The following is a 72,089-nucleotide window of genomic DNA, read 5'->3' as shown; positions in this document are numbered from 1 at the left end:
CCACTCACATGATCTTAAGTACCAAACCTCCTTACGCTAACCATACCATGTATAAAGTATTCATAATCAATGTAACATGTATTTCACCCCCGCAGTTTAGAAAACTGAAAACAGTTAAGAGAAAAGGGGGACATGAACTCACAGTCAGTGCGTCGCTATACCAAGTACTCCGAATGTCGGGCAGCTGTGCAACGACCTACATGTGCTAATACTATTAGACGGATGGCCGTGCCTTAGCTTTATAGTTTAGGTTTTTGGGAAATAGTTAGACAACTATTTCGTGTTTATATTTTGCATGTACTTGGTAGTTAATCTCCTTCCCAAGGATGGGGGATTTAATACATGTGTATTTGTATTATATCATTAAGTCCCACTTAATATATTTTTACTTCTACTTTCAAAATATAAATATTTTTCTCAAAAATATTATATTTTCACTTCACATAATATTCCCAAAATAATGCGTCGACAAAATACGCGTTCATGAATATTTTCGTATAATGCGTAAGTTACGTTTTAACGATTAAGTGGTAATAATAATTACCGGTGTAACTTATATGTTTGTCGTGTAAGCGTTTGTATTATTTTGGAGCTGTTATCGTTCGAAATATTATTTTCACTCTAAAAATAATATTTTATGTATTTTCACAAAATAATCATAAGCAGTGTGGTGAAAAATATATTTACCAAATATATATTTATCTCGTTTAGTTTTGTGAAAATCCCACCTTCGAATATTTGTAAATAAAGCCGTGGCGAAATATATTTTGAAAACATATCAAAATAATTCTAACACTTGTAAATAATCTAAGTGTTAGGTTTTTAGAAAAATTTCGCCAGAGTTTCCTCTGTAACTGGAGGTGGCCACGCTTTCTAGCGTATCATTTTCTTTTACAAAATCACTTCAACACTTCTTTAAATCAATCAATCAATTTCCGACACATCAAACTAGTCGGCAAGTATGTAAAATCGCATAATCACATGAACTTGTAGTTTTTCCGAAAACTACAGTGTAGATCCCGTTATATTTTGTGGATCTATGTGTAAAGTAATTAAATCTTGTAAAAACCTCGTTTTTAGTATAAATCATCCTTTACAACTTCCCGTCATCTTTCTCAAAGATTGTTATTTTGTCGAAACATTTAATTTCACAAGTGTTTATACACTTGTGGTTTGTAAAATCATATTTGTTAGTGTGTCATCCGACTTTTTATAAAACATGATTTTCTCGACACTTGGTTCTACGAAAATACCACTTGTACATACGTAGATCCGCTAGTTTTAAACACTATTTTACAAGTAAAAACACTTTTACACAAGTTCATGTTTCCCGTGTGGTAGAGTTTCACCTTTTAACCCTTGTACCGATAGAAACAAGCTTATGTCAAGATTTATGATCTTAACAAAGTCGGGTTAAACGATGATCCGAGCCACCACAACGTAGATCGGGCCTAAATAATCACCATATTTGAACACTACAACTTTTACACAACTTATGATCTTTTAACCAACAAGATTCATTTTTAGTAAACTTTAAAGATTCAAAAGATAAGTTTCCGACTTTTAACCGTTACAATTCTTATTAACCACTTTAGATATGTTCAAGAATGAGTTTTAAGCATTATACCTCTAGCTCGGCGCTAGGGAAGAATCTAGGCGAAAATGTGATGGATAAAAGCAAGGTAACGAGGTCCTTCCACTTCCGTTTGCTCCAAGACTCCTAATACGTGACCCTTGAAGCTTGTGTATGCTTGGAATGGATGAACAAGAATCGAAAAATGGATGGGTATGAGGGTGTGGGTTCGGCCGAGAGCCAAGGGAGAGAGGAGAGGAGAGAGTTTGGTTGTGGTGTGTGTTGATTATGATCTTGTGTGTTTAGTGTAGGTATTTATAGACAATTCAAAGATCTTAATCCATTGGTTTTCATGTCCTCTTGATACTAGACATAGGAGAATTAAATAATCAAACTTGTACTTCACTTGGTCACAATGTGACCGATCGGCCAAGGGGGGGGGGGGGTCCTTTGGTTCGATTTCAATCTTACAGTTAGAGATTAGTTACTATAAACCAAGTTAGATAGGGGTTAACTCGGTTAGTTAAGTGTTGCGCTTTAACGCGGGTGTTAGGGTAATCAGGGACCCTAACTGGCTCAGAAAAAGATCAATAATATTTTTGTCAATATTTTTATGTTCCGGGTATAGTCCGGTTGTTCGTTTGGATAGAAATCCGTTAAGGAGCTTAAGTAAGCTTTTAAGCGTTGTTAATAATATTTTTAGTGACACTATTTATTCTGCAAAGTGTCAGGAATACTTTCACCATGTTTTGGCACTTTATTAGTTAGCCAGAAGCTAGTATGTAAATAAAAGTGTTGTGTTTCGTGCTTAGAGTACGTTTTAGGCACATCTAGTCATTATATCTTATTCCTAGAGACGCAGTTCTACAACCCTTGTATCCCTACACTCACTATGGGTGTAGTAAAATATTTCTGGCTCATACAGGCCCTTAGAGGCAATGTCTGCCTGACGCTGGCTTTATCAGCATGTTCAATAGGTTATCCGTTCTAATGCTACTGTGCTTTAGTGCATCATGTTTGTCACTAAAGTTCAACTTGTAAATAATGTAGTGACGGAAATCAAAGTATGATGCAGGAATATACAAGTACTAGAAATCAAGTAGCAGTTCATTGGCAATTTTAGTTAAGCACAGTAATTAAGCAGCAATTATTAATTAATTAAGTCGTACGGATACCTGGTTTAGTGAGGGTTGTCACAGGTACTACCTTAAATCCTTATTGGGCTTCTACGTGATAGTCAAGACCCTTGGATTATATAGTACCATTCCATGATTCAAAAAAAAAGACCCTTTGAGTGGTCTAGTCAAAAAGATTGATTCAGAATCTGGTTATGAATGACATGTGGTGATATAGCTGAACAGACTCCTTGGTAGTCTATTTAAATCATTTATGGATTTAATTAAAAGGACCCTAGGATGGTCTAGTCACACTCATCACAAGTTTGTTCATTGGTTTTCCCCTACACATTATAAATTCACTGTGCGGACTATGCAAGGAATTACATAATTATGGACGCGTACATAATTACGAAATTCAGTGCACAGGAACCCAGTAAGAATTATTATGTGTAAGAACCAATAGTGGCAACAATAACGAAATGTGAACAATGTAATGGAGGTACGGTGGACGCACCAACAACGCTTTATATACTTGTATATAAGTGTCCCTCTCACACTGCAAGCATGATGTTATTTAAAGTTACTAGAAGTTCAGAACTCTAACCAGTGTTGTTCGATCTTTTCAACTTCATATTTCAAGCTCTCACAAGTTTCCTCTAAATAAATTTCGGGACGAAATTTCCTGAAGTAGGGGAGACTGTGACATCTGTGTCACTTCAACCATCAAACAAATACCAAACCAATGAAATATTGTATTTCATACTTGGGATTTGTAAAAATATGTGTATAATTTGCACATATCAATTCTTGTTCGATTTCGGGCTCTAAATCGCTTTCTTGAAGGTTATACGCGCACTGATGCGTAAATATAACAAGTTTGATGCAACAAACACTCCAGAACAGTGACATAGGCTTAACATACCTTAAATAACCATTACATAACTTAGAAATAAGTTTTGGAAGGTTTGGTGTGCAGAAATCAAGTTTATTCTCTTACAGGGACTAAATATGACAAACTGCGAAAGTATGCCAATTTGAACTGTAACAAACATTCTGGAACATGATCATAAGTTAAACACACCCTAAATATCCGTTACATAGCTTAGAAATAGGCTTTGAGGTGTTCGGTGTGCTAAAATAAACTTTTTGGTCATTCAGGGACTAAAAGCGTCAAAAAGTGCATAAGTTTGCATTTTCGCACATAACTTACGTTCTGAATACATCTGGACATCCAAAAATTTATGTAATCATTAAAATATTATGTTTTAGTGATTGGCTTGTCAAAAATCCATTCGTCGCACAATTTGGATCGTTTTTGCGTCCGTTACGACTTCCGTCGTAATTAACCGAACAACGCAACCGTACGGCCAAACGAACTGACATCCGACATATTTTTGAGCATGTTTCAAGTTCCCTATACTTTAACTTCATTTTAGAGCCATAAAATGGGGTTAACGGTGTGACAACTGGCAAAAATAATGGTAATTCCGTACAACTTAAACACTTGATTTAACGTTTAATTTCTCTCGTTACGATTTAATTATTGCATGATTAGATCGTATAAGTTCTAGCAATCATAGGACATGGTTAAAATGCTAAACAATATTAACACATTCGCCAGGTCGCGAGAAAACCGCAAACTATGTCCTAATATGTTGGCAAAATGCTGAAAACACTGTTCACCTGAGCACACTATTCATGCCAGCTAGTTCTGAAAACTGTCAAAACGAGCAACGAAGGGCACAGACGCACTTGGTAGATGGAATACAAATAAAAATCCCGAATTAGGGGCACTGAATCATTAAAACACTTTAAACTTCCGCAAAACACGTGTTGTTGAAATTCGTTTGAACCGCGCCAAAATTATAACAAAGAAATAAAATGTCCATGGCACTAAAATTCAGCATTTTAATGTCCGTAGAACTTGTAAATAATATTTTACATCATAAATAAGCTTAGGGATATCAACGGGATACTTGAAACATAAACTCCCGGTGTTACGCCGCAACTTTCACACATTGTCCAAGTTCTAGCCGATAGGCACATCAAATATATTTCTACCATCCAATCTCCTAAACTAAAAGGCTAGCGAACTAGTTAACGATATTTTGGCGTCGCAAACGCCTTGAATAAACGCTATAGTGTTGATGGTAAATTAGAACCCTAGCTCCCAGTACTACAACATAACTTTTGTATATCACCCGATATCGAACCGGTGAGCGAGCTAGCGGTATTTTTACCATCCAAAACATATACCCACTAAACTAATAAACTAATTAGACTTCATTTAACACCCTAAACCATTATTAGTGGGCTAATGGTATAAGAACTTATCTAATCCCCTAAACAACTATATGTAATTTACAACTTTATACATATGTTTCCTTAAAAAAAATGTATAAAACTAATACCTCCCCCCCCCTAATTCGTTTATGGTGGGTCCACCCCCACCATAATTACGTTCATCATTTGAAATGGATAAATAGGTATGGTTGATGAAGATTATGAGATATCTAGAATGATTACTTATACCTTACCTCATCAAGACCATCATATACTTACCATTTCATTCATCAACTTGCAACAACACATCTTTTTCCCTTTCTCTTGATCTCGGCAGCCAACACCCCCATAAACCCATCCTTTTCACCCATTAAACAAGCCATTTTAACCACAAAAATCTCATTTCAAGATCATCTATGGAGGGTGTAAGCATGGAGCACACTTAGGACCTTGCTTTGGAGCCTAATCTTCTTCTTAGTCTTCATCTAAACCTTTTGCAAAATTGTAAGCTCTCACTAACCATCTTTTTAAGCTTATTATTATGTCTAGATCAAGGATGTACAAGTTGATCATCTTGAAATCAAAGAAAAATTCCACTTAAAACCCTAAACCAAAACTTAACAACTTACTAAATGTGAAGTATTATGTGATTATTATGTGTTATAGAGTTGTATGAGTTGTATGATCTTGCTTATCTTGGTTAAAATAAGTTGTTTAAACTTATAATTTAAGTTGAGCATGTTGTTTATTTAGTGTAGTAACTTAAATAAGTGATGATCTTGTTATATTAGGCTTAAAAATATGATTTAAACAACTAGATGTTTAAATCAAGAAAGATCATCACCCTTAAACTCATGAGCTTTATATATATATGTGCTTAAACTTGAAAGATTAAAGATTTAAAGGACTAAACTTGATGATTAACGACTAATAAGTGTGAATTTTTACTAAAAACAAGTGATTTAATAAATGGTTATGAAAACTACACTTAAAAGTCTTGGATTTCAAGACATAAAAGTGTTGGATTTTTTTTATAAACTTTATATATATAAGTGCTCATGATTTAAGCAAATAGTAGTAGAAATTTGTTTACTTAAAGTTGTATTTTGAGGAGATTAATACATTGATGATGATTTGGAAATTTAAAAATGGTTATTAAACATGTTTTGAATACATGGGAAAAATGCCATAGTTTAGGGAAACTATGACGAAATTTTATAAATATCTAATCGCGATTAAAATGAGATTAACGGGGTGATTAGCATGGTTAATCGTGATTAGTGATTTTAATGGTGATTAACAACCTTAATCGTGATTAGACAAACCCTAATGACAAGGGTTAAGTCTTAACCATATTTGAGATATTTAAAACACGAAAAGGGTTTTATTAAATAAAATGGGTAAACTAAGAGTGTATAAATCAATATAATTTGTGGAGAAAAATTATATATATTTTCAATACTTTATTTGGTGTATAATACATGTATAAGTATGTGTATGTACTAGTACTAGGAAAATGTACTAAAATAACACATACAATTTTTATAATAAATACACACTTACACTACGACCGAAACCTTAAAACATTCACAAGTGTGATGTTAGTCGCGAACCGTCGCGCCTACTAAAAAATGCACAATTTGTAATATCATAACTTAAGGCGCGAGCATCGGACGACGCTTTTTGCATAATCGGCGAAACGGACCATCTCCACACCAAAAATATAAAAACAACTCACGGCGACAATTATAACAAACAAACATATTCTAGGCAATCAAAAACTTACATACACGACAACGAAAAACCGAAACGTTTAATGCAAAAATAGCACTAAGTATAGTTATAAAAATTACTAGTATGATTAGTAAAAGTTTACCAAAAATGCATGAATATAAATTGTGGGCTAAACAACCACTATGGGCTTAAAATAACATACATATTGGGCTAGGCCCAACATCTTGAATACATGGGCAAAGGCCCATTCCATAGACACCAAATAAGCCCACTCTAATAAATAAAATGGGCTAAGCCCAAATACAATATTAAAATGGACTAAGCCCACTAACTTAAAGTCATGGAATAAGGCCCAATGACAAAAGGTATGAACCAAGCCCAAAACACTAAATCGTGGGCTAAGCCCAAAGTAAAATACATGTATAATTTTTTTATAAATATATTATAAAAAATACATTATAAATACGGTATACCTACATGTAGAATACGGTATACCTACACGTATAAATACGGTATACCCACGCGTATAATACAATATACCTACACGTATTATACGATATCCCTATGCGTATAATACGGTATACCTACACGTATAAATACCGTACCCGTACCCGTACACGTATAAAGCCCACAAATACAAGTATACATACGGTATATGTATAGGTATAAAAGACTCTAGTACATGATGATATACACACATACACTTGTTGAAGTGTACTCTCTCACTAAGGTTATATTCATACGACAGCGTATCTTGACGTTAAAAATAAATATTTTTAACACTTTTTGCACTTATATTTGTGTAACAAATATAAAGTCTCGAATCGAGGTATACAAGAAACAAATGCCAACATATTATCGTAAAATTTCGCAAGCGTTCCAAAAACAAAATGAAAACAATAAACGTTCAAGATGAACAACGAGTACAAGGTCTAGGAAAGACCGACGTGTCTAATGAGTTAGAACCCTTGTAGGTTGACTCGCGTTACAGAAAACTTTGGTTGAATATCTCTCTCTCTCTCAGGAACGCAAAGCTGTGAGTTCATGTCCCCCTTTTCTTTTAACGTTTTGGTTTACAACTTTCGGGGGGGGGGGGGGAAATACATGTCAAACATAGGTATGATTAAGTTATGGAATGAACTCTTAGATCATGTGAGCATAGGCTGTAACTGAGGTGCCATTAATCCTTTTGAGGACCAAGGAACAAAGGTTAGATCTAATGGGTACGGGCGAGCCCCACTCACGGTCCAGGAGTGACCACTAGAGTGCTGTTGTGTCCATCGTCGAGAGTTCGACACTTAAATTGCCTACGCTGGTTGAGTACCTCCTATGTCGTCACATATATTAATGTCCTTGCAAAACATTAATGATCAACATGTTCATAGACGCTTTACATACCTACTTACAAACTAAACTTTCAAATGTTTTTGAGATTCATTTGATGCGCATTACACATAAAACACATGAACTCGCTCAACTTTTGTTGATATTTTCAAACTCGCATGTATTTCAGAAACTAATGAAACTTGGGTGCTGGTGTTTACTATGAAGCTTTTGGAGTACAAGTCATCGATGTCATCCCTTTTGGAGGGTTTGGTCCATATATCTCATCTTCAATGAGATATAGGATGCAAAGCCTTATGTTTTAAACTTGTGTTGAACTCGTCTTTTGTAAAACTTATTGTGACAACCCTCACTAAACCAGGTATCCGTACGGTTTAATTAATAATTAATCGCTGCTTGATTACTGTGCTTACTTGAAATTACTGATGAACTGCTACTTGACTGTTGATACTTGTACATACTTGCATCATACTCTATTTTGTTGTCACTACATTATTTACATGCTGAACCCTAGTGACAAACATGATGCACAAAAGCACAGTAGCACCATGAACGGATAACCTATTGAACATGCTGATAAAGCCAGCATCAGGCAGATACTGCCTCTAAGGCCTGAATGAGCCAGAAATTTTTACTACACCCATAGTGAGTGTAGGGATACAAGGGTTGCAGAACTGCGTCTCTAGGAATAAGTTACGATGACTGGATGTGCCTAAAACATACACTGAGCACAAAACACAGCACTTTAATGAACAAATCAGCTTGTAGCTAGCTACTAAAGTGCCAAAACATGAGAAAAATATTACTAGACACTTTCCAAAGTGTCGGGAATAAGTTGTGTCACTAAAAATGATATTAACGACACTTTAAAGCATTGTTAAGCGCGTTTACGGATTACTATCCAACCGAACAACCGGACTATACCCGGAACATAAAAATATTGACATTAACATTATTTATCTTTTCTGAGCCAGTTAGGGTCCCTGAACACCCTAACACCCGCGTTAAAACACAACACACCACTAACCGAGTTAACTACTTAACTAACCTATTAACTTAACTAAGTAACCTAACTAGTGGTTAGAATGCAACCAAGACACCCCCCCTTGGGCCGATCGGTCACTATGTGACCAAGTCTTGTACCATTTTTGATTATAATATTTCATTGTGCCTAATATCTAGATGACAAGGGATCCATTGGTTATTAAACCACACTTTTGTCTATAAGTAGTTAGTGATGCACATGAGATTAATCACCATCCAAACTCTCTCCTCTCTTGCTCTCTATATTCTCGGCCGAACACCCCCTTGGCCCTTCATCCATTTTCGAGTTTGATCTTCATATTCCAAGCATACACAAACATCAAGGGTCACGTATTAGGAAGCTTGGTGCACTCGGAGCTCGAAGGACCTCTTTCTCTAGCTTTTATCCACCTCGTTTGCGCTTAGATTCTTCCCTAGCTTCGAGCTAGAGGTATGATGCTTAAAACACTATCTTGAACTAATCTAAATCGGTTAATATGTAGTGTAACGGTTAAAACTCGGAATCTTATAAAATGGTGCATTAAAGTCTACTAAAAACATGAAAAATGATGGTTAAAAGCTCACTAGTTGTGTAAATGTTGTAGTAATTGAAATTTGTGATTATTTAGACCCGATCTATGTTGTGGTAGCTCGGATCATCGTTTAACCCGGTTTGGTCATGATCACGAATCATGGCATAAGGTTGTTATGAATAGAACAAGGGTTAAAAGGTGAAACTCTACCACACGCGAATCATGAACTTGTGTAAAAGTGTTTTAAATGTGGAATAGAGTTTAAAACTAGCAGATCTACGTATCTGCAAGTGGTATTTTCAAAAGACCGACTGTCAAGGAAATCATGTTTTCTAAAAATAGATCTTACACTAACAAGCCTGATTTTTATAAACCACAAGTGTGTAAACACTTGTGAAATGAAAAGTTTCGACAAAATAACAATCTTTGTAAAAGATGACGAGAAGTTGTAAAGATGGATTTACTCTAAAAACGAGGTTTTTACGAGGTCAAATTACTTTATATAAAGATCCACAAAATATAATGGGATTTACACAATAGTTTCAGAAAAACTACAAGTTCATGTGATTTATGCGATTTACATACTTGTCGACTAGTTTGATGTGTCGGAAATTGTTTGATTGAATAAGGAAGTTGTTGAAATTGATTTTTTAAAAGAAAATGATACGCTTGAAAGCGTGGCCACCTCCAGTTACAGAGGAAACTCTGGCGAAATTTTTCTAAAAACCTAACACTTAGAATTATTTTCACCATAAGTGTTAGAAATATCTTTTCGACATGTTTTCAAAATATATTTCGCCACGACTTTATTTACAAATATTCGGAGGTGGGATTTTCACAAAATTAAACGCGATAAATATATATTTTCACAACATTGTTTATGATTATTTTGTGAAAAATACACAAATATTATTTTTAGAGTAAAAATAATGTTTACGAACGTTAACAGATCCAAAAAAATACGAACGCCTCTACGATAACTATATAAGTTACACTGGTAATATTTATTACCACTCGAATGATAAAACGTAACTTACGCATTATACGGAAATATTTACGAACGCGTATTTTATCAACGTATTATTTTTGGGGAAAATTATGTGAAATGAAAATCTAATATTTTTGAGAAAAATATTTATATTTTGGGATTGGAAATAAATGTATATTAAGTGAGACTTAATGATATAATTCGAACGCAAATGTATTAAATCCCCCATCCTTGGGAAGGAGATTAACTACCAAGTATATACGAAAAGTAAACCCGAAATAGTTATCTAACTATTTCCCAAAAACTTAAACTATAAAGCTACTTTGATTATGAATACTTTATACATGGTATGGTTAGCGTAAGGAGGTTTACTACTTTAGATCATGTGAATGGGTAGGCGGAAACTTGAGGTCATTAATCCTCAGGGTAGGACCGAGGGGCAGGAGCGATAGATCTATTTGGGTGTAGCGAGCCCAGTCCCAGGCCCAGCATAACGGACCTCGGGATGACTTTGTACCCGACGCATAAATCTGCTAGGTTTGAGCCTTCCTACTTGCATTTCACACATATCAATGGCCTTGCAAACCATTGGTGATCTCTTTTTCCTTATTTGCTACATACCAGGATTTTGATAACTACAAAGGTTTATTTACTCACTTTCACATGAACTCGCTCAACATTATTGTTGATTTTTCAACTTACATGTATTTCAGGGAATTAAAGGATCTGGCATGGTATGGCACGTTTTCCCGCTGCACTAGTTTCCGAGGTCATCCGGGGTTTAGGGAATGTGACTCTTTCCTGGACAAGTCACAGTCCTTAAACTGTGTTCATGTTTTGTTTGTTTGTTGAACAATGTTATGGTTGTTAGGGTATTTTCCCGTTAAGACAATGGTATTGTATTTGGTTTTTAAAACTTAATGGATGATCTTGCATGTTTTTAATTCATATAGCTTTGTTATGGTTAAGCTATGGTATTAAGAAGTCACACCAAATTAACCACGCTTCCGCAAAGCCAGGGTGTGACAGGTTGGTATCAAAGCTCTGATCATAGCGAACTAGGATTCCTTCTCGAGTCTAGACTATGATCACTAGGGCTCTCACGAAAACATTTTTACTGCATACCACTTAAGTCCAGCTCCAAAACCTTTTTATAAACAAATGTTGAGCACATTTTATTTATTTATTATTAGGCTCAGTCTTGGAGGCTGAGGCTCGGTCTTGGAGGCCGAGGGTCGATCTTGGAGATCGAGGTAGATGTTTATTTATTATTTATTATTTTTAGGCTCAGTCTTGGAGGCTGAGGCTCGGTCTTGGAGGCCGAGGCTCGATCTAAGAGATCGAGGTAGATGGCTAGTGAGACTAGGGAGAGTAGGCTCAGTCTTGGAGGCTGAGGCTCGGTCTTGGAGGCCGAGGCTCGATCTAAGAGGTCGAGGTAGATGATAGAGCAGTCTTGGAGACTGGGAGGAATTTGGCTAGTGGGACTAGGAGTGTCAGTCTTAGAGACTGGGAGGCTAGTGGGACTAGGAAAATTATGTGATTTCTTACTTGGTGACTAATGTGTTTATCTGATTATATGACTGATTATTTGTGCATATTTGTGTTATGATACAGACACATGGCCTCGCCCTGCACCGGCGATTCGGACACCACTGGCCCTATACCTGTAGTATCTGATGACCTAGCATCTTTAGAGCACGAGGTGCACACGTCGGACGTTTCTAGCGCTGATGAGGACGACTTCCAGCCCTTCGCACTACCTGATGGTGCTGGTGAGCCCGCAGATGGCCCTCTCGTTGAGTACCTACCATTAGTGGAGATTCCTGCTCCCATACCCCTAGTTGTTTATCCTGCGTATGATTTACTTCTTGACGCCGAGGCTAACGGCGATATTGATCTGATTGATGATGATCTTCTAGAGGATGAGATCCAGGAAGCGGCCCTTCTTCCTGATGGCGATCTTCTGATGATCGCTGATGCTCCCGCCGAGGATTCGCCTGCGCACTCTTCGGTCCCAGACTCCTTTGAGTCTGTGGCATCCGCACCTTCCCACACTTTGAGCGCACAACACTTTTCGCATGGTTCAGATCCTGACCAGGCATCCTCTGTTGCTCCTATTCCCAGTTTTGCGTTTGACCATGATGACGTGGAGGATTCTGATCCTATCTTTCCCCCGGGATTCGACCCGGATCATGACATAGAGTATATTCCTATGGATCAGCCCATGGAGGATCCAGCTGACCCAGTCGATCCTATCGACCCCGAGTTTGATTTCGAGATGGCTTTTGACGATCCCGAGCCTGCCATCGCCCCTGAGCAGGCAGCCGCTCTAGACCCTATGCCTGAGCATGACCCCGTACATGCTGGCATCCCTGTTAAGCCTGTTATAGCTGACCCGCCTATCGATGATCACCTTGTGGATGCTCTATTGCTGGAGGGTGATCATGTCATTGCTGCCGATCATATGGATCCACCTCTTATTGCTGATGCACCAGTCGATCCTTTTGTTGCTCCCCCACCTAATCCCGTTCCACTAGAGCCCGAGCATGCACTGTTCGCGGCACACATGAACCCACCAGATGAGCACGCACAGCACGGGTGGATTCCTGCTGATGAGGATGTTCCATCTATTCCCCCACACCACACTGATACACGACATGTTGATTTCTCTTTTCAGGTTCATCAGTTTGTACCTCCAGCGAGACCTGGAGAGGGTTCTTCGGCCCATCCCTTTGGGCATGTGCTGATGTCTGTTCCTGTTATGCCACAGTTTCCACCTGTTGTACCCCCTGTTTCTCCTTTTCATGTGGCACCTTTTGATCCCACCAGTGCGCCATTCCTTTGGACGTCACCACCGGTTATGCCGCCGACTGACCCCTACCATCCCTTTCATGTGGGGCACACTATTGAGGACGTGTTGATGTCTTTCGTTTTTCAGCATGATTCACACACGCAGCGCATCCAGGAGCTTGAGAGAGCTCAACTACCACCATGTTCGTGTCACGGTCAGACATACTCTCCATTGCAGCCTCTCGACCTGTACCCCCAGATTATGCTGCACGCCTTTTTGCTTTAGAGCAGCAGGTTGCTTCTTTCATCCGTACTCAGAGAGCCATGGAGGAGGACTGGCTCCAGTTACGTCGTTTGTTTTACACTCACTTTCCCCCTCCTCCACCGCCATCTGTATAGAGCTCATCAGTGCTGTTTGGGTAGACGTTGGTGAGGGGACCGCGATTGCTTTTGACTGCACAACATTTTTGGAGACTACATGATGATTCTGACTTTTGTTGACATGTATTTGATGTATCTAACACTGACTTGACATAGTTTTTGGACAGGGGTGATGTAGCCCCTAGTTGATTGATGATTGTATGACACAGTGATGTACTGATACACTTACTATGTGGTCTCGATATATGGCAATCGCAGTATTCTCATCATATTTGATTCGCTTGATTGCTTGTTTATATTTTTATGACATGGGATGTTGTGTGTATAATATTTGTGACATGGGATGTTGTGTGATTAGTATTTGTGAAGTATTGATAACATGAGATGTTATGTGCTATTACTATTACTATATACGTACGCTTTACTATGGCCTGACCGACGTAAACACATCTTTAGAAGATGCCGCCAAGACGTCAACAACAGCAAATGCCTACCACTCAGGCCGAATTACAGCAAGTCATCGCTGCTGCTATCGCACAATATGCTGCCTCTCAAGGAGGAATGAGTGGAAGCAACTCTTGCAACACCGGCAACAACAAAAATCCACATCATGGTAACCCTAAGTCATTAAGACATACCATGACCTAAATGGATTTCCTTAGCAAGAATGCTAATGCCAATCATATGTTATAATATATGTGCAGGGTGCACCTACAAGCAGTTTTTAGACTGCAAGCCCGTAAACTTTGATGGCACAGGAGGTGCTGTCGCTTTTGTCCGCTGGGCTGAGAAAACTGAATATGTTCTTCGCATGAGCAAATGCGCACTGGATCAGCAAGTCACCTATATCTCTGGGCTATTTTTGGATGGAGCCCTATCTTGGTGGAATCTGCAAGTACAGACACTTGGTGAAGCTGCTGCTTACGCGCTGACCTGGACCGAACTGAAGGAACTTATGCGCAAAAAGTACTGTTCCCGCGCAGAAATCCAAAGATTGGAGACAGAGTTCTGGCATTTAAAGATGGAAGGTCCAAAGATCGCAGAGTACGTTCAGAGGTTCCACGACTTGTCACATGTGGTACCCTACATGGTCACTCTGGAGTTCAAAAGGATTGAACGTTTCATTTGGGGATTAGCTCCTCAAATTATCAGCATGGTGACCTCCTCCAAGCCTGCGACTATTACTGAGGCGATTGATTTGAGTGTGGCTCTCACAGAGGAGGCTATTCGCCTGAACAAGTTTGATGAAGCTGAGCCAAAGAAGAAAGAGACTCATGTGGAGTCATCAGGAGGTAACAAGCGGAAGTTTTCGAACTTCAAGCAAGTCACTAGCGGTGTGGTTAAGAAAGGGGAATCAAGCGCGCCAGCTCAGGTTATAGCTGGTGGTGGGAAGAAAGGAAAAGGATACATGGGCGCCCAGCCCAAGTGTAATACCTGCCAACGCCACCATTCTGGCCGTTGTGTGTTGGACGGTTCTTTGACCCGAAAAGTCAGTCAGAGTAGTTCATCTTCATGTATGAAGGCGGAACCAACATATATGAAGTTACAACAGCTTATCCTTTCAATTCCTATCTTTTTATTGCTTTCTGATGAAATTTTGACAGAGTTTCGGCTCCTAAGCACACACATACATACCTTTTTCACTAATGAACCACTCAGCCTATTTATAGAGTTTCTGGTCCGCTCATAAGACATGCCAAATGAGCGGTCCAGAACACTTGACACAAAAGCGATCCACATAATGACATATGAGCGGTCTAGACTAATGACCAATTTTGACTTCAGACTTTTTGTAGACGCAGTCAACAGACATTCCGTGCATCAACAGACTCCCCCTTGGATGTTGACGTAGTCTTTATCAGTCTTCAGTTCCATAGTCTTTAGTCTTTGTCTTTTCACCAACTCTGTCTATCCTCTCAAGCATTCTTCATAGGTTTCAGCATTAACACCTGTCTCTATCTTCCATCTTCCCGATAGCAGTTGATCCAGACTCCCCCCTTTCACAGACTCCCCCTCTCAGCATGTTGGGATCTTGAAATATCTGGTTCAAGCTTTGACAATTTGTCTCCGTTGGGAAATAAAGTTCAAACCTGTTACTCACCAAATAACATTACCATCTATCTTTTCAACCAATAAAAACTAACTCAATCAGCTTTAGAAATCCACTCAAGTTTTCAAGTTCAAGTTAATGACCCTGAATACATACTTGATTAATCTACCAAATTCAATTTAATGACCCTGGTTGATCTTTTGACGAAACAAACTGATTTTGTAAAAACATTGTCAATTTCTTCTAAAAAATAACAAGTATCAACTTATTGAACTTGTTTTAACTTTGAAAACAAACACATTTCCAACAATGTAAGCTCTCCTCGATCTTCAGCTCAGAATCTCCTGCATCTGCTTCATCTTTCTAGAATCCGACAATCAACTTTCTACTCTGGTTTGTCAAAAATAAAGCAGAAATAAAATCTTTTTGGATTTTAAAATGATCTAAACTAAGAAATGAAATAACAGAAAACTTAAATTGCGGAAAGTAAACTATTTACAAGTTTTATTTTTGGTGAGCGTGTCAGGGAATCATATCAGCTTTTCAGACAGATTACAAGTAGTGTTAAGCTACATTACATACTCAGACTTAAACAATTCACCTCGATTGTCGATATACTGATCCATCTTAAATTCTCACACAAACTTCAATCTATTCAGGATACCGTTTAAGTGTTTTAAGAACTTAGATCAATTCATGTGTCCCACCTCTTGAATATACTCCCGTATCCAGAATCTCAATATTCAGTCTTACAGGCAAGAATACTACAATGATGTCTGTACATAAATTAGGGGTTAAATGCGAGAACTGAGGGATCTCAGGTCAGAACTTCCATTCAGCAGAGAGATATCAGCTTCGACTTAGCAGTGTGTCCCCTTTAGAGGATCTTTTCAGCTACAACAACTGATTATCAATTTTATTGTCTAATCAGCTGAGGGCTTCATGCTATATTTCAAGCATTTTGGATAAAGTATTAGCCAAGGACTAGGTCAGAACTACCGTTCAGCAGAAGTCCCGGAATAATACCCCAGACATCATAGAGTATAACCACCTAGTATATCATAATAAGAGACCTTTCAAACGAGATTTCAGGGGTTACCTATATATCCAAGTAGTGTTCCCCACGAATTTCACCAGTTTGAAATTTTAGATTTATATCCCGAATAAATTTACTAAATGTACGAAAACCTATCGACACATCGTTAGTGAGACTGTTTAACTCATTTTGTCTTTCCAAATCTTTAGCATACTGTAATTGTCTAGCTAATGTACTATCATTTTCCCTATATACACAAGCTCTTTTTCAATTTTATCATGTTTTTGTATTTTTGCATTTTTTACTGTTTTTGTATTTTTCTCAAAATAAACTATGTACAACTATCTATCTCCCCCTAAATACCAAAACACGTAAAAAAACGACAAACCATCGCAGATTGTTTCTCATCTTCATCCGCAACAATACTCTCATCAACGCTCACAATCCCATCCAACACCGAAAGCAATTTCATACCATTAAGTTTTAACAAATAGTGAAACCGATTTTTATCAAAAGCTTTGGTATGCAAATCAGCTTTTTGTTCGTCAGTGTGGATTTTCTCAATTCGTATCAACTTTTTCTCGAAGCAATCGCGAATAAAGTGATGACGAATCTCAATATGTTTAGTTTTAGCGTGATGTACTGGATTTTTAGTTATATTAATTGCGGCCTCATTATCAACAAACAGAGGTGTGTTAAGAAACTGCAAACCGGAGTCGCGCATCTGTTGCTGTATCCACAGGATCTGAGAGCAGCAACTGCTAGCAGAAACATACTCCGCTTCACATGTAGATAGCGCCACAGATGTTTGTTTCTTACACTGCCAAGTAACCAATCTCGGACCAAAGAACTGGCATCCTGCAGTTGTTGATTTCGCGTTGACTTTGCAGCATCCGAAATCTGAATCGGAATACCCTTCGAGTGTAAAATCGCCTTTTCTAGGATACCATAACCCCAATGACGGAGTACCTTTCAGGTAACGTAATATCCTCTTGACAATAATCATGTGCGATTCTCTCGGGTTAGACTGAAATCTTGCTGCAAGGCACGTTGGGTACATGATGTCAGGACGTGAAGCAGTCAGATACATCAAAGAACCTATCATGGAACGGTAAAATGTTTCATCAGCCCTATCTCCGGTGAGATCTGGGTGAATCCCATGATTACTCGCAAGTGGGGTAGCTGCTGGAGTAGAACTTGACATTCCAAATTTCTCTAGAATATCATGCACGTACTTCGTTTGATGAATGAAAATTCCCTCAGGAAGTTGTTCAACTTGTAATCCCAGAAAGAATTTCATCTCCCCCATTGATGACATTTCGAATTTCTGCTTCATCACCTGTTCGAAATCTTTGCAGAATTTCTCATTCGTCGACCCAAATATTATATCGTCTACATAAATCTGTACTATCAGAAGATGACCATCAACGACTTTAGTGAAGAGATTGGCATCCACTTTTCCACGTATGAACTGGTTAGCGAGTAGGTTTGAGACAAAGTCTCGTACCAGGCTCTCGGCGCCTGATGTAGACCATACAACGCTTTGTCCAGCAGATAAACTTTGTTCTTGTGGATTGGGTCAGTAAAGCCCGGCGGCTGACCAACATAAACCTCCTCTTTGACCTTCCCATAAAGAAACGCTGATTTTACATCCAACTAATATACTTTGAAATTTTTCCAGGACGCAAATGCTAGGAAAATTCTGATAGCCTCTAGTCGTGCGACAGGAGCATAGACTTCGGTAAAATCAATCCCCTCCTGTTGACTAAAGCCCTGAACAACGAGTCGAGCTTTGTTCCTTACAACCACTCCTCTATCGTCCCTCTTACATTTGAAAACCCATTTTGTATTGATTTTCCTTTGACCATCCGGCAAATCAACTAACTTCCACACTCCCAACTTTTCAAACTGACTTAACTCTTCTTGCATCGCTATGTCCCAAGAGTCTTCAGTAAGCGCCTCTTTGTAAGTTCTTGGTTCGACCTGCGAGATAAAACAACTTAATGAAAATTCAGTTTGTAAAGGTGCTACTGTAGTATAAAAACATGTTAAGCCCTGGTCAATTTGACGTCTCGTGCGAACGCCCGATTGCAATTCTCCTATTATCAACTCCTCTAGATGATAAGAAAGAGTTCGCGGCATCACTTCGCTTGGAACTTCTACATTTCCCTCCAGATTAGTAACATTCTGCTCTGCATCTTGTTCACCAACTTGGTTGGTTTGACTTGATAACTGGATCTGCTCCCCCTCAAGGTCTGAATCACCATGGTCAAAAACTGGCATATTTTCAACTTCTTGATCATCATTCACCTCCGACTGATTACCAGGAGCAACTTCATCATCATGTTCACCAGCATTACTAGGACCTGCTTCATCGTCATTTGAAGTTTCCCGAGGTCTTCTAGAATACTCTGCTGGAAACCTGAGCTGCGACTCATACTCTCGCAAAATATCCAGCTCATCAAAGAAATCTTCTTCTTCCTCTGATTCTTCTCTCATGTCAAACGAATCCCAAAGTTTGTCATAATGATAACGCCATGAATCACCAGGATTCTGTTGCGGCATAGTGTAACCTTGACATTCAACATTTGCTGCCTCAATAATCTGCTTGTCGCTTGGAATGAAAACGCGTCGCAAAGGACTTGAATAACCCACAAAGATTCCCTCAACGCTCTTCGGACCAAACTTTCCTTTAGGCTCTATCACCGTACAGGGTGACCCAAACGGTTCTAGATACTTCAAATTCGGCTTGCGTTTATTGAGTAGCTCAAAACACGTCTTGTTGAACTTATTTACAGTAAGAACTCTGTTGAGAGTATAACATGCAGCAGAAACAGCTTCAGCCCAGAAATTAATTGGTAACTTAGAGTCTGCAAGCATCGTTCTGGCTGTCTCGATTAGCGTCCGATTTGTTGGATATAATGTTCAATTGTCAATTATAATTCAATGTTGCCGTCAAGGTACGACCCAAAGAGTTACACTTTGGGCAACGAACATTTAACGGTGTTTTAATCGTTAACCACCGGATCACGAAATAATAAGCGTAATAAAAGAAACGGGTAATTATTTGGAATAATTACGGAGAACCGGATTTAATATTATAACTAATTTGTTAATTATAATATTAAATTATATATATTGTTAATTATTTAGATAATTAAAAGGAGAGATAATTGTTTTAATTATGAGATAATTATGGAGGAGTTGTGATTAGATTACAATTCCTAATCCTTGTATGTCTTTAATTTGAATAGAAAAAAGGGATTTACTAATCATTCTCAAATTAAACTCTCAAATCGTGTGTATATATATATTAATTAACTCCCTCAAATTGAACTCTTAATTTTGATATCTATATATACGTGACTTTTAATTGATTGGTGCATGCTTTTCGAAAAGTCAAAGAAACAGAAAACAATATATGTAAGTTCAATTTTGCGGAACTTCGATTTTGTTTCTTTTGATCGGCTGTCGCAAGAGAAAAAAAAGTACAGGAGCAACAATTTACAAACAAATCATTTGTTTCTCTGATTACGCATAAGGTAAGGTTTTGAACTTTATTTTCTTTAGATTAAGGTTTCGTTTGAAATCGTTTCAAACGAACAAATCAAATTTCGTGGTCAACGATCATCTAGCGAGATCGTTCGTTGAACCAAGGTGTCTTTCTTGGATGTCACGATTCTTTATTTTATTTCAACCTATTTTGATTGTAATGAGATCACTGGTGGAAACGGTTTAGAACCGAACCTCGTGTACATGTTTTCCGCTGCGTTCAGTTTGTTTGACAAATTGAATAAAAATTATTTTCTAATAGTTACACGAAAACTCCAACAATGGTATCAGAGCCACCTTACAAATCAAAGTAGGTTAATGTGTTTATAGAACTATAAAATTGTGATAACTCGACCTTTTGACTCGTATTTAATGCACGTTGACCTTGACCATTGACTTTGACTGTTTGACTTGTAACTGTACATGTTATGTGTTAATAAAACGTACTGTGTTATGCATATATGTGATTACCATTGCAATGTGAGTATTAAGAAACAATTAGACATAGACTACTGATTAAACCGCATAGTACCCGACGAATCAGGGCTAGATTCGCCAACATCATCTCGACGAAACAGGAGGCCTGTCTCGTCAACCCTATCTCAACGAAACATCCTGTTTCGCCGGCCCAGTCTCGCCAAAGCCCACTACGGGCCCAAAACGCTAACTCGTGTATATTAACATGAAACGACTTCTAGTTCACACCTTTGGTAAAAGTTAGAACCCTAGAACGCTCATCTCTTCTGTGTGACGGCAATCTTGTGTCTCCGAAGCCCCGAATCAATCTGATTGTTATCTTGTTCATTGTGGTAAGTGTTTTAACTCTTGCGTGATTGTTAGTTCGTCTATCGATTAACTACTTTGCTAGAAGTATAGGCTGATACTAGATATTGATTATGCCATGATTGGTTGATATTTTGATAATACTAGAATCTATCGTATCTGTTACAAATCTGGGCACCGAAATCGGATTGGTTGTTACTGATAATCTGAATAGGGTATTTGTGATATTGTGATCTCATGATCTAGGGTTCATGCTAGAGGTTGATTGTTGTAATATGATTTTGATTAACGTAGCGATATACACGATAGTGGACGAATGATTACATTATGGTACAAATGATTTTCATGATGATTGTATGATTATGGTTTGATGATTGATGACGGCAGTTAGCATGATTAGGGTTTCCGTATTTGACTGCATGATTTCCTGTAACTGATGTGTTAACGTAACTGCTGTTTAACGAATCTGAATGTTGGCGAATTAGGATGTTGACGTAACTGGCTTATTGATGAATGTGATTGTTTGACGAATTGGAAGTCTTGGCGAAACAGAATTAGTTTCGCCAAGGATGATTGACGAATTTGAAAATGTGTTTCGCCAAAGGAGGTTTGACGAAACAGAATATGTTTCGCCAAACCTGTGTTTTGCCAATTGATGTGTTTCGCCAACTTGGATAACCTGCACAGTAACTAGTTTAATCCTGTTAAGTGTAACTAAGTTAACTAACTGATGTTAAACACTATGCATGACTTGAATGATTATGATTACGTACAACGTGCTACTTGGTGATCATTGATTTTGCTTATACGTGAGCTGTATGAATTCAAACTGATTGTGTACGTACATATTCTAGGACGTGATTGATTTACTTGAGCACATACTTAGCATACCGAGCAAACCCAAGGTGAGTTCACACAGCCAAGGCATGGGTTCCCGGGTGGGGAATGGGATTTGATAGATTGTTATGCACACTCAGATGGTAGAACTTAACGAATACGAACCTACTAGACTAGAAACACTCATTGAACTGATCTTCGCACACCTGCCACGGGTTGGCCGCGATACTATAACATCTTCGCACACCTGCCTTTGGAAGGCCGCGAACTAAACTTACTAACCTTCGCACACCTGCCTGGGAGGCCGCGATACAAACAAACCTAGTCTAGAATACTTGGGAAGAACATCCCCTAATATCTTCGCACACCTGCCTGGGAGGCCGCGATGGAAATATGAAACATGATATAAACGAACGAACTTACTATTACTCATACTACATTATTACTGAACTGTTAACTGTGAACTCGCTCAACTAGTTGTTGACTCTCTGCTGCATGCCTTGCAGGACCTTAGGCACTTATGGAGCTTGCACTGGAGAAGCGGGTCGTTGTGGGCAAGGATCGTGGTTTCTACGTTGAATTATTATGACATTTAAAACTATTAACTAGTGTTGGATTATTTACTATGCTTCCGCTACACTTTGAAACTATGGTTATGTTTTGAAAACCTATCGTATTGGATGTATGGTTTACATTTATTTTACTTGATATTAATTACATGTTCAATATGATTGGTGGCTTGATCCTGGTCAGTCACGCTCCCAAGCGGTGGTACTCCGCGTGTGGATTTTGAGGGTGTGACAGATTGGTATCAGAGCCATTGGTTATAGAGAACTTGGTTTTAATATGGGAAAACGTTTTTTTTATTAAAACCAGACTATAACCAAAACAGTGCTCTCAACGATCCACAACGACGCTTCGCTCCACGTGCAAGACTCGACATCCTAGGTAATAAGGTTTATGTTTATTACCTGCTTGCTAGAGCTGCTTAGAACTTTGCTCGTAGTATGCTTACCCTACTATTGCTCGCTATCTGTTACTGCTTGAGAACACTTATGTGCTTACACTCTTCTGTCATCGCACTATTCGCGAACCTTTCTCACTTATGTTGCCTTTGATGTGAAGATCAATGGCCGCACGAATTAACATGACTCAAGCCCAGCTAGAGGCTCTCGTTGCTGCGGCAGTTGCAGCCGCTCAAGCAGGTAGTATACCCTGCAGTATAGACTCATACTAGGGTCTTTAGATCCTACATTAACTCCCGTATTTAACTTCGTCCTATTCATACAATAGGTCAACACGCGCAGCAGCCTGTCTGCACATTCAAGAACTTCATGGACTGTCGTCCAAATTCTTTCAGTGGCACCGAGGGGGCAGTGGGACTCCTCCATTGGTTTGAAAAGCTAGAGTCAGTATTCGAAATGTGCGAGTGCCCTGAGGCTCGCAAGGTCAAGTATGCAACTGGCACCTTGGAGGGAATAGCGCTAACCTGGTGGAACGCGCAGGTGCAAATTCTGGGGTTGGCAGCTGCTAACGCCACACCCTGGAACGATTTTAAGGAACTTATCAAGAGAGAGTATTGCACGCGTGAAGATATTCACAAACTGGAAGACGAGTTGTATAACCTGAAAATGGTTGGATCAGAGATTGAAGCGTATACTAAACGGTCAAATGAGCTGGCCGTGCTGTGCCCAACTATGGTAGACCCTCCATACAAGCGCATCGAGATGTATCTCAAGGGGTTGGCACCGGAAATCCAGAGCCACGTAACATCGGCTAATCTCGACAACATCCAGGCTATTCAACGCCTCGCTCATCGCATCACCGACCAGGCAGTGGACCAGAATAAACTGCCTAAGCGTGTCAACGCTACTGCTACAGTTACTACTTCAGCCACTCCAGCTGCTACTACTTCTGCCACACCCAGCGAGAATAAAAGAAAGTGGGACGGGGATTCCAGCAGGGGATCGGTGTCTGTTCAGTCCTAAACTCAGCAGCGTCGCACCAACGATTACCAGAGTCCGAGTCAGCAATCATCGGGCAGTCAGGGTCAGAGTGGTTATAGGGGAACTCACCCGTGGTGTAACAGGTGCAACAAACACCACAGTGGGAGATGTCGCAGGGATCGTTGTCAAAGATGCCACAAGCCGGGCCATGAGGCTAAAGATTGTAGAAGCTCGCGACCAGCAAACCAGAACCAGCAACATCCACCGCCAGCTCCACAGAATCAGCAGCAGCAGCCACAGCGTGGAAACCGGGGATGTTTCCAGTGTGGGGCTGAAGGTCACTACAAACGCGATTGCCCTCAGTTGAACCAGAATCGCAACAACAACAACAACAACTAGGGCAACGGGAATAACAACAATAACCAGAACAACGGGGGAAACAACAACAACAATGGCAACGAAGCTCGTGGCCGTATGTTCGTGCTAGGTCGGGGTGACGCAGTGAATGACCCCAATGTGGTTATGGGTAAGTTTCTTCTCGACGATATTTATGTTACTGTCTTATTTGATTCGGGTGCTGATACAAGTTATATGTCATTGAAAATGAGTAAATTGTTAAAACGTACACCAACACCCCTAAACACTAAACACGTCGTAGAACTGGCAAATAGTAAAAGTGTAGAAGCGGCACATGTAATCAAGGGCTGTAACATCGTTCTAGCTGGTCAGACTTTCTCGATTGATCTTATACCCATAGTCTTGGGTAGTTTCGACGTAGTCATCGGTATGGATTGGTTATCCCAACATCGCGCAGAGATTTTATGCAAGGAGAAGGTTATTCGTATTCCTCGCTCTAGTCAGGAACCTCTCGAAGTTCAAGGTGACAAGAGTGGTGCTGTGGTTGGCATCATCTCTTTCTTAAAGGCGCAGAAATGTTTACGAAAGGGACACACTGCCATTCTGGCACTTGTCACTGACGCATCAGCAAAGGAAAAGAAGCTGGAGGATATCCCAGTTGTATGTGACTTTCCTCAGGTGTTTCCTGAAGATTTACCTGGTTTACCTCCTCATCGTCAAGTCGAGTTTCAGATTGAGTTAGCTCCTGGAGCAGCACCTATAGCCCGCGCACCGTATCGTCTAGCTCCAACCGAACTGGAAGAGTTGTCAAAGCAGCTACAAGAGCTCTTGGAAAAGGGTTTTATTCGTCCAAGCTCTTCGCCTTGGGGAGCACCAGTACTTTTCGTGAAGAAGAAGGATGGCACTTTCAGGATGTGCATCGACTACCGTGAACTGAACAAGGTGACGCTGAAGAACCGTTATCCTCTTCCGCGTATAGACGACCTATTCGACCAGTTGCAAGGGTCGAGTTTCTACTCCAAGATAGACTTGAGGTCAGGATATCATCAGCTGAGAGTCCGGGATGAGGACGTCTCCAAAACCGCTTTCAGAACTCGTTACGGGCACTACGAGTTTCTAGTCATGCCATTCGGGCTAACGAACGCGCCTGCCGTATTTATGGACCTGATGAACAGGGTGTGCAAGTCGTACTTAGACAAGTTTGTGATTGTATTCATCGACGACATCTTGATTTACTCCAAAAGTCAGGAGGAACACGAGCAGCATCTCCGCCTTATTCTGGAACTCCTTCGGAAGGAACAGTTGTACGCCAAGTTTTCTAAATGTGACTTCTGGCTTCGTGAAGTCCACTTCTTAGGCCATGTGGTTAACAAGGATGGGATTCATGTCGATCCGTCCAAGGTGGATTCGATCAGGAACTGGCCTGCACCGCGTACACCAACAGAAATACGCCAATTCTTGGGTTTGGCGGGTTATTATCGGCGATTCATCAAAGACTTTTCAAAGATCGCTCAACCGCTTACACTGCTGACACAGAAGGGTGTCACCTATCGCTGGGGAGAGTCCCAGGAAACCGCTTTTCAGTACTTAAAGGATAGGCTTTGCAGTGCGCCTATTCTCTCGTTGCCAGAGGGCACGGAAGATTTCATGGTTTATTGTGACGCATCAATACAGGGTCTTGGTTGCGTATTGATGCAGCGGGATAAAGTGATTGCCTACGCCTCTCGTCAACTCAAGGTTCACGAACGGAACTACACGACGCACGATTTAGAGCTGGGAGCTGTTGTTTTCGCGCTTAAGATATGGCGACACTACCTGTACGGTACCAGGTGCACGATTTACACCAATCACAGGAGTCTCGAGCATATCCTTAAGCAAAAGGATTTGAACATGCGTCAACGAAGATGGGTTGAACTACTGAATGATTATGAATGCGCCATCAAGTACCATCCAGGCAAAGCCAATGTTGTGGCTGACGCCCTCAGTCGGAAAGACACTCTACCTAGACGCGTACGAGCTTTGCAGCTCACTATTCAGTCTAGTCTTCCTGCACAGATACGAGATGCTCAGGTGGAAGCATTGAAACCGGAAAATGTAAAGGCTGAAGCTTTACGTGGTTCGAGGCAACAAATGGAACAAAAGGAAGACGGCGCCTACTATGTAACGGGGCGTATTTGGGTCCCACTGTATGGCGGTCTACGCGAACTTGTGATGGACGAAGCACACAAGTCTCGCTACTCGGTACATCCTGGGTCGGATAAAATGTACCACGACATCAAAACAACATATTGGTGGCCTAGCATGAAGGCCCACATCGCCACCTACGTCGGCAAGTGTTTGACATGTGCAAGGGTCAAAGTGGAATATCAGAAACCAGCGGGTCTACTTCAGCAACCCAAGATACCGCAATGGAAATGGGAAGAAATTTCCATGGATTTCGTTACAGGCTTACCTAGATCCCAACGCGGGAATGATACCATATGGGTGATCGTGGATCGACTCACCAAGTCTGCACACTTTCTGGCTATAAAGGAAACAGATAAGTTCTCCACTCTCGCAGACGTTTATCTCAAAGAAGTTGTTTCGAGGCACGGGGTGCCCATCTCCATCATTTCAGATCGCGACGCACGATTCACGTCAGAGCTATGGCAAGCAATGCACAAATCTTTCGGCTCAAAGTTAGACATGAGCACGGCATATCACCCTCAGACGGACGGGCAGTCTGAGCGAACGATTCAAACTCTCGAAGACATGCTCCGGGCATGTGTTATCGATTTCGGCAACGGCTGGGAAAAGCACCTCCCTTTGGTGGAGTTCTCATACAATAACAGTTATCACACCAGCATTCAAGCCGCTCCATTCGAGGCATTGTACGGGCGTAAATGCCGGTCACCTCTCTGTTGGGCAGAGGTGGGGGATAGTCAGATTACGGGTCCAGAGATTGTAGTGGACGCCACGGAAAAGATTGCACAGATACGACAACGTATGGCGGCAGCACGCGACCGTCAGAAAGCCTACGCGGATAAGCGTAAAAGGCCTTTGGAATTTCAGGTCGGGGACCGGGTATTGTTAAAAGTTTCACCCTGGAAGGGTGTGGTACGTTTTGGCAAACGGGGTAACTTAAATCCGCGATATGTTGGACCATTCGAGATCATTGAGAAAATCGGCAAGGTAGCCTACAGACTGAACTTACCAGCAGAACTCGGGGCAGTTCACAATGTCTTTCACGTGTCGAATCTGAAGAAGTGTCTGTCAGATGAGACCCTTATCATTCCTTTTAAGGAACTCACTATCGACGAGCGGTTGCAGTTCGTCGAGGAACCTGTTGAAATTACGGACCGGGATGTGAAGGTCCTCAAACACAAGAGAATCCCTCTTGTTCGAGTTCGTTGGAACTCCCGACGTGGCCCAGAGTACACCTGGGAACGCGAAGACCAAATGAAAGAAAAGTTTCCCCAGTTATTCGGAACCAATGCAACCACTGCTGAGGCTGAAGCTACTACCACGGAATTTCGGGGCGAAATTCCAGATCAACGGGGGGAGGATGTGACACCCCAGGAAAACCAGTGAACGATGCAACCTATCTAGCTTCCTCAGTAGGTACGTACCAAATTTCGGGACGAAATTTCTTTCAAGTTGGGGATAATATGACAACTCGACCTTTTGACTCGTATTTAATGCACGTTGACCTTGACCATTGACTTTGACTGTTTGACTTGTAACTGTACATGTTATGTGTTAATAAAACGTACTGTGTTATGCATATATGTGATTACCATTGCAATGTGAGTATTAAGAAACAATTAGACATAGACTACTGATTAAACCACATAGTTCCCGACGAATCAGGGCTAGATTCGCCAACATCATCTCGACGAAACAGGAGGCCTGTCTCGTCAACCCTATCTCAACGAAACATCCTGTTTCGCCGGCCCAGTCTCGCCAAAGCCCACTACGGGCCCAAAACGCTAACTCGTGTATATTAACATGAAACGACTTCTAGTTCACACCTTTGGTAAAAGTTAGAACCCTAGAACGCTCATCTCTTCTGTGTGACGGTAATCTTGTGTCTCCGAAGCCCCGAATCAATCTGATTGTTATCTTGTTCATTGTGGTAAGTGTTTTAACTCTTGCGTGATTGTTAGTTCGTCTATCGATTAACTACTTTGCTAGAAGTATAGGCTGATACTAGATATTGATTATGCCATGATTGGTTGATATTTTGATAATACTAGAATCTATCGTATCTGTTACAAATCTGGGCACCGAAATCGGATTGGTTGTTACTGATAATCTGAATAGGGTATTTGTGATATTGTGATCTCATGATCTAGGGTTCATGCTAGAGGTTGATTGTTGTAATATGATTTTGATTAACGTAGCGATATACACGATAGTGGACGAATGATTACATTATGGTACAAATGATTTTCATGATGATTGTATGATTATGGTTTGATGATTGATGACGGCAGTTAGCATGATTAGGGTTTCCGTATTTGACTGCATGATTTCCTGTAACTGATGTGTTAACGTAACTGCTGTTTAACGAATCTGAATGTTGGCGAATTAGGATGTTGACGTAACTGGCTTATTGACGAATGTGATTGTTTGACGAATTGGAAGTCTTGGCGAAACAGAATTAGTTTCGCCAAGGATGATTGACGAATTTGAAAATGTGTTTCGCCAAAGGAGGTTTGACGAAACAGAATATGTTTCGCCAAACCTGTGTTTCGCCAATTGATGTGTTTCGCCAACTTGGATAACCTGCACAGTAACTAGTTTAATCCTGTTAAGTGTAACTAAGTTAACTAACTGATGTTAAACACTATGCATGACTTGAATGATTATGATTACGTACAACGTGCTACTTGGTGATCATTGATTTTGCTTATACGTGAGCTGTATGAATTCAAACTGATTGTGTACGTACATATTCTAGGACGTGATTGATTTACTTGAGCACATACTTAGCATACCGAGCAAACCCAAGGTGAGTTCACACAGCCAAGGCATGGGTTCCCGGGTGGGGAATGGGATTTGATAGATTGTTATGCACACTCAGATGGTAGAACTTAACGAATACGAACCTACTAGACTAGTAACACTCATTGAACTGATCTTCGCACACCTGCCACGGGTTGGCCGCGATACTATAACATCTTCGCACACCTGCCTTTGGAAGGCCGCGAACTAAACTTATTAACCTTCGCACACCTGCCTGGGAGGCCGCGATACAAATAAACCTAGTCTAGAATACTTGGGAAGAACATCCCCTAATATCTTCGCACACCTGCCTGGGAGGCCGCGATGGAAATATGAAACATGATATTAACGAACGAACTTACTATTACTCATACTACATTATTACTGAACTGTTAACTGTGAACTCGCTCAACTAGTTGTTGACTCTCTGCTGCATGCCTTGCAGGACCTTAGGTACTTATGGAGCTTGCACTGGAGAAGCGGGTCGTTGTGGGCAAGGATCGTGGTTTCTACGTTGAATTATTATGACATTTAAAACTATTAACTAGTGTTGGATTATTTACTATACTCCGCTACACTTTGAAACTATGGTTATGTTTTGAACACCTATCGTATTGGATGTATGGTTTACATTTATTTTACTTGATATTAATTACATGTTCAATATGATTGGTGGCTTGATCCTGGTCAGTCACGCTCCCAAGCGGTGGTACTCCGCGTGTGGATTTTGAGGGTGTGACAAAAATAGTTTTAGAATTGCATGCTTAAAATCGAGTAGATTTGGCATAGGAACCTGTCACATACAATAGTTATAGGCAAGTTTGTATTAAGGCCAAAAGTAACACTTGTCAAAGTCTTCTTTGAAATAATTTTTGGCCTTAACCTATTTCGTTTAGCTTAATGATCGTACTATGCAAATCCGGGTTTAGAATTTTTTTTTGACAAGCGTACTAAATTAGTTTTTTAGCTACGTGGTTAAATAAATTAAAAAGTTGGAAATATTGAAATAATGATTTTAATATCAAAGCGATATTTAAAAAAAAAATCAGAACTCATTAAATTTTTCCTTATCGGAAATTTAAACAAACAAAAAAAAAGGAAGTTTTTTTTAGGATTGGATCCAAGATTAAGTGGGAGCACAAAAGGGTTTGTGCTACACTTAATGGGCTCGGTTCACGTTCTTGGGCTCGAACGAACCGAACATATTATGAACCCGGAATTGCATATTTATTTATTTATTTTGCGTTTTGCCATGAGATGTTTATTACGCCATAAAATTAATAACTAATACACGATCATTAAAACGACAATTTTAATAAAAGGTTTATTAAGTATTGGATAGGTAATTAAAATAAACAGTTTATTTTAAAATACAAAAATCAAAATTGGTTTTCCAAAAATTAAAAGTTAATTTGAAAACCGTAATTAATAAAAGTTATTAATTAAAATAAATTTGCGATACGACCAACTTAGATTAAATAGGGTATTTAAAATTAATCGGTCGAGTGATTGAAAGGTGTTTCAAGTCGTCACAAATTAAAACGTAAAATTGATTTTTACAAAGGAATTGTATAGCCTATGTTCATGCCATAGGTCGTACAAGTATTTTAAAACCACCCGAACTGGTAATTTTAAAATATAACCCAAATTAAAATCGATATTCTACGCCACCCTAAATTAAGAACACCCGAACTGATCTATCCGAACCCCTGGTGCTATTGTTTATCCTGCATCCAGGCCTACGGTTTTGGTTAGGGGTAGTTCCGCGATTTCCATGCTTACATGGGCCGGGCTACAGTTTTGATTTGAGGACAAATATCACTTTTGCGACACGAGAGCAAATGTTAGTGTTTACCCTGCATTCGTCTTCTACGGTTGTGAAAGTGGGTGTAGTTGGGGTTAACGTACCAATGCTTGACAACACTCGTCATGCGACCCCAAACCGAGAATTGTGTAGCTGACACAATTGGTGATCGTCACCTACCCTTCAATCTATGCCAGTGAAGAGTGCTAAGTCCATTCACTGAGTTATGGGGAGATGGGATCTCATCCTAATTCCTAAAATTTTGTAAATCTTGGGTCAAAATTGAATTAGGTTAATGCATGAAAATTACTAATAAAATTTTCTTCTAAATTCTACAGATGTCTACAAACAATTCTGATTGTAACAATTGTGCTTGTAATCATTGTAAACAGTTCAATTATCAATAAAATAATGTAATTTGATCCCAATGTTTGTTTCATTGTGTTTTACATTTTTCATGTTTTGACTTTTATTCAATTCCAAACTCTACATCGCTTTCTGGAGAGTTATACGCTAACTAGTGCGTAAACGTACTCAGTTTAATGCGACAAATACTCCGGAACATCAACATATACTCAACGTACCTTAAATAACCTTTACATAACTTAGAAATAAGTTTTGAAGGCTTTGGTATAGCAAAAACAAGTTAATTCGCTTACAGGAACTAAACTTGACAAACTGCGAAAGTATGTCAATTTGAACTGTAACGAACATTCCGGAACATGTCCATAAGTTAAACATACCATAAATATCCTTTACATAGCTTAGAAATAGGCTTTGAGAGGTTTGGTATGCTAAAACAAACTTTTGGATCATTCAGGGACTAAAAGTGTCAAAAAGTGCCTAAGTTTGCACTTTCGCGCATAACTTACGTTCTGAATACATCCGGACATCCAAAAATTTATGTAAGCATCCTTATATTATGCCTTAGTGTTTGGCATGAGAAAAATCCATTCGTCGCGTCATTTGGATCGTCTTTCACGCTTATGCGCATTCCGTCGTAATTAAGCGAACATCGCGATCGTACGGCCAAACGAACCGACATCCGACATATTTTTGGGCATGTTTCATGTCCACAATGTTTAGGCATCATTTTAGGGCCTTAAAGATGGCTTTACAGGTCTTAGAAGGGCTGGAAATAGCTTAAACACCCAACAGGGACCAAATGTGTAAATTCTGCAAGTGGTGCAGATCAGAGAGGGCCAGGCGGCCCGCGTGAGTTTTGCCCAAATGTGAGGCGGGCCGCGTGGGGATGTCTGACAGAAAGATTTCGCATTTAATGCAGAATCTGGCCTTTCGTTCGATCAAGGGGCAATGCCTTTTCACCCAATGAAGAGCCAAGGGTCAAGTTCACTGAACTTATCCACTGGACACATGTACGCACGTGATCAAGGCTCGATATTCGATAAAACGATCCTAACGGTTCCACTTTTCCTATAAATATCCCCCCCCCTTTAGTGTAAAAATCACAAAATCAGATCCTAAAGCTCTAAGTTGAAACTATTGTTTCATACCTGAGCTGTTTGGTCTTGATTTGCACTCGGGGACCCTCCGTAAGTCTTCTTTCGCTCTTTTATTCGCTTTTCGAGTCCGAAAGTCAACGTTTAGTTGACTTTCTGCATTGACCAGCTTATGGTCGATGCGAAGTTCATGGAACTTCATAACGTGAGCGTGATCACGATGGTCATGGTCCGTAGTGACCATACCTACTGATCACCACGTTATCTAGGCTCAGTGACGAGTCGTGGTTTCGGCCAAAATGTGCATTCTTGCATATTTTGTAACCAAACTACTCGTGAGCATCAAAGCCGTTTGTTTTGATGTCAAACCTGTTTTCAAACTTAGTTAAGCATGTTCTAACATGCTTAGCTTGTCACTTTTAGTTTAGTGCTTATATAGGGTCGTAAGGTAAGCGATCTAAACCATCGCTTATGCTTTCGAACCCGACCCATTTTGTCGGTCATTAGGACCTGACCAAACACATTAGGTGACCATAGCTATAACCTTCCGAGGTTATACCTTGTGGTCACGATGTTAGGCGTTCCAGACGCGTTCTACGCGAACGACGCGTAAGGTGGCATAAGCTACCTAAACGGGTCGTGATGGACCGTAAGCACTTAGGTTAAGTTTCATTTTAGTATGTAGGCTTTGTTAAACCATATTACACGAGTCTCCATACTCGTTTGGTTTTCGAACCCGCGTACTGTCCGATCCTTCCGATTTCGTCCGGTATATTAACATAAGCTACCTATTAGGTGCCGTTGATATTCCGTGATCTTTAGCATTATCTGGTTATTATACAAGGAACTCAAAGCAATCTCAGGTGAGTACATTGAACCCCTCTTTTACTGTTTTCCAAACTGTTTTGGGGTGAAACACATGTGCCTATCTGTTACTTTCATGCTTTCCATGTTTTCACATCATATATCTGCTATGCTCATTAGTACATTATAGTACATGATTTCATTACATTTCATGCTAAGTATGCCCATTGTGTGCGTACTTAGTACATTGATTTACATAACATTTTTGCTGCATATGTTTACTCAGCATATGGGCACATCGATTTACATGAACATTTCTGTTGCATATGTTTACTCAGCATATGGACACATTGATTTACATGAACATTTATGCTTTGTATGTTTACTTAGCATACTTAGTACAATTGTTTACATCACATGCCTTCATTTTTCTATGACATTTGGTTTGTTTAACATGGGACAATACATTCATTAACACTAGCTACGCCGTTCGTTAGTAGGTAGTGGTACCATAGGAATTGACAACTCCCATTCCTGAAGTCCTGGGTTTGATAGGACTGGAAGGAGTGACCGAATTCGATATACATAACTTAGATAAACCTTTAATTTGTTTAAGGGTTTATCGCCGCAGTCTCAAGGCTTGGATGTATGCATAGTTTACAATACCGCATAAATGTTAATATCAATAGAGCATGCATTTCCCGCAGAACATAACGTTGATTTAAACCACGTTTTACTTCAACGACTTGTTTTGTGCATATGGTTTAAGTTGATACATTTCGCTTACCATACATGATACATTTTGGGATTTCACATTACATGATTTGCATTGAACATAAACACGTCGACATTGACATATACATTTGGTGGTTTACACTTGAGCATAAACACTTGACATGGATTACAATAACACTTGACATTTGGTTTACACATGAACAATTTACATGGTGGATTGGTTTGGGTAAATGATTCAAGTAACGGGGCGTATGTAATATGATACAAACATGGTGGATACGCCGCTGGTACTTCCTATATATAAATGTTTGTATAATATTACATATCGTGGCGTTATCTAAGTCATTTCAGTTTAGACACATTACACTTTACATAAGTAACATATTCTTCACAAGACATTATTTTCACAAACAACTTATCTTATTCAATTCATTTTACTTGGTTATTCGTTTAACCTTGCACTTATCTATACATATCGTTTGATGTTATCGTTTTTCAAATGATTTACAAAGCAAAACAAATTACAAGGTTCATGACTGACAGTTATTAAACATTCTTTAAAACTCAAGTCATGAATCCCATTTTCACAAAACCTATGTATCTCACAGGCATTTTTATGCTGACGTACCTACTTTCACATGTGTTTTCAGGAGCTATTCCATAGGACGATGTTCATGATTCTAGGGCGGACCTGTGCCTTAGAGCCTAAAAATGAAGTTTGAACTAGCTTAATTATGTTTTGATTTCCGTACTCTATTTCCAAGACAATGTAACACCTTTGTTTATAAATAAAATACAACTTGTATGCCATGGTTATGAAACAATTTAATTCTGTCCACAACACTCCCCGGCGTTTCCGCCGCGGTTGCATGTTATACGCGGCCGGGGTGTGACAGAAGAGTTGGTATTAGAGCCATTGGTTATAGGGAATTAGGTTATTAGTAATGCTTTGACCTAGACTATAACTTTCTAGGACCCTAACACAAGTTATCTTGTGTTTAGAGTTTAAAACATGCACATCACCTATCCTTAGGTGATAACCACAACGGGAACTTCGGTTCCGAATCCGCTTTGAAAACTAATCATCTGTTCTAGGATGATTGATTACTAGGTTTTGAACCCTCTATTATAAGGTTTTGAACCCCTTTGGATTTTCAAAAATCCCGTCAAAGTGTTGGGTTAATAGTGTGAACACGTGCGAACTGGAAGGGTGAATGCCTGTACCCTGAGTTTTCTGTCTAAGGCTAGAGTGTTCGTACAAATCCACATAATCGGACCAGTCACTCTTACCTGGGAACTCTTGGGGTGAGTGTTCACTTATAGGCGAGCATGTCTTCGCGATACACTAATTCTGACCCATTTACTTTGACTAGACATTTCACGTCGCTTATTTACTTTGCGATGCATGACCGCCATCTTTGCTTTTGATTGCTTTTGCTTCATCTCATTCTCTTCATCCAATCATCTCACTCGTTTCATTTCATGTTTTTCTCTTCTAGAATGCCTCCTCGACGCGACAACCAGATAGCTACTGCCGAGCTGGCGGAAATTATTGCGCAGCTGATGGCTGCTCAATTTCCGAATCTCTTTGCTCAATGGAACCAGGCCAACAACAACAATGGTACATGCAAATACAAGGATTTTAACCAGGCTAAGCCACTCAAGTTTAGTGGTTCTGAAGGAGCAACTGGGCTTCTTCAGTGGTTCGAGAGCATCGAGAACACTTTTTGCCATGTGCAGTGTCCGGATAATCGCAAGGTCGAGTTTTCTTCGAGCGTGTTTCAGAAGAGGGCTCTTACATGGTGGAGTGGGGTTATGAGAGATCAAGGTGCAGAAGTTGCTCTAGCTCAGACATGGGCTCAACTGAGAGCTCTTATGATGAGGGAGTTTTGTCCTCGTCATGAACAACGAGCGTTGGAGAAGGAATTTGATGTGTTGAAGCAAGATAGTGGAGAGCACAGGGCTTATACAGATAGGTTTGAGGAGCTGAGTCTTCTTTTCCCGACTATGGTTACCCCACTCGATAAGGCCATCGAAAGATACATCGACGGCCTACCTGACTCAGTACAAGATATCCTTACTGGTAGCAACCCTACCACACTCCGTCAGGCAATCGAGTTATCAGCGACACTGACTGAGTCGCAGATTCGAAAGAATAAACTACACAGGAAGGGTGACAAGGGCAAGAAGCAGTCGGCTGACAAGGAGGATAGTAAGAAAGGTCAGAACAAGAAGGGAAAGGACTCTGGTTCCTCAAGGGGGTCAAGGAAGCGTAAGGCTTCCCAAAATTTTGCTGTGACTGCCCAAGCTAACCAGGCAGCTCCCAACCAGCCTCCAGCGAAGAAACCCTATTCAGGAAGTGCACCTTTGTGCAATCGGTGCAACAGTCACCACCAGCCACAATATCAGTGCCGTTTCTGTACTAACTGTGGGAAGTCGGGTCATCTTGCCGATGTTTGTCGGTTTGCTCAGAATCACGCAGTCCAGAACCGTGCTCCACAAGTTGCTCAGCAACAGGGTCAGGCTGCACGACCAAACTACCCACCAGGTGCATGTTATAATTGTGGGGATCTGACCCACTACAGAAATCGGTGTCCAAGACTAGTCAACCAGAACCAGAATGCGAACCAGAATCCGGCACCGGCTCGAGGTCGAGTCTTTAACATGAATGCACAAGAAGCACAAGCAGACAACGAGGTGGTGAACGGTACGTTCTTTATTAATAATCAGCCAGCATCTGTTCTTTTTGATTCGGGTGCCGACAAGAGCTTTGTGTCATTGTCTTTTGAGACAATGCTTCGCGTGTCTAGAACAAAACTAGGTAAACCTTTGACAGTAGAGGTTGCCAGTGGTGAACCCATTGTTCTTAATTCTGTTCTACGCAACTGCCAGTTGAATCTTAACGACCATATTTTTCCTATTGACCTCACGCCAATGCAACTTGGAAGCTTCGACGCTATAGTGGGAATGGATTGGTTATCCAAGCATCGCGCAGAGATAGTTTGTTCTGAGAAGATTGTTCGTGTGCCGCTGTCTACAGGCGAGATCCTACAGGTTCGTGGTGAGAAGCCTGCCGGTGGTCTCAAACTCATGTCTTGTTTTAAAGCACGGAAGTATCTGCGAAAGTACTATGTGGCTTTCTTAGCACATGTTACAGCAGATAAAGGCAAGGGTAAGTCTATTTCAGATATTCCTGTCGTTCGGGATTATTCCGAAGTATTCCCTGAAGACTTACCTGGTCTACCTCCAGCACGCCAAGTCGAGTTCCGTATTGATCTCGTACCTGGTGCAAATCCCGTTGCCAGAGCTCCATATCGTCTTGCACTGTCCGAGATGCAAGAGTTGTCTAAACAGCTGCAGGAACTCTCCGACAAAGGTTTTATCCGTCCTAGCTTTTCACCTTGGGGTGCTCCCGTTCTCTTTGTAAAGAAGAAGGATGGATCTTTTAGGATGTGTATCGATTATCGTGAGCTTAACAAGCTTACCATCAAAAATCGATATCCCCTACCTCGCATTGATGATCTCTTCGATCAATTACAAGGCGCATCTTACTTTTCAAAGATTGATCTACGATCTGGATATCATCAGCTCCGTGTGCATGAAGAAGATATTCCAAAGACAGCGTTCCGTACTCGTTATGGACATTACGAGTTCACAGTTATGCCATTCGGTTTGACTAATGCTCCTGCTGCTTTCATGGACTTAATGAATAGGGTCTGCAAGCCTTATTTAGATAAGTTCATCATTGTTTTCATTGACGACATTTTGATATATTCTAAGACGCGAGCTGATCATGAGCAACATCTCCGTCTTACTTTGGAACTCCTAAAGAAAGAACAACTTTTCGCCAAATTCTCCAAGTGTGAATTCTGGCTTAAAGAGGTTCAATTCTTAGGACATATTGTCAACGAACAAGGTATTCATGTAGATCCCTCCAAGATCAGCGCGATTAAGGACTGGGATACACCTACTACCCCTACTGAAGTTCGTTCTTTTCTTGGTCTAGCGGGTTATTACCGCCGCTTCATAGAAAATTTCTCGAATATTGTAGTTCCTCTAACTGCTCTAACTCAGAAGAACAAGCCATTTGATTGGGGATTCAAACAAGAGGAAGCGTTTCAGACTTTGAAACAAAAGCTTTGCGACGCGCCTATCCTAACATTGCCTGAGGGCAACGATGATTTCGTCGTTTATTGCGACGCATCTAAATTAGGACTTGGCTGCGTCCTGATGCAAAGAAACAAAGTCATAGCATACGCATCAAGGCAGTTGAAGATACATGAGAAAAACTACACCACTCATGATCTTGAGTTGGGTGCAGTTGTCTTCGCTCTCAAAATCTGGAGACACTACTTGTACGGTACAAAATGTGTGGTTTTCACTGACCACAAGAGTCTTCAACACATCTTCAACCAGAAAGAACTCAACATGAGGCAAAGACGTTGGGTTGAACTCCTAAACGACTACGACTGCGAGATTCGCTACCATCCTGGTAAGGCGAATGTCGTAGCCGATGCATTGAGTCGCAAGGAACGTACTAAGCTTCATTGTGTACGTGTCCAATCTGTTATCCAAACCGATATCCAAGCCCGTATTTCTCAGGCTCAACAAGCTTGTGTTTCACAAGGTTTAATGAATAAGGAATTCCCCTATCACATAACACCTGCTCTTGAACTAAAGGACAATGGATCATATTACTTCATGGACCGTTTGTGGGTCCCGAGCCAAGATAATCTTCGTACCTTGCTTATGGATGAAGCCCATAAGTCTCGTTATTCTATTCATCCTGGCTCAGATAAGATGTATAAGGATCTTCGTATTCAGTATTGGTGGCCTGGTATGAAGAAAGACATTGCCTTATACGTATCCAAATGCCTTACTTGTCTTAAGGTTAAGGCTGAACATCAGCGTCCTTCTGGCTTATTGGAACAACCAGAGATCCCAGTTTGGAAATGGGAAAACATTACTATGGATCTTATTACCAAACTCCCGCGCACAAAGAAAGGTCACGATACCATCTGGGTAGTCGTGGATCGTCTTACAAAGTTAGCGCATTTCTTACCAATCCGTGAGGATTTTTCGGCTGACAAACTTGCTCAAATCTACGTAGATGAAATTGTAGCTCGACATGGTGTTCCTTTGAGCATCATTTCTGACAGAGATGCTCGTTTCACTTCTCATTTTTGGAGAACCATGCAATCTGCTATGGGGTCTCAACTCAATTTGAGCACAGCTTATCATCCGCAAATGGATGGTCAATCAGAAAGAACAATCCAGACACTGGAGGATATGCTTAGAGCTTGTGTGATCGATTTTGGTGGTAGTTGGGATTCACATCTTCCGTTGATTGAATTCTCCTACAACAACAGTTATCACTCCAGCATCAACATGGCTCCTTTCGAGGCTCTCTATGGTCGAAAATGTCGTTCACCAGTCTGCTGGAATGAGATTGGCGAGGCTCAACTTACTGGACCTGCCCTCATTTTAGAGACAACAGATAAGGTAAAGAAAGTTCGTGATAACCTTCAGGCAGCTAGAAGCCGTCAGAAGAATTACGCGGACTTAAAACGCAAGCCCTTGGATTTTCAAGTCGGTGATCGTGTATTACTTAAGGTCTCACCTTGGAAAGGTGTGATCAGATTCGGAAAGAAAGGAAAACTTGCACCTAGATATGTTGGACCATTCAAGATCGTCGAAAGAATCGGTAAGGTAGCCTACAGGCTTGAGTTACCTCCTGAACTTGGAAATGTTCATCCAACCTTTCACGTGTCCAATCTCAAGAGGTGTTTAGCTGATGAAAACCTCCACATACCGCTTGACGAAATTCGTGTTGATAAAACACTAAAGTTTGTTGAGAAACCGGTAGAAATCATGGAACGTGAAGTCAAGTGGCTTAAACGCAAGCACATTCCTTTGGTCAAGGTTCGTTGGGAATCTAAACGTGGACCCGAGTTTACTTGGGAACGTGAAGACGAAATTTCCACAAGTAGGGGAGACTGTAACAATTGTGCTTGTAATCATTGTAAACAGTTCAATTATCAATAAAATAATTTAATTTGATCCCAATGTTTGTTTCATTGTGTTTTACATTTTTCATGTTTTGACTTTTATTCAATTCCAAACTCTACATCGCTTTCTGGAGAGTTATACACTAACTAGTGCGTAAACGTACTTAGTTTAATGCGACAAATACTCCGGAACATCAACATATACTCAACGTACCTTAAATAACCTTTACATAACTTAGAAATAAGTTTTGAAGGCTTTGGTATAGCAAAAACAAGTTAATTCGCTTACAGGGACTAAACTTGACAAACAGCGAAAGTATGCCAATTTGAACTGTAACGAACATTCCGGAACATGTCCATAAGTTAAACATACCATAAATATCCTTTACATAGCTTAGAAATAGGCTTTGAGAGGTTTGGTATGCTAAAACAAACTTTTGGATCATTCAGGGACTAAAAGTGTCAAAAAGTGCCTAAGTTTGCACTTTCGCGCATAACTTACGTTCTGAATACATCCGGACATCCAAAAATTTATGTAAGCATCCTTATATTATGCCTTAGTGTTTGGCATGAGAAAAATCCATTCGTCGCATCATTTGGATCGTCTTTCACGCTTATGCGCATTCCGTCGTAATTAAGCGAACATCGCGATCGTACGGCCAAACGAACCGACATCCGACATATTTTTGGGCATGTTTCATGTCCACAATGTTTAGGCATCATTTTAGGGCCTTAAAGATGGCTTTACAGGTCTTAGAAGGGCTGGAAATAGCTTAAACACGCAACAGGGACCAATTGTGTAAATTCTGCAAGTGGTGCAGATCAGAGAGGGCCAGGCGGCCCGCGTGAGTTTTGCCCAAATGTGAGGCGGGCCGCGTGGGGATGTCTGACAGAAAGATTTCGCATTTAATGCAGAATCTGGCCTTTCGTTCGATCAAGGGGCAATGCCTTTTCACCCAATGAAGAGCCAAGGGTCAAGTTCACTGAACTTATCCACTGGACACATGTACGCACGTGATCAAGGCTCGATATTCGATAAAACGATCCTAACGGTTCCACTTTTCCTATAAATACCCCCCCCCCTTTAGTGTAAAACTCACAAAATCAGATCCTAAAGCTCTAAGTTGAAACCATTGTTTCATACCTGAGCTGTTTGGTCTTGATTTGCACTCGGGGACCCTCCGTAAGTCTTCTTTCGCTCTTTTATTCGCTTTTCGAGTCCGAAAGTCAACGTTTAGTTGACTTTCTGCATTGACCAGCTTATGGTCGATGCGAAGTTCATGGAACTTCATAACGTGAGCGTGATCACGATGGTCATGGTCCGTAGTGACCATACCTACTGATCACCACGTTATCTAGGCTCAGTGACGAGTCGTGGTTTCGGCCAAAATGTGCATTCTTGCATATTTTGTAACCAAACTACTCGTGAGCATCAAAGCCGTTTGTTTTGATGTCAAACCTGTTTTCAAACTTAGGTAAGCATGTTCTAACATGCTTAGCTCGTCACTTTTAGTTTAGTGCTTATATAGGGTCGTAAGGTAAGCGATCTAAACCATCGCTTATGCTTTCGAACCCGACCCATTTTGTCGGTCATTAGGACCTGACCAAACACATTAGGTGACCATAGCTATAACCTTCCGAGGTTATACCTTGTGGTCACGATGTTAGGCGTTCCAGACGCGTTCTACGCGAACGACGCGTAAGGTGGCATAAGCTACCTAAACGGGTCGTGATGGACCGTAAGCACTTAGGTTAAGTTTCATTTTAGTATGTAGGCTTTGTTAAACCATATTACACGAGTCTCCATACTCGTTTGGTTTTCGAACCCGCGTACTGTCCGATCCTTCCGATTTGGTCCGGTATATTAACATAAGTTACCTATTAGGTGCCGTTGATATTCCGTGATCTTTAGCATTATCTGGTTATTATACAAGGAACTCAAAGCAATCTCAGGTGAGTACATTGAACCCCTCTTTTACTGTTTTCCAAACTGTTTTGGGGTGAAACACATGTGCCTATCTGTTACTTTCATGCTTTCCATGTTTTCACATCATATATCTGCTATGCTCATTAGTACATTATAGTACATGATTTCATTACATTTCATGCTAAGTATGCCCATTGTGTGCGTACTTAGTACATTGATTTACATAACATTTTTGCTGCATATGTTTACTCAGCATATGGGCACATCAATTTACATGAACATTTCTGTTGCATATGTTTACTCAGCATATGGACACATTGATTTACATGAACATTTATGCTTTGTATGTTTACTTAGCATACTTAGTACAATTGTTTACATCACATGCCTTCATTTTTCTATGACATTTGGTTTGTTTAACATGGGACAATACATTCATTAACACTAGCTACGCCGTTCGTTAGTAGGTAGTGGTACCATAGGAATTGACAACTCCCATTCCTGAAGTCCTGGGTTTGATAGGACTGGAAGGAGTGACCGAATTCGATATACATAACTTAGATAAACCTTTAATTTGTTTAAGGGTTTATCGCCGCAGTCTCAAGGCTTGGATGTATGCATAGTTTACAATACCGCATAAATGTTAATATCAATAGAGCATGCATTTCCCGCAGAACATAACGCTGATTTAAACCACGTTTTACTTCAACGACTTGTTTTGTGCATATGGTTTAAGTTGATACATTTCGCTTACCATACATGATACATTTTGGGATTTCACATTACATGATTTGCATTGAACATAAACACGTCGACATTGACATATACATTTGGTGGTTTACACTTGAGCATAAACACTTGACATGGATTACAATAACACTTGACATTTGGTTTACACATGAACAATTTACATGGTGGATTGGTTTGGGTAAATGATTCAAGTAACGGGGCGTATGTAATATGATACAAACATGGTGGATACGCCGCTGGTACTTCCTATATATAAATGTTTGTATAATATTACATATCGTGGCGTTATCTAAGTCATTTCAGTTTAGACACATTACACTTTACATAAGTAACATATTCTTCACAAGACATTATTTTCACAAACAACTTATCTTATTCAATTCATTTTACTTGGTTATTCGTTTAACCTTGCACTTATCTATACATATCGTTTGATGTTATCGTTTTTCAAATGATTTACAAAGCAAAACAAATTACAAGGTTCATGACTGACAGTTATTAAACATTCTTTAAAACTCAAGTCATGAATCCCATTTTCACAAAACCTATGTATCTCACAGGCATTTTTATGCTGACGTACCTACTTTCACATGTGTTTTCAGGAGCTATTCCATAGGACGATGTTCATGATTCTAGGGCGGACCTGTGCCTTAGAGCCTAAAAATGAAGTTTGAACTAGCTTAATTATGTTTTGATTTCCGTACTCTATTTCCAATACAATGTAACACCTTTGTTTATAAATAAAATACAACTTGTATGCCATGGTTATGAAACAATTTAATTCTGTCCACAACACTCCCCGGCGTTTCCGCCGCGGTTGCATGTTATACGCGGCCGGGGTGTGACACTGATAACACCAAATTCTCGCTTAAGTCCATCATTGAAAATGCTAAACTTGATAATTCTAACTTCATGGATTGGTACCGCAACCTGAAAATTGTTCTCAGGGCGGAGAAAAAGGCTTATGTCCTTGAAGGACCAATTCCCGAAGCACCTGCTGCTAATACGGGTGCAGCCCGTAGGACATGGGAAAAACATGTTGATGATTCCCAAGATGTGACATGTCTTATGCTTGCTATGATGATTCCAGAACTTCAGAAGAATCTGGAAAACTTGGGAGCATATGAGATGAGTGAGCAGCTGAAAAACATGTTTCAGCAGCAAGCTCGTCATGAGCGTTTTGAGGTGATGAGATCTCTCATTACATGTCGCATGCAGGAAGGTACTTCGGTCAGTGCTCATGTACTGAAAATGAAGTCTTTCGTTGATCAACTGGAGCGTCTGAACGCACCCCTTAGTAATGAGTTAGCTACGGATGTGATCCTTAACTCGCTACCCAATTCATATCATCAGTTCGTAATGAACTATAACATGAATGGGTGGGAAAGAACGATCCCAGAGTTGCATCAGATGCTAAAAACTGCTGAGACAAACATCCCAACTAAGGGCAATCCAGTGCTGGCGATCAGGGAAGGAAGAATTACCAAGAAAAAGCAATCCAAGGGAAAAGGCAAGGCGAGTAAGCAAGACAAGGGCAAAGGCAAAAAGGTTGCCACTCCGAAGGCAAAGCCTCATAAAGATGCCAAGTGTTTTCACTGTGATGAGATCGGGCATTGGAAGAGGAATTGTCCCAAGTACCTGGCTGATTTGAAGCTTAAGAAGTTGCAAATAGGAGAATCCTCAGGTATACATGTTATTGATCTATTTTCCTTTTCGAGCAAATCTTGGGTGTTTGACACTGGATGTGGTTTTCACATTTGTAATGATTTGCAGGGACTAAAAAGGATTAGGAAGCTGAAGCAGGGTGACTTAGAGCTGCACGTTGGGAACGGGCAGAATGTTGCTGTGAAGGCAGTTGGAGAATTTATTCTTGAATTACCTTCTGGATTGTTAATTACTTTAGACAATGTTTTTTATGTTCCTAGTTTGACTAAGAATATTATTTCTGTTTCTGCTTTAAGAGAACAAGGTTTTAATTATGCTTTTGATATTGTTAATGGTAACATTTCTGCATTTTTAAATGGTGTGTTCTATTTTGAGGCTAAGCCTCACAATGGTGTCTATGAAATAGATACTTCTAACAATAGATCAAATAATATGGTATGCTCTCTTTCCTATAAACGTGTTAAAACTAGCTTTAATCAAACATATCGTTGGCATTGTCGTCTTGGCCATATTAACATCAATCGCATGAGGAAGCTCCAAACCGCAGGGATTCTAGAATCCACGGGCCAGGAGACTTATGATTTATGCGAATGTTGTCTAAGTGGCAAGATGACTAAGGCCCCTTTTACAGGAACTAGTGAAAGGGCCAAAGACCTGTTAGAACTCATACATACTGATGTATGTGGTCCATTCAGGACTATGTCAAGGAACGGGGAAAGATACTTCGTTACATTTACTGATGATTATAGTAGATACGGATATGTTTATCTTATGAAGTTTAAACATGAAACCTTTGAAAAGTTCAAAGAATTCCAAAATGAAGTACAGAATCAACTAGGGAAAACGATTAAGGCACTTCGATCCGATCGAGGTGGTGAATACATTAATCAAGAGTTTAATGAACATCTCAAGAAGTGTGGGATTATATCCCAACTAACTCCACCTAGAACACCACAACTTAATGGTGTGTCTGAGAGGAGAAATCGAACCTTATTAGATATGGTTCGATCAATGATGTGTCGTACAAACTTACCACACTCTTTTTGGAGTTATGCTCTAGAAACTGCTACACGTCTTGTGAATATTGCTCCTACTAAAAAGGTAGAAAAGACACCATATGAGATGTGGCATGGTAAACCACCTAAAGTCTCTTACCTTCGCATATGGGGATGTAACGCTTATGTTACCAGTGAGTCTTCGGACAAACTTGATCCTCGCGGTGAAAAGGTTGTTTTCATTGGATATGCATATCCGGTTGGTTATTATTTCTATAATCCTGCTGAAAATAGAGTTTTCACTAAGCGTCGAGGAACATTCCTAGAGGATGAGCTTATGGCGCGAGGAATTGGAGATAATCTTGTGGATCTTGAGGAAATTCGAGAACCACAAATTAATCAACCAATAGTCGAATCTGCCTCTCAACAAAATATTGTTGAACCTGAACCTGAGAGGATTCAGGAATCTGATGTAACACTAGGCGTCCGCAGAAGTACGAGGGATCGTCATGAACCTAATTGGTATTCACCTGATAGGTACGTCTTGATAATAGATCAAGAAGAGCCCTCAACCTACAAAGCTGCGATTTCAGGTAACGAATCTGAAAAATGGCTCGAAGCCATGGGCGTCGAGATGCAATCCATGTATGACAACCAAGTCTGGGATTTGGTTGAACTTCCTCCCGAATGTCGGACTGTAGGATGTAAATGGGTTTTCAAGTTGAAAACAGACATGGATGGAAATGTGCAAACCTATAAGGCTCGGTTGGTTGCTAAAGGATTTACTCAGACTCAAGGAGTTGATTATGAGGAAACCTTCTCGCCAGTAGCCATGCTTAAGTCTATTAGGATTCTACTTGCCATAGCCGCGTATTATGACTATGAGATATGGCAAATGGATGTCAAAACCGCGTTCCTAAATGGACACCTTAAAGAAGATGTCTATATGGAGCAGCCTGAAGGTTTTGTAGTTCCTAAGAATCCAAAGAAAGTTTGCAAGTTGAATAAATCCATTTATGGATTGAAACAAGCATCTCGAAGCTGGAATCTTCGTTTTGATCAGAAAATCAAACAATTTGGTTTTATCTAAAACGAAGATGAGCCATGTGTTTACAAGAAGGCAAGTGGGAGTTCTATTACTTTTCTGATCCTGTATATAGATGACATACTTCTCATTGGAAACGATATCCCAATGCTGCAGGATGTTAAATCCTGGCTTGGTAAATGTTTCTCAATGAAGGATCTTGGAGAAGCTGCTTATATTCTAGGAATAAAGATTTATAGAGATAGATCTAAGCGGCTACTTGGACTTAGTCAAAGTACGTATATCGATAAGGTCATTCGGCGCTTTTCGATGCAAGATTCCAAGAAGGGTCTCTTGCCAATGGCAAGTGGAACCGTACTGAATAGTCATCAGTGTCCCAAATTGGACAAAGATAAAGAGGATATGAAAAAGGTTCCATATGCCTCTGCTATCGGTTCCATCATGTATGCCATGTTATGTACTAGACCGGACGTATCGTTTGCTCTGAGCTTGACTAGCAGATATCAACAGAATCCTGGTAAAAGTCACTGGATTGCTGTGAAAAATATCCTAAAGTACTTAAAAAGAACTAAGGATATGTTTCTGATATTTGGCGGTTTGGAAGAAGAGCTGAAAGTAAAATGTTACACTGACGCAAGCTTCCAAATGGATCGTGACGATTCACGATCTCAGACAGGCTATGTTTTTACTTTAAATGGTGGTGCTATAACTTGGAAGAGTTCTAAGCAAAGCGTGGTGGCCCAGTCGACCACTGAATCAGAATATATAGCGGCTTCAGAAGCTGCTAAGGAGGCTGTTTGGATGAAAAAGTTCATTGCTGATCTCGAAGTTATACCAAGCATACAGAAGCCTATCGAGATATTTTGCGACAATACAGGTGCAATTGCTCAGGCAAAGGAACCAAGGTCGCATCACAGCACGAAGCATATTCTCAGAAAATTCCACTACATACGGGAAGTTTTGGAAAGAGGAGACATCGTAGTAGAGAAAATTGATACTGATCAGAATCTAGCGGACCCGTTTACTAAGCCTATACCTCAAGTGAGACACGAGAAGCATGCTGATTGTATAGGTCTTAGATATGCTAGACATTGGGTCTGATTTTGTAATTTAGTAATTTGGTGCATATTGAACTGTAAACAGTATTTTATGTTTATTTGAATTTAATGGTTGAATGTCTTTTAAACTATTATATTTGTGTTCAAATATTAGTACGTTAAGTATCTATGAATATTGTATTCTAAAATGTCCGTAGTCTATCAGATTCGTGAGAACCAATCTGGTAAAAGACTATTGTGAATTAGATGGTTGATCCATATAATGGATACTCAAAGTGTTGAGAACCATATTCACTGATATGATTAGTTGAATAACATTGGGCGTAACTCGTTTCAAAATGATCTTCATGGATCTTAGTCATAAGACGTTTTGAATAGGTACGATCATTGTATCCTTAGACCTGCGGTACATACTAGAACTAACTTAAATGAATGGTTGCTCTTTGATTCTATCTATCGTTGTACGTAACTGGCAGTAATAAGGATAGTTTTGGGAATGATCTGAAGTTTAGTGGGAGTTGTTTGTAGCCAAAGGGATCTGTGCTTCTATACTTAGAAGAGGAACGCTCTGGCGCCTTTCGTTGGTTTGAGCTGGTGTTAAACACGTGGCCACGCTCGAACTAGTAGTAGTTGGATAAACCACTTCAAATCAGGAACGAAATTAGAAATGGTTGAATAATATATGAGAATGAATTGGATCCATGTCTCATGTTCAACAAGTGTTCAATACAGAGGGATAAATGAGTCGATAACCAGGGCTATAGTATTTGCATAACCAAAGGTTTGATTAGTGCAAAGAATTAGTTGACATAAATTTGTCATACCTTGCCGGGGGCAATATGATGCAGCTAGGCACCCACTATTGTCTACATTGAAACTTAATCGGCCAATCGACCAAGTGGGAGATTGTTGGATATAATGTTCAATTGTCAATTATAATTCAATGTTGCCGTCAAGGTACGACCCAAAGAGTTACACTTTGGGCAACGAACATTTAACGGTGTTTTAATCATTAACCATCGGATCACGAAATAATAAGCGTAATAAAAGAAACGGGTAATTATTTGGAATAATTACGGAGAACCGGATTTAATATTATAACTAATTTGTTAATTATAATATTAAATTATATATATTGTTAATTATTTAGATAATTAAAAGGTGAGATAATTGTTTTAATTATGAGATAATTATGGAGGAGTTGTGATTAGATTACAATTCCTAATCCTTGTATGTCTTTAATTTGAAAAGAAAAAAGGGATTTACTAATCATTCTCAAATTAAACTCTCAAATCGTGTATATATATATATATATATATTAATTAACTCCCTCAAATTGAACTCTTAATTTTGATATCTATATATACGTGACTTTTAATTGATTGCTGCATGCTTTTCGAAAAGTCAAAGAAACAGAAAACAATATATGTAAGTTCAATTTTGCGGAACTTCGATTTTGTTTCTTTTGATCGGCTGTCGCAAGAGAAAAAAAAAGTACAGGAGCAACAATTTACAAACAAATCATTTGTTTCTCTGATTACGCATAAGGTAAGGTTTTGAACTTTTTCTTTAGATTAAGGTTTCGTTTGAAATAAACGAACAAATCAAATTTCGTGGTCAACGATCATCTAGCGAGATCGTTCGTTGAACCAAGGTGTCTTTCTTGGATGTCACGATTCTTTATTTTATTTCAACCTATTTTGATTGTAATGAGATCACTGGTGGAAACGGTTTAGAACCGAACCTCGTGTACATGTTTTCCGCTGCGTTCAGTTTGTTTTTGTTTGACAAATTGAATAAAAATTATTTTCTAATAGTTACACGAAAACTCCAACACGATTTTTGCATTCTGCAACTCCATTCTGCTGCGGAGTGTACGGAGCACTAAACTCATGCAGTATACCTCTTTCATCACAAAATTCTTCCATCTTACTGTTTTTGAATTCAGTACCATTATCACTGCGAATTCTACAGATCGGCCTCTTGTACAGATTCTCAATTTTCTTAAACAATGCCATCAAGCTATCAAAAGTCTCATCTTTTGATTTCAAAAACATCACCCAAGAAAATCTGGAATAATCATCAGTCACGACCAAACAGTAGGAATCTCCTGTTATACTCTTGACATTCACTAGACCAAACAAATCCATGTGAAGTCTTTCCAAAGGTCTTGAAACTGAATTGACTTGCTTTGTAGGGTGTGACTTTTTCTTCTGTTTGCCTTTGACACAACTTATGCACTCCCCTTCCAGATGAAACCCTTTAATATTCACTCCAGTGACCAAGTCGTTATGCACTAAGTGATTCATTTTCCTTAGGTGAATATGCCCCATCTTTCGGTGCAATAACCTTGACTCTTTCTCCGTTGCTCTGGACACAAAACAATGAGCCTGACCCGTGGTTGTAGTAGCAACGCTCATGTCCAACACGTACAGATCGTTGACTCTTGGTGCCCTCATGATGATCCACTCTTCAGGTATCACAAATCCCGGTTTCAAGATCAAACATTCTTTGTCGGTGAAATGAGTAGTATACATCCTGTCACGGATCTGGGAGATACTTAGCAGGTTGTTCTCCAGCTCAGCGATGTAGTTAACTCTTTCAAACGTTATAATGCCATTTGACAATGTTCCTTCACCTATGATCCTTCCTCCTTGATTACCCGCAAAACCCACATAACCACCGTTAATGCTATTCACATCATACAGCAATGCGGTCTTCCCTGTCATATGCCTTGACGCTCCACTATCCATTATCCACCTGGATACAAGTTTTGGAAGATCCTGCACATAACAAATCATCACTTAAACAACTTCAAGAAAGATGTCGATTCATGCTTCGCGATCCAGGAAGCTCCGGCAATTCAAACTGTTTTGTCAAACATTGAGTCCACCCAGGCCTCATCAGCCTTAGGTGCAACCTTGACTCTCGCAATTTGAATTTTGAAATTTTCAGCCTTGAGTGGCGGAAAATTTGCATCATAATCAACAATAATTGGCTCTTCAGCCTTTTTCTCTTCAGAATTTGAAACTTTCTTCTCAACCTTTGATTCAATTTTTGGTTTCCACACCTGTTGAGTTTCTGCAACCCTTTTATAAAATTTATCATTTTGAGTTACCAATTTCTTTACGGGTTCAGTTTTTGCTTTTACGTTGTCGATTTTAACGTTTTCTTCTCAACCACTTTCTTCTCAACATACATTGGTGCTTTACCCTTCACATCAACCTTCTTTTGTTGAACCTTCACAGCTTCAGTCCTAGGCTTCACATATGTACACTTTCGTGCAATATGACCAACTTGTTCACATCTAAAACAAGTACGAGTATCAGCTGCCCGACTCGTGCCTTCAGACTGAGCCTGCGAAGCTCTCTTCTCAAAAAATTCTTTGTTTGATTTTAAAAAAATTTCTTTTTCTTCATCAGCAAATGAACTTGAACTGTTCACAAATTTTTTCTTTTCGACAAACTTCTTGTGTGAAACATTCCTTTTCTGAAACAGTTTACCGCCCTGATAACCACCCGACCAATTGTTTCTATTGTTATTGTAAAAACTCGGTGGATAACCAGTTTTCTTGTTGTAAACCTTGTCTTTCTTTCGACTCAAATTGTTCACTGCTGACAACTCGACATCAACAAGTTTGAAAACATTTGTCAATTTGTTCATGTTAACATTCTCAATCGGAAACTCTGAATCCGAAAACAACTTATCCGATCCTGACATCTTGTACATGACAAGATCAGATTCATCATGTAAGTTGTTTTTGGACTTTTGCTTCGGAATGTATTTGTCTAGAAAACACCCATCCTCCTCAGAAGTGTCACAATCCGGTTTAAGCACTTTGTCTACCACACTTTTCACCACATCACTTTGGACACCCTCGTCATTGGAAGACGTGAACGTGACATCAATGTTTTCAGGAAGTGTAACATCACTTTCTTCCTCAAGTTCAACCAACCCAGATTCCTTTTTAGTGTAATTGTGCAAAATCGGCGGTGGAACTTTGTGAAACCCTACACCGGTACCATCTGAAAAAACATCCTCGCCAGCTTTGTTTTTTCCTATAGGTTTAGGAACAATATGCTGCAACACAAAGCTTGCAGAGTTATAACTGTTAAGTTTCAACTGAATTCGCTCATTCTCTATTTCAGCTTCTTGAACTTTATGTTTCAATTTAGCGATCTCATCCAGTTGTTTATTAATTGATTCTTCTTTTATTCTCACCACAGCTCGCAAATGTTCATTTTCTTTAAACGTTTTACCATTTCGTTCATCACTTTCTTTAACTGTGGTTTTGAGCTTTTCAAATTTTTCAGAAATTTTACGGTTTTCAAGAATTAGCTTTTCATTTTCAGTTTTAACCTTTTCATGATCAATTTTATCTTTTTCCATTTGAGAAGTTAACTCTTTGATTCGTTCAGTTGAAGCTCTCACAGTTTTGTCACGACCGAGTATTTGATCCTCAACACTGCTGACCTTGACTGTCAGGTTTTTAATTTTCTCATTGTTGAGGTACGTGACAGTACTACAGAAATTGCATTCTTTTGTGCAATTTTTGCAGTCAATGTTTCCATCAATCTTCTTACCTAACGCATTAGCTGACACATTTTGACTGACCTGATCCTTAGACTCAGAAACAGAATTAGGATCTACCTCAAGTGCTTTTGCATCTAGCACTTTGTCAGCCATCTTTCCCAGATTTTCAGCTGTCAACTCTTGCGTAACATCGATCAAACCCGTATCAATCTTTTTCACTTCATCAATCTCTTCTTTTTCTTTCTTTTCTTTCTCTTCTCTCTCTTTCTCTTTCTCTTCTTCAATCATCTTTGATGTGACAACTCAAATTTCCAAAATTTCTATTTCGTATTTATTGCACGATCATGTATTGATTACCATGAAGTTATTTATGGTTTGATTGTTTGGTTGTATTTGTGAAACTTGTCAAATGTGTGAACTTGTTAGTGTGAAACACAAAGATCCTTCGAAGGATCACGAAACATGACTTACAGATCGAAGGATCACGAAAGATAACCTTCGATTCGAAGGATCAACTTTCGGTTCGAAGGATCACGAAACATATCCTTCGACCAAGGACTCTATCCTTCGAACAAAGATAGGATCCTTCGACATCTTTCGGCCCAGTCTTTCTAATGGGCTTGGCCCATTCCTGTGATACGTTTTATATACGTGAATGCATGTAAGTCGACAGTTATTTCAAAAACCCTAGTTCCATTGTGTGTGTGACGGCATAGCAGACCCATTCTCTGTTCGAAGATCTCGTTCCGTAATCCAGATTTTCCGGTTAGTGTGTGATGTTGTTTATGTTAATAGATGATGCTTTGAGTGTATATGATTTCATGATTTATCAATTGTCTTGCAATATGTTGTTTGTATGTTAACCGGATATGTATGTTAATCGGATATGGATGTTAATCGGATATGTATGTTAATCGGATATGGATGTTAATCGGATGTGTATGTTAATCGGATCTGTTGTGATGATGTTTAATGATAATGTTTTGTGGATCGGCTGTGATATTATGCAATTCGGAATTTTTATTGTTCATGGAACCGGAACATAATATGATTAAGTGTTATTATTGTTCATGTGGTTAAATTAGGGTTCATGAGGTTTAATATGAAACTCCCTGTTTGATCGATTCTGAGGTAACCGAATACTTGAATTTGTGTTAATTGATAATCACGGATAAACTTGGAAACTTTGAGTAAACGTAACTGATATTTATCGAAAGATATTAGTTATTCGAAACATAGTTGTGACCGAAAGATACTTGTTAGTCGAAACATAGTTGTTGTGACCGAAAGATACTTGTCCTTCGAACCATAGTAGTGTTGACCGAAGGATAGCGTTGACCGAACCATAGTAGTGTTGACCGAAAGATAACAGCGTGGTCGAAAGATGACATTTGGTCGAAAGATGACATTTGGTTCGAAGCATAACAATTGGTCCGAAAGATAACTGTGATAACTAATATGTCGAAAGATAACAGTTGGGTCGAAAGATAATGGGGGGTTATAAACATACTTTGAATGATGGAATGTATGCTTGATTTATTTGGCATGCCATGCTTGGTGATGAATGTTAACATTTGTATTCGTGTACACTAGCTGATGATTAAATGTGAAATGATACGTGTTGTGCCGATATGCAAACTGACTGTTATGTGATACATGATCGATGCATGATATTGGCTATCAAGCACTATGTGACATTAGATTGCATGCGTATCATTGCGAACATGAACTGATTTGTTATACGTGCATACAATAGGACGTGATTAATTACTTGTGAGTGCATAACCTAGCATACCGAGCAAACCAAGGTGAGTTCACACTCCTACTAAGGCATGGGATTCCCGGGTCGTGGGAATGGGTTAAAGGTTATCATTGACTAAGAACGTATATATATGCTTTTCCTAGACTATCACCTATCATGGTCCTCGGATGTTAGGACGGTTCCGTAGGTTGGGATAACACCTACGTGGTCACATGCCAATTACTGCCTCGAATGTCAGGCACGCACGTAAAACCTACGTGTACGCATTACTTACTTCTATCCTCGGTTATGAAGGATACGTGCGTAAAACCTACGCACACCCCATACGCGCTACTGTTCTCGGACGAAGAACAGGGATAATACGAATAGTCTAGTGGTCACATAACATGGGAAGCCCCCACCTGTATAACTTACTATTGGCCCTGTAGAGCCACCCGTTACTTACTGTTACGCATTTACTTACTGTGAACTCGCTCAACTAGTTTGTTGATCATTCTGTTACATGCCTTGCAGATCGTTAGGTATTTGGAGCTTGCACTGGAGAAGCGGGTCGTTGTGGACAAGGATCGTGGTTTCTACGTTGAACTATTATGACATTTAAAACTATTAACTATTGTTGGTTTATTTACTATGCTTCCGCTACACTTTGAAACTATGGTTATGTTTTGAACACCTATCGTATTGAATGGATGGTTTACATTTATTTTACTTAATATTAATTACATGTTCAATATGATTGGTGGCTTGATCCTGGTCAGTCACGTTCCCAAGCGGTGATACTCCGCGTGTGGATTTTGGGGGTGTGACAGATTGGTATCAGAGCCATTGGTTATAGAGAACTTGGTTTTAATATGGAAAAACGTTTTTATTAAAACCAGACTATAACCAGAACAGTGCTCTCAACGATCCACAACGACGCTTCGCTCCACGTGCAAGACTCAACTTCCTAGGTAATAAGGTTTATGTTTATTGCCTACATGCTAGAATTTGCATAGAACTTTGCTCGTAGTATGCTTACATTACCTTGCTCACAACTTGTCATTGCATGAGAATACTTATGTGCTTACACTCTTCTGTCATCGCACTATTCGCGAACCTTTCTCACTTATGTTGCCTTTGATGTGAAGATCAATGGCCGCACGAATTAACATGACTCAAGCCCAGCTAGAGGCTCTCGTTGCTGCGGCAGTTGCAGCCGCCCAAGCAGGTCAACCCGCTCAGCAACAACCTGGGTGCACCTTCAAGAATTTCATGGATTGTCGTCCTAGCTCGTTCAGTGGCACGGAGGGAGCAGTTGGACTCCTCCACTGGTTTGAAAAGCTCGAGTCGGTTTTCGAAATGTGTGAATGCCCTGAGGCTCGCAGGGTGAAGTTCGCCACTGGCACACTTGAAGGGATTGCGCTCACTTGGTGGAACGCACAAGTGCAGATCTTAGGGTTGGCAGCTGCTAACGCCACACCCTGGAATGATTTCAAAGAACTGATCAAGAGAGAATACTGCACTAGAGAAGACATTCACAAGTTGGAGGACGAGTTGTATAACTTGAAAATGGTTGGTTCGGAAATCGAAGCTTACACCAAGAGATCAAATGAGTTGGCTGTGTTATGTCCAACTATGGTGGACCCTCCATACAAGCGTATTGAGTTGTATCTCAAAGGTTTGGCACCAGAAATACAGAGCCACGTTACCTCGGCTAACCTCAACAACATCCAGGAAATCCAGCGTCTCGCTCATCGCATCACCGATCAGGCAGTGGATCAGATTAAACTGCCTAAGCGCGTCAGCGCTACTGCTACAGTCACTCCTTCAGCTACTCCCGTTACCCTCAGTGACAACAAGAGGAAATGGGAGGGGGATTCAAGCAAAGCATCAATTTCGGTTCAGTCCCAGAATCAGCAGCGAAAGACTGGCAACTATCAAAGCCCTAACCAGCAGTCGTCGGGTAGCCACAGGCAGGGTGGATACCGAGGAAACCTTCCAAAGTGTAACAACTGCAACAGGCACCACAACGGCCAGTGTAACAAGGGCCGTTGTCAAAGATGCCTCAAGATGGGTCACGAGGCCAAAGACTGTAGAAGCCCTCGTCCTGCGAATCAGGATCAGCAGCAGCCACCGGCACAGCAGAATCAGCAACAGGGCAACAAGGGGTGCTATAATTGTGGTGCTGAAGGTCACATCAAGAGACACTGCCCTCAGCTAAACAGGAACCAGAACAACAACAACAATCAGGGCAACGGGAACAATAACAACAATAACGGGGGAAACAATAACAACAATGGCAACGAAGCTCGGGGTCGTGCTTTTGTGCTAGGTCGGGGTGACGCAGTGAATGATCCCAATGTGGTTATGGGTAAGTTTCTTCTCGACGATATTTATGTTACTGTCTTATTTGATTCGGGTGCTGATACAAGCTATATGTCATTGAAAATGAGTAAATTATTAAAACGTACACCAACACCCCTAGACACCAAACACGTCGTAGAACTAGCCAATGGTAAAAGTGTAGAAGCCGCACAGATAGTCAAGGGTTGTAGTATTGTTCTAGCGGGTCAGACTTTCTCGATTGATCTCATACCCATAGTTTTGGGTAGTTTCGACGTCGTCATCGGTATGGATTGGTTATCCCAACATCACGCGGAGATCTTATGCAAAGAAAAAGTTATTCGTATTCCTCGCTCCAGCCAAGAACCTCTCGAAGTACAAGGTGACAAGAGTGGTGCTGTGGTTGGCATCATCTCTTTCTTAAAGGCGCAGAAATGTTTACGAAAGGGGCATACTGCCATTCTGGCACTTGTCACTGACGCATCAGCAAAGGAAAAGAAGCTGGAGGATATACCAGTTGTGCGTGATTTTCCTCAAGTGTTTCCTGAAGATTTACCTGGTTTACCTCCTCATCGTCAAGTCGAGTTTCAGATTGAGTTAGCTCCTGGAGCAGCACCAATAGCCCGCGCACCGTATCGTTTAGCTCCAACCGAACTGGAAGAACTGTCGAAGCAGCTACAAGAGCTCTTGGAAAAGGGCTTTATTCGTCCAAGCTCTTCGCCTTGGGGAGCTCCAGTGTTATTTGTGAAGAAGAAAGACGGTACGTTCAGGATGTGCATCGACTACCGCGAACTCAATAAGGTGACGGTGAAGAACCGTTATCCTCTTCCGCGCATAGATGACCTATTCGACCAGTTGCAAGGGTCGTGTTACTATTCCAAGATTGATTTAAGGTCAGGGTATCATCAGCTGAGAGTCCGGGATGAGGACGTCTCCAAAACCGCTTTCAGAACTCGCTACGGTCATTACGAGTTTCTTGTCATGCCATTCGGGCTTACGAACGCGCCTGCAGTCTTCATGGATCTTATGAACAGGGTGTGCAAACCCTATCTCGACAAGTTCGTCATTGTTTTCATCGACGACATCCTGATTTACTCCAAGAGTCAGGAAGAGCACGAGCGACACCTACGTCTTATCTTGGAACTTCTTCGAAAGGAGCAATTGTACGCAAAGTTTTCAAAATGCGACTTCTGGCTTCGTGAAGTCCACTTCTTAGGCCATGTGGTGAACAAGGATGGGATTCATGTCGATCCATCCAAGGTTGATTCGATCAGAAACTGGCCAGCACCACGTACACCGACAGAAATACGCCAATTCTTGGGTTTGGCGGGTTACTACAGGCGATTTATTAAAGACTTCTCAAAGATCGCGCAACCACTTACTATGCTAACACAGAAAGGTGTCGTTTACAGATGGGGTAATACGCAAGAGACCGCTTTTCAGTACTTAAAGGATAGGCTTTGCAGCGCACCTATTCTCTCATTGCCAGAGGGCACGGATGACTTCGTGGTTTATTGTGACGCATCGATACAGGGGCTTGGTTGTGTATTGATGCAGCGGGATAAAGTTATTGCCTACGCTTCGCGGCAACTCAAGGTTCATGAACGGAACTACACGACGCACGATTTAGAGCTGGGAGCTGTTGTTTTCGCGCTTAAGATATGGCGACACTACCTGTACGGTACCAAGTGCACGATTTACACCGATCACAGGAGTCTCGAGCATATTCTTAAGCAAAAGGATTTGAATATGCGTCAACGGAGATGGGTTGAACTTCTAAACGACTATGAATGCGCCATCAAGTATCATCCAGGCAAGGCCAATGTTGTGGCTGATGCCCTCAGTCGGAAAGACACTCTACCTAAGCGCGTGCGAGCGCTACAGCTTACTATTCAGTCCAGTCTTCCTGCACAGATACGAGCTGCTCAGTTAGAAGCACTGAAACCCGAAAACGTCAAAGCTGAAGCCTTACGCGGCTCAAGGCAACGTATGGAACAAAAGGAAGACGGCGCCTACTATGTAACGGGGCGTATTTGGGTCCCACTTTATGGCGGTTTACGCGAACTTGTAATGGATGAAGCTCACAAGTCTCGCTATTCGGTACATCCAGGGTCGGATAAAATGTACCACGACATCAGCACTACTTATTGGTGGCCTAGTATGAAGGCTCACATCGCTACGTACGTTGGAAAATGCTTAACCTGTGCGAGAGTCAAGGTTGAATATCAGAAACCAGCTGGTCTACTTCAGCAGCCTAAAATACCGCAATGGAAATGGGAAGAAATTTCCATGGATTTTGTTACAGGTCTACCTAGATCTCAGCGTGGGAACGATACAATATGGGTCATAGTTGATCGACTCACCAAGTCTGCACACTTCCTGCCGATCAAGGAAACGGACAAGTTCTCCACTCTCGCAGACGTCTATCTTAAAGAAGTTGTTTCGAGGCACGGAGTGCCCACCTCTATTATTTCGGATCGCGATGCACGATTCACGTCAGAGCTTTGGCAAGCGATGCACAAATCCTTCGGCTCACGATTAGACATGAGCACAGCATATCATCCTCAGACGGATGGGCAGTCTGAGCGAACTATCCAAACTCTAGAAGACATGCTTCAAGCGTGCGTTATCGATTTCGGCAACGGCTGGGAAAAGCACCTCCCTTTAGTGGAGTTTTCATACAATAACAGTTACCACACCAGCATTCAAGCCGCTCCATTTGAGGCATTGTACGGACGTAAATGCCGGTCACCTCTCTGTTGGGCAGAGGTGGGGGATAGTCAAATTACGGGTCCAGAGATTGTAGTGGACGCCACAGAAAAGATTGCGCAGATACGACAACGCATGGCGGCAGCACGCGACCGTCAGAAAGCCTACGCGGACAAGCGTAGAAAGCCATTGGAATTTGAGGTCGGGGACCGGGTTTTATTGAAAGTTTCACCCTGGAAGGGTGTGGTTCGATTTGGTAAACGAGGCAAACTGAATCCGCGGTACGTCGGACCATTCGAAATCTTAGAAAAGATTGGCAAAGTAGCCTACAGATTAAACCTACCAGCTGAACTCGGTGGAGTTCACAATGTATTTCACGTGTCGAATCTGAAGAAATGTCTATCAGATGAGACCCTTATAGTTCCTTTTAAGGAACTCACTATCGACGAGCGGTTGCAGTTCGTCGAGGAACCAGTTGAAATCACGGACCGGGATGTTAAGGTCCTCAAACACAAGAGAATCCCTCTTGTTCGAGTTCGTTGGAACTCCCAGCGTGGCCCAGAGTATACCTGGGAACGCGAAGACCAGATGAAAGAAAAGTACCCCCAGCTATTCGAAACCAATGCATCCACTTCTGAGGCTGAAGCTACTACTACTGAATTTCGGGACGAAATTCCAAATCAACGGGGGGATGATGTGACACCCCAGGAAAACCAGTGAACGATGTAACTTACCCAGCTTCCTCAGTGAGTGCGTACCAAATTTCGGGACGAAATTTCTTTTAAGTTGGGGATAATGTGACAACTCAAATTTCCAAAATTTCTATTTCGTATTTATTGCACGATCATGTATTGATTACCATGAAGTTATTTATGGTTTGATTGTTTGGTTGTATTTGTGAAACTTGTCAAATGTGTGAACTTGTTAGTGTGAAACACAAAGATCCTTCGAAGGATCACGAAACATGACTTACAGATCGAAGGATCACGAAAGATAACCTTCGATTCGAAGGATCAACTTTCGGTTCGAAGGATCACGAAACATATCCTTCGACCAAGGACTCTATCCTTCGAACAAAGATAGGATCCTTCGACATCTTTCGGCCCAGTCTTTCTAATGGGCTTGGCCCATTCCTGTGATACGTTTTATATACGTGAATGCATGTAAGTCGACAGTTATTTCAAAAACCCTAGTTCCATTGTGTGTGTGTGACGGCATAGCAGACCCATTCTCTGTTCGAAGATCTCGTTCCGTAATCTAGATTTTCCGGTTAGTGTGTGATGTTGTTTATGTTAATAGATGATGCTTTGAGTGTATATGATTTCATGATTTATCAATTGTCTTGCAATATGTTGTTTGTATGTTAACCGGATATGTATGTTAATCGGATATGGATGTTAATCGGATATGTATGTTAATCGGATATGGATGTTAATCGGATGTGTATGTTAATCGGATCTGTTGTGATGATGTTTAATGATAATGTTTTGTGGATCGGCTGTGATATTATGCAATTCGGAATTTTTATTGTTCATGGAACCGGAACATAATATGATTAAGTGTTATTATTGTTCATGTGGTTAAATTAGGGTTCATGAGGTTTAATATGAAACTCCCTGTTTGATCGATTCTGAGGTAACCGAATACTTGAATTTGTGTTAATTGATAATCACGGATAAACTTGGAAACTTTGAGTAAACGTAACTGATATTTATCGAAAGATATTAGTTATTCGAAACATAGTTGTGACCGAAAGATACTTGTTAGTCGAAACATAGTTGTTGTGACCGAAAGATACTTGTCCTTCGAACCATAGTAGTGTTGACCGAAGGATAGCGTTGACCGAACCATAGTAGTGTTGACCGAAAGATAACAGCGTGGTCGAAAGATGACATTTGGTCGAAAGATGACATTTGGTTCGAAGCATAACAATTGGTCCGAAAGATAACTGTGATAACTAATATGTCGAAAGATAACAGTTGGGTCGAAAGATAATGGGGGGTTATAAACATACTTTGAATGATGGAATGTATGCTTGATTTATTTGGCATGCCATGCTTGGTGATGAATGTTAACATTTGTATTCGTGTACACTAGCTGATGATTAAATGTGAAATGATACGTGTTGTGCCGATATGCAAACTGACTGTTATGTGATACATGATCGATGCATGATATTGGCTATCAAGCACTATGTGACATTAGATTGCATGCGTATCATTGCGAACATGAACTGATTTGTTATACGTGCATACAATAGGACGTGATTAATTACTTGTGAGTGCATAACCTAGCATACCGAGCAAACCAAGGTGAGTTCACACTCCTACTAAGGCATGGGATTCCCGGGTCGTGGGAATGGGTTAAAGGTTATCATTGACTAAGAACGTATATATATGCTTTTCCTAGACTATCACCTATCATGGTCCTCGGATGTCAGGACGGTTCCGTAGGTTGGGATAACACCTACGTGGTCACATGCCAATTACTGCCTCGAATGTCAGGCACACACGTAAAACCTACGTGTACGCATTACTTACTTCTATCCTCGGTTATGAAGGATACGTGCGTAAAACCTACGCACACCCCATACGCGCTACTGTTCTCGGACGAAGAACAGGGATAATACGAATAGTCTAGTGGTCACATAACATGGGAAGCCCCCACCTGTATAACTTACTATTGGCCCTGTAGAGCCACCCGTTACTTACTGTTACGCATTTACTTACTGTGAACTCGCTCAACTAGTTTGTTGATCATTCTGTTACATGCCTTGCAGATCGTTAGGTATTTGGAGCTTGCACTGGAGAAGCGGGTCGTTGTGGACAAGGATCGTGGTTTCTACGTTGAACTATTATGACATTTAAAACTATTAACTATTGTTGGTTTATTTACTATGCTTCCGCTACACTTTGAAACTATGGTTATGTTTTGAACACCTATCGTATTAAATGGATGGTTTACATTTATTTTACTTAATATTAATTACATATTCAATATGATTGGTGGCTTGATCCTGGTCAGTCACGTTCCCAAGCGGTGATACTCCGCGTGTGGATTTTGGGGGTGTGACATTTGACGTTGGTGTTCCCCACCACTTGTGCTGCCAATATTCATCTTCTTCTTTATACTCCTTGTTGATTGCCTCGATATCAAGCGTTTTGTCATCAATTGCGATGTTGTCACACTTATCAAGGTAGCACTCTCTGTCTGGATCCCATCTATTCGCTCTTTTTGCCTCTAGATATACACCAGAAAGTCTGATAATCTTGTTTTCAGCAACCATCTTCCGGTATCTATACTTCTGTTCCTCTGTTCGATTATCTTTCCATGGAATAGGCTCATTCTTTGCCATGAAAGCATAACCAACAACATCTTCTTCCGGTAAAACCTCTTTGCTCCAATCGTAACCCTCATCATCATAAATCACAGCTAGAGCCCTCGATTTGTCTCTGTTCTCTTCCTGCTGCTTCAATCTGGCGGCTCAGATTTATCCTGATGGTAGATTGCCTTCTTGTAGTAATCATCTCGAAACGGATTCTCCGATTCATCAGCATATGCATTCCTGCATTCCCTCTTGAAATGACCCTTCTGCTTACACTTAAAACATGTCACCCTTGACTTATCGAACCCCAGCTTTGTAGACGGACCTCCGATTGTCTTCCTCCCGGTAATTTCCATGAAACGTTGAGCACGTCGAACAGCACTTGCCATCGCCCAACGAATATCTATCAGTTCCATTTCCTCCGGGTCTATCTGATCGTAGTCTTCTTTTGTCAGATTTGTGTTCCCGATCTTTCCGGCCACCAAACCTTCATAGGACTCCAACACAGACGCTAGAAAAACCATTTGTTGCTTGGCCGACTCTTCATCAAAATTCTGTGCGTTCTTCAGATCTATCGCGATGTTGCACGAAAACTTTGCATCAGAACGTTTTTCAGAAGATGAAGATCCACCGTGATAGCCACTGTGGCTTCCAATGTTTGAACTGCTTTGACTTTCTTTGTTTGCTGAAGAAACATTCTCAGCAGAAAATGTAGTTTTCGGAGAAGTAGCTTTCGGCATCAAGCTTTTCGGATAATAAAGATCCAAGTTTTGCTGATAGGATGAGTGATTGACTTTGTAAGTTTTCTTCAATTCAAGCTCATGACTTTCAAGTCTCTCAATCACCAAATCTAGAGTCAAATTTTCAGGAGAAATAGTGTTCTTCAACATTAATGCGTAATATCTCTAATCCACTTCATCTGGTAAGGAATCAAAAAATTTGTCAACAAGTTCTTCCGGAGAATACGTAATCTTATGTCGTGCAAGTTCCAGCTTCAGATGACCGAACCTTTCAATCATTTTACAAACCGATTCATTTTTAAGACAACCAAACATATCAAATTCTTTTCTAAGCAGTTTCGTCTTATTTTTTACAATCTCATTACTCCCTAGACACTTTTTCTTGAGTTTTTCCCATAAGTCTTTAGCATTGGAGTAGTCTATCAACGAAATGATGTGTTCCTGCACCGACTGAAACAATAAAGCCACACACTTTTGTTCTACCACAAAAGATTCAATTTCGTCAGCTGATGATAAAGTTTCTCCACTTTTGTCTCCATGATCATATCCATTTTTCAAACTCTTCCAACTTGCAAACGCAAAAGCCATCAACCAATCTTCAAATTTTCTCGACCAACGACTATATTCATCGATTGCCATAAGCTTTGGGGGTTTGTTGAATGTACCGAATGCACTCTCAGACTCCCAAGCTTCCTTCTTTTTCTCTTTTGATTGATTCTTATTTGTATTATTCAAAGATGTATCGTTGTTTCCCGAACTTCCCGTGAATGCATACATGTCACTGAACGGATTCAAGAACATATCGTCCATCGTGAACGTACCTGAAAAATCAAACAACACTTAGAAAAGTTTTGGTTTTGAAAAATAACAGATCCACAAAAGCGAGCCTATCTGTACTACTTGACAGAAAAACAAACTGATTAGGTTCAAATAAGCGAACCAGAAATGTTCAAATATGCGAACCAAACAATTCCAACTATGTCCTCTTGAGCGGACCACAAATGTCAGAAAAGCGAGTCAACAGTATTTCGAGCGATCCAGAATATGATCGTTCGAGCGGGCCAGGTAGTGTCCGTTCGAGCGATCCAGACTATGATCGTTCGAGCGGGCCAGGAAATCCAAACAAATATTTCGGGCGGTTCAGAATATGATCGTTCGAGCGGGCCAGGTAGTGTCCGTTCGAGCGATCCTAACAGTAATATTGTCCGAAAAAGCGATCCAAACAGATTTTGTTCATAAAAGCGGTCCTGAATGTTCGAAAACGCGATCCATAGTTTTTAGCCTGTTTTACCCATTTTTAGTCTGAATTTCACTCTAAAACTTTCTAGGGTTTGTTATTAGTGTGTTTTACACGTTATACTCAAATTTCAGACAATTTTGACCGTTGGAACCACTAGAAACTGAAAAAGTATGAGAGAAAGTGAGTAGAAAAGAGAGATTTCTGCAAATCTATGCTGTAGTAGTATGAACTCCTCGTCCTGAGCTCTGATACCACTTGTTGGACCGTTCTTTGTCCCGAAAAGTCAGTCAGAGTAGTTCATCTTCATGTATGAAGGCGGAATCAACATATATGAAGTTACAACAGCTTATCCTTTCAATTCCTATCTTTTTATTGCTTTCTGATGAAATTTTGACAGAGTTTCGGCTCCTAAGCACACACATACATACCTTTTTCACTAATGAACCGCTCAGCCTATTTATAGAGTTTCTAGTCCGCTCATAAGACATGCCAAATGAGCGGTCCAGAACACTTGACACAAAAGCGATCCACATAATGACATATGAGCGGTCCAGACTTATGACAAATAAGCGGTCCATAATGAAACTTGACAAATAAGCGATCCTAACCCTATTTCACACAATATTTACACCTTGACCCCTTATTGACCAATTTTGACTTCAGACTTTTTGTAGACGCAGTCAACAGACATTCCATGCATCAACATTGTGGTTTGAAAGTTTGTGAAGCTTGTGGAAAGACTGGCCATTTGAAGGATTCTTGTTGGGCCACTATGGGCCAGAGAGGTCAGGGAGGTTTTGGAAACAGAAATACCAACCGGGGCGGAAATGGAAATCGCCCACAAGGAAATAATGGAGGTGATGGAAATCGGGTCAACAATGCAAATCAAGCGGGCGCCGTGAATCGTAATCAGAGGAATAATCAAGCTGGTGGAAATGGGCAAAAATCCGGATGCTTCAACTGTGGTGATCTTGGGCATTACAAGAGGAATTGCCCAGAGTTGAACCAAGCCCGCGGAAGGGTTTTCAACCTTGAAGCAAGGGAAGCGCGCCAGGATCCCAATGTTGTCACGGGTACGTTCCCTGTAAACCAACGCTATGCATCCGTTTTATTTGATACTGGCGCCGATTATAGCTTCGTGTCGTTAGAGTTTAAGAATATGCTTGGTTTAGCCGCTAGTAAATTAGATATTCCGTACTCAATCGAATTGGCAAATGGGAAGTTAGTAGAAGCTAATGAGGTGATTCGAGGCTGCGTAATCGAATTGGGAGAGCGTGAGTTCGCTCTAGATCTACTACCAGTCCAGCTAGGAAGCTTCGACGTGGTGGTAGGAATGGATTGGTTATCAGGCAACAAGGTAGAAATAGTTTGTCATGAAAAGGTTGTTCGTATCCCAACCGATGATGGTGAGGCAATTGTGGTTCACGGAGAGAAGCGTGATACACCGTTGAGGATTATCAGTTGCCTCAAAGCGCGAAAATGTTTACAGAAGGGATGTGCTGCCTTTCTGGCACACATTGTAGATAAGAAAGCTGAAGAACCGAAGATCGAAGACATCCCTGTCGTGAGGGAGTACCCAGAAGTCTTCCCAGAAGATTTGCCTGGCTTGCCGCCTTAAAGGCAAGTGGAGTTCCGCATTGACTTAGTTCCAGGCGCTGCGCCTGTGGCTAAGGCACCGTACAGGCTTGCTCCGTCTGAGATGCAGGAACTGTCGACACAACTACAAGAGTTGTTAGACAAGGGATTCATCCGACCGAGCTTCTCGCCTTGGGGAGCTCCAGTTTTGTTTGTCAAGAAGAAGGACCGTAGTTTTCGGATGTGCATCGACTACCGGGAGTTGAACAAGCTGACGATCAAGAATAGGTATCCCCTGCCAAGGATTGATGATCTGTTCGACCAACTTCAAGGTTCAAGCTTCTATTCGAAGATCGATTTGTGATCTGGTTACCATCAGTTAAGGATATAGGAGGAGAGTATCCCAAAGACAGCCTTCAGAACCCGTTATGGGCACTACGAGTTTCTCGCTATGCCGTTTGGTCTGACAAACGCACCTGCAGTGTTCATGGATTTGATGAATCGAGTTTGTAAGCCGTACTTGGATATGTTCGTGATTGTATTCATCGATGACATTTTGATTTATTCAAAGACGAAGGCTAAGCACGAGCAGCATTTAAGAGCCATTCTGGAGCTGCTAAAGAAGGAACAGTTGTATGCCAAGTTCTCTAAGTGCGAGTTTTGGCTACGAGAAGTGCAATTCCTTGGGCACGTGGTAAATGGAGATGGAATCCATGCGGATCCAACCAAGATCGAGGCGATCAAGGATTGGGAAACGCCAAAGACGCCAACCGAGATTCGGCAATTCTTGGGTTTGGCTGGCTATTACCGAAGATTCATTGAGAATTTTTCAAAGATCGCTCAACCGTGGACGCTCCTCACGCAGAAAGATACGAAGTTTGATTGGGGAATCAAACAGGAAGAAGCATTCCAGATATTGAAACATAAGCTCTGCAATGCGCCAATCTTAGCACTACCAGAAGGTACGGAAGATTTTGTGGTATACTGCGACGCTTCGCGTCAAGGATTGGGTTGTGTGTTGATGCAACGCCAAAAGGTTATTGCCTACGCGTCACGCCAGCTGAAGGTACATGAAAAGAACTATACCACACATGACTTGGAACTAGGCGCAGTGGTTTTTGCTTTAAAGATCTGGAGACACTACCTTTATGGTACGAAGTGCACAATTTTCACAGATCACAAGAGTCTACAGCATATATTCAACCAGAAGGAGTTGAATATGAGACAAAGACGATGGGTTGAGCTGTTGAATGATTACGACTGCGAGATAAAGTATCATCCAGGGAAGGCGAATGTAGTCGCCGACGCCCTAAGTCGAAAAGAAAGGATCAAGCCCATAAGGGTTAAGGCTTTGGAAATGATTATTCAGACCGATCTTTCCTTGCGCATTCGTGCCGCGCAGAAGGAAGCTCTCAAGGAAAGAAACCTTGAAGAGGAATATCTCCGTGGGATGGAGAAGTTATTGGTACCAAACAGGGAAGGAACGTTGTGTTTTGAGAAAAGGATTTGGGTTCCTTTGTTTGGAGGTTTAAGGAAGGTTATTTTCGATGAAGCTCACAAGTCGCGGTACTATATCCACCCTGGAGCGGATAAGATGTACCAGGATCTTAAAGATTATTATTGGTGGCCTAGGATGAAAGGCGATGTGGCTGTTTATGTGAGCAAATGTTTAACTTGCGCTATGGTTAAAGCGGAATACCAGAAGCCTTCAGGACTTCTGCAACAACCGGAAATTCCCAAGTGGAAGTGGGAACAAATCTCCATGGATTTTATTACAAAGTTGCCAAGAACGCCAAGAGGCCATGACACCATTTGGGTGATAGTGGACCGATTAACGAAGTCAGCACACTTCTTACCTATCCGAGAAAAGGATAATACGAGTAAATTGGCCGAAATATACATGAGAGAGATTGTTACACGCCATGGAGTACCTCTCTCAATCATCTCCGATAGAGACGGAAGGTTCATATCAAGGATTTGGCAATCCTTCCAAGAAGCTTTTGGATCGAAGCTGAATATGAGCACCGCGTTTCATCCGCAGACCGACGGTCAAAGTGAACGGACGATTCAGACGTTGGAAGACATGCTGAGAGCATGTGTTATGGATTTGGGCGGTAGCTGGGATAAGCATTTGCCTTTGGTCGAATTTTCATACAACAACAGCTACCACACCAGTATTGGTGCCGCGCCATTCAAAGCTTTATATGGGCGCAAATGCAGATCACCGCTCTGTTGGTCTGACGCCGGTGATAGACAGTTGGTTGGTCCTGATGTAGTCCAGGAAACCACAGATAAGATTGCACAAATCTGAGATCGCATCAGTGCGGCTCGTGACCGTCAGAAAGCCTACGCGGATCGAAGCAGGAAACCTCTAGAGTTTGAGGTTGGTGATATGGTTTTGTTAAAGGTATCACCCTGGAAGGGTGTGGCACGCTTTGGGAAGCGTGGAAAGTTGAATCCGCGGTATATTGGTCCGTTCAGGATTTTAGAAAGAATTGGGACCGTAGCATACAAGTTGGATCTACCTGCCGAATTGAATGGTGTTCACGATACGTTTCACGTATCAAATTTGAGGAAAAGTCCAACTCAAGATGCCGTTGTCATTCCTACCGACGAAATTCATGTCGATGACACGCTCCATTTCGTTGAAGAACCCGTCGAGGTTACGGATTGGAAAGTGAACAAGACCCGCCGGAGCAGTGTCAAGCTCGTCAAGGTTCGTTGAAATGCCAGACATGGTCCTGAATACACCTGGGAACGTGAGGACCGGATGAAAGAGAAATACCCCCACTTATTTCCTAAGAACCCTGCTTCTACAAGCAGAACGTAAAATTTCGGGACGAAATTTTTCTAACGGGGGGAGAATGTGACAACCCTCACTAAACCAGGTATCCGTACGGTTTAATTAATAATTAATCGCTGCTTGATTACTGTGCTTACTTGAAATTACTGATGAACTGCTACTTGACTGTTGATACTTGTACATAATTGCATCATACTCTATTTTGCTGTCACTACATTATTTACATGCTGAACCCTAGTGACAAACATGATGCACAAAAGCACAGTAGCACCATGAACGGATAACCTATTGAACATGCTGATAAAGCCAGCATCAGGCAGATACTGCCTCTAAGGCCTGAATGAGCCAGAAATATTTTACTACACCCATAGTGAGTGTAGGGATACAAGGGTTGTAGAACTGCGTCTCTAGGAATAAGTTACGATGACTGGATGTGCCTAAAACATACACTGAGCACAAAACACAGCACTTTAATGAACAAATCAGCTTCTAGCTAGCTAATAAAGTGCCAAAACATGAGAAAAATATTACTAGACACTTTCCAAAGTGTCGGGAATAAGTTGTGTCACTAAAAATGATATTAACGACACTTTAAAGCATTGTTAAGCGCGTTAACGGATTACTATCCAACCGAACAACCGGACTATACCCGGAACATAAAAATATTGACATTAACATTATTTATCTTTTCTGAGCCAGTTAGGGTCCCTGAACACCCTAACACCCGCGTTAAAACACAACACACCACTAACCGAGTTAACTACTTAACTAGCCTATTAACTTAACTAAGTAACCTAACTAGTGGTTAGAATGCAACCAAGACCCCCCCCCTGGGCCGATCGGTCACTATGTGACCAAGTCTTGTACCATTTTTTATTATAATATTTCATTGTGCCTAATATCTAGATGACAAGGGATCCATTGGTTATTAAACCACACTTTTGTCTATAAGTAGTTAGTGATGCACATGAGATTAATCACCATCCAAACTCTCTCCTCTCTTGCTCTCTATATTCTCGGCCGAACACCCCCTTGGCCCTTCATCCATTTTCGAGTTTGATCTTCATATTCCAAGCATACACAAACATCAAGGGTCACGTATTAGGAAGCTTGGTGCACTTGGAGCTCGAAGGACCTCTTTCTCTAGCTTTTATCCACCTCATTTGCGCTTAGATTCTTCCCTAGCTTCGAGCTAGAGGTATGATGCTTAAAACACTATCTTGAACTAATCTAAAGCGGTTAATATGTAGTGTAACGGTTAAAACTCGGAATCTTATAAAATGGTGCATTAAAGTCTACTAAAAACATGAAAAATGATGGTTAAAAGCTCACTAGTTGTGTAAATGTTCTAGTAATTGAAATTTGTGATTATGTAGACCCGATCTATGTTGTGGTAGCTCGGATCATCGTTTAACCCGGTTTGGTCATGATCACGAATCATGGCATAAGGTTGTTATGAATAGAACAAGGGTTAAAAGGTGAAACTCTACCACACGCGAATCATGAACTTGTGTAAAATTGTTTTAACTGTGGAATAGAGTTTAAAACTAGCAGATCTACGTATCTGCAAGTGGTATTTTCAAAAGACCTACTGTCAAGGAAATCATGTTTTCTAAAAATAGATCTTACACTAACAAGCCTGATTTTTATAAACCACAAGTGTGTAAACACTTCTGAAATGAAAAGTTTCGACAAAATAACAATCTTTGTAAAAGATGACGAGAAGTTGTAAAGATGGATTTACTCTAAAAACGAGGTTTTTACGAGATCAAATTACTTTATATAAAGATCCACTAAATATAATGGGATTTACACAATAGTTTCGGAAAAACTACAAGTTCATGTGATTTATGCGATTTACATACTTGTCGACTAGTTTGATGTGTCGGAAATTGTTTGATTGAATAAGGAAGTTGTTGAAATTGATTTTGTAAAAGAAAATGATACGCTTGAAAGTGTGGCCACCTCCAGTTACAGAGGAAACTCTTGTCACACCCCCAAAATCCACCTGCGGAGTACCACCGCTTGGGAGCGTGACTGACCAGGATCAAGCCATCAATCATAACAAACATAGTATTTAATAATCAAAGTAATTAACGTAATTCATCATGACATGATTGATGTTTCAAAACCAAACATTGTTTAAGTAGCGGAAGCATAGTAATGTAAACTCAAAATAGTTATAAGTTCAGATATCGTTCATGATCCAAATCCCACAACGACCTGCTCCTCCCTGTGCAAGCTCCATAAAGTACCTAAGGTCCTGCAAGGCATGCAGCAAATAATCAACAAACTAGTTGAGCGAGTTCACAGAAAGTAAGTTCATAACATAGTGCATAAGTATAACTAGTGGGGGCTTCCCATACTAGTGTGTACTAAAGGTGGGGGCTTCCCAAACCTTGTGTTAATATTACCGGTGGGGGCTTCCCACGTTTATCCTTACTAATGAGGGCTTCTCATTAGTGGTACTTACTAGACTAACTTCCGACCATGTGTTCTTCTTTACCGAGAACAGGAAAACGTACAGGGTCACGTAGGCTTTACGTGACGTGCCCTTCCCCGAGGACATGGTACGCGTGGGGGCTACGTAGGCTTTACGCAGCGTGGCCTTCCGACCCGGAAGCCAGTAGATGGTATTGGGTTACGTAGGCTTTACGTAACGTGTCCTCCCGACCCGGGAGACAAATGGCAAATACTGGGTTACGTAGGCTTTACGTAACGTGTCCTGACTATCCTGAGGACGATGGTCTATAGTCTAGAGAATGCGTAAGTACGAGTAATCATTCCATATTCAACATATCCAACCCAATTCCCAACCCGGGAATCCCATGCCTTGGCTGTGTGAACTCACCTTGGTTTGCTCGGCAGATACACAAAGAATATAGTTAAGCTAGTAATTGGTCAACCACGCCCTATCATGGTTATTATAAAAGTCAGGTTCGTATAAAGCACGTAGGTTACTTAACACGTATTGATCATGGCAACTTACACGTATCCAATAGCAGCCCAAAACAACAGTTAAACAAATGGCCAAGTGTCCGGCCCAAAACAGTTGGGCCTGAAATAGTAAAAGTCAAACAACAGTATGGTCCGTCTCGAGTCGCAACGAGGAGATCCCGAGTCGCAACGGGACTCGTAACGGTGATGTTCTCGAGTCGCAATCGGAGCTGGTCTCGAGTTGTTAAGGTCCGGTTACGAGTCGCAACGGGACTCGCAACCGCGGTTTCGGTTCGTGCTGTTGTTTGAGATTGCGACTTGGCAAGGTCCGGTTACGAGTCGTAACGGGACTCGCAACCTTTGGTCTCGACTTGTCATGTGCTGGTTACGAGTCGCAACGGGACTCGCAACCTCGGTTTCGACAAATGCTGTTTGTGGTCTCGAGTCGAGACAATGGGTTTCCGACTCGCAATCTAGGTCGCAATCAAGGATGTAACAGTTTCCTTAAATCATGCATTGACTACCCATGATTTTAGCTAACACTTTGGTCAGTTTCTGTAAACAGATCAAATCAGTTT

This window comes from Helianthus annuus, chromosome 14, assembly GCF_002127325.2.
Source record: "Helianthus annuus cultivar XRQ/B chromosome 14, HanXRQr2.0-SUNRISE, whole genome shotgun sequence".
Classification (NCBI taxonomy): Eukaryota; Viridiplantae; Streptophyta; class Magnoliopsida; order Asterales; family Asteraceae; genus Helianthus; species Helianthus annuus.
This window is presented reverse-complemented; position numbering follows the sequence as displayed.